Source organism: Pleuronectes platessa, chromosome 16 (assembly GCF_947347685.1).
Source record: "Pleuronectes platessa chromosome 16, fPlePla1.1, whole genome shotgun sequence".
Taxonomy (NCBI): Eukaryota; Metazoa; Chordata; class Actinopteri; order Pleuronectiformes; family Pleuronectidae; genus Pleuronectes; species Pleuronectes platessa.
In genome coordinates this window covers 20,762,876-20,823,823 of record NC_070641.1, presented here as the reverse complement: position 1 = coordinate 20,823,823, position 60,948 = coordinate 20,762,876, and the positions used below count along the sequence as shown (strand labels likewise).

The 60,948-nt window shown below is 43.1% G+C and overlaps 7 protein-coding genes across 9 annotated transcripts; 2 read left to right on the top strand and 5 right to left on the bottom strand.

Moving 5' to 3' along the window:
- Window positions 1-1,090: 1,090 nt before the first annotated feature.
- drg2 (developmentally regulated GTP binding protein 2) lies at window positions 1,091-4,929 on the bottom strand. Its single transcript, XM_053443494.1, has 14 exons — window positions 4,796-4,929; window positions 4,476-4,569; window positions 4,017-4,174; window positions 3,778-3,867; window positions 3,614-3,674; window positions 3,311-3,401; window positions 3,128-3,200; window positions 2,752-2,842; window positions 2,446-2,543; window positions 2,215-2,291; window positions 2,035-2,123; window positions 1,891-1,949; window positions 1,717-1,770; window positions 1,091-1,439 (listed from the first exon to the last, which is right to left on the bottom strand). The coding sequence occupies exons 2-14, from the start codon at window positions 4,537-4,539 to the stop codon at window positions 1,353-1,355; spliced, it is 1,092 nt and encodes a 363-aa protein (XP_053299469.1). The 5' UTR covers window positions 4,540-4,569; window positions 4,796-4,929; the 3' UTR covers window positions 1,091-1,352.
- gfer (growth factor, augmenter of liver regeneration (ERV1 homolog, S. cerevisiae)) lies at window positions 4,881-7,144 on the top strand. Its single transcript, XM_053443495.1, has 3 exons — window positions 4,881-5,291; window positions 5,829-6,043; window positions 6,329-7,144. Exons 1-3 carry the CDS (start codon window positions 5,085-5,087, stop codon window positions 6,489-6,491), a joined length of 585 nt encoding a protein of 194 aa, XP_053299470.1. The 5' UTR covers window positions 4,881-5,084; the 3' UTR covers window positions 6,492-7,144.
- Window positions 7,145-8,309: 1,165 nt separating this feature from the next.
- On the top strand, window positions 8,310-13,438 carry syngr3a (synaptogyrin 3a). The gene is made up of 4 exons (XM_053443492.1): window positions 8,310-8,433; window positions 11,098-11,332; window positions 11,731-11,876; window positions 12,831-13,438. Exons 1-4 carry the CDS (start codon window positions 8,332-8,334, stop codon window positions 13,038-13,040), a joined length of 693 nt encoding a protein of 230 aa, XP_053299467.1. The 5' UTR covers window positions 8,310-8,331; the 3' UTR covers window positions 13,041-13,438.
- A 4,188-nt stretch (window positions 13,439-17,626) lies between these two features.
- On the bottom strand, window positions 17,627-24,654 carry znf598 (zinc finger protein 598). The gene is made up of 12 exons (XM_053443214.1): window positions 24,406-24,654; window positions 23,433-23,545; window positions 22,470-22,599; window positions 22,108-22,319; window positions 21,800-22,023; window positions 21,560-21,659; window positions 20,922-21,244; window positions 20,750-20,825; window positions 19,763-20,658; window positions 19,273-19,438; window positions 19,037-19,184; window positions 17,627-18,870 (listed from the first exon to the last, which is right to left on the bottom strand). Exons 1-12 carry the CDS (start codon window positions 24,577-24,579, stop codon window positions 18,496-18,498), a joined length of 2,937 nt encoding a protein of 978 aa, XP_053299189.1. The 5' UTR covers window positions 24,580-24,654; the 3' UTR covers window positions 17,627-18,495.
- Window positions 24,655-28,997: 4,343 nt separating this feature from the next.
- slc25a17 (solute carrier family 25 member 17) lies at window positions 28,998-32,907 on the bottom strand. The gene is made up of 9 exons (XM_053443213.1): window positions 32,728-32,907; window positions 32,262-32,322; window positions 32,023-32,089; window positions 31,662-31,813; window positions 31,320-31,436; window positions 31,069-31,217; window positions 30,369-30,464; window positions 29,803-29,888; window positions 28,998-29,348 (listed from the first exon to the last, which is right to left on the bottom strand). Exons 1-9 carry the CDS (start codon window positions 32,782-32,784, stop codon window positions 29,195-29,197), a joined length of 939 nt encoding a protein of 312 aa, XP_053299188.1. The 5' UTR covers window positions 32,785-32,907; the 3' UTR covers window positions 28,998-29,194.
- A 513-nt stretch (window positions 32,908-33,420) lies between these two features.
- Window positions 33,421-36,614, bottom strand: rpusd1 (RNA pseudouridine synthase domain containing 1). Of its 3 annotated transcripts, none has more exons than XM_053443295.1 (6): window positions 36,182-36,614; window positions 35,440-35,717; window positions 35,227-35,350; window positions 34,985-35,087; window positions 34,630-34,731; window positions 33,421-34,400 (listed from the first exon to the last, which is right to left on the bottom strand). In XM_053443295.1, the coding sequence occupies exons 2-6, from the start codon at window positions 35,682-35,684 to the stop codon at window positions 33,985-33,987; spliced, it is 990 nt and encodes a 329-aa protein (XP_053299270.1). In that variant the 5' UTR covers window positions 35,685-35,717; window positions 36,182-36,614; the 3' UTR covers window positions 33,421-33,984. The 3 variants fall into 3 exon arrangements, with proteins under 3 accessions (XP_053299270.1, XP_053299273.1, XP_053299271.1); XM_053443298.1 differs by having other exon boundaries at window positions 36,519-36,609; XM_053443296.1 differs by having other exon boundaries at window positions 36,494-36,608.
- A 5,895-nt stretch (window positions 36,615-42,509) lies between these two features.
- Window positions 42,510-56,918, bottom strand: LOC128458859 (rho GDP-dissociation inhibitor 2). The gene is made up of 6 exons (XM_053443884.1): window positions 56,692-56,918; window positions 49,035-49,208; window positions 48,870-48,953; window positions 43,971-44,047; window positions 43,109-43,172; window positions 42,510-42,838 (listed from the first exon to the last, which is right to left on the bottom strand). The coding sequence occupies exons 1-6, from the start codon at window positions 56,762-56,764 to the stop codon at window positions 42,639-42,641; spliced, it is 672 nt and encodes a 223-aa protein (XP_053299859.1). The 5' UTR covers window positions 56,765-56,918; the 3' UTR covers window positions 42,510-42,638.
- Between the last annotated feature and the right edge of the window lie 4,030 nt (window positions 56,919-60,948).

The following is a 60,948-nucleotide window of genomic DNA, read 5'->3' as shown; positions in this document are numbered from 1 at the left end:
TGGGGAGCATTGGCTGGGAGTCGGCACCGTCTGAAAGAAAAGGCCCAGTCTGCCTCTGAGCACCGGGGGACAGCGACGGCCGACAGCAGGGCCGCAGGGGGAGGAGGCACCAGGGAGGGGTCGTAGGTAACTGCACCCCCCTCACCACCGGCTGTACTGCTGAGGAGGCGTCAAGGTGTGCAGGATGCTGTTAAAGACAATAACAGTGCACATTTAATGAGCACTTTATTTTAAGGCCTGTTAGTTTTATCCCTACTTATTATTAAAATTACTTATTTTTAATTCATTGCATTTTAAATAGTTCTGGAAATAGATGCAGTGCATTTACTCAAGTACTCTTGTCTTCAGCAGACTTCTGAGGTATGAGTACTGGTACTTTAGTACTTCGGTTTTCTAATACACTTCATACTTTTACCTCTTTACATTTCACAGAAATATTAATTAATTTACATTTATTTGTCAATTCAAGTTACTATTTTAGTTTGCACTCTCATCAATGAAACAAAAGATAAATACATTATGATGTTTTATTATAGGCTGTGATAACACCAATTTCATACAGGGGGAAATAACCCAAGCTTAACCCAGCAGAATATAAAGAATTTAAACTAGAATGGCACACACTGTCCCTCCAGCCAGGCCCTGACAGTTAAATTCAATCAAGCTGCACCAAATTAAATGTCAACAAATGTCAACAAATTTCTTATCTCACAATGTTTAACTAAAAGACATAATAAATTCCCAGATCCAGCCTGTTCTCATCATTTCATCGTTACCTGGAATCCATTTAGTAGTTTTTGTAGTTCTGACTTCCAGGTGAAGTAGCAGATTTGTTGAGTCCGTCACCTAAATGTGTTACTCCCCTCATCTCTGTGGGTTTTCAGCTATTAGCTCAACATCTCCATTATAAAAAAATATATTTTGTAATTTACCCTATTTATGTAAAATGATTGAATTTGAAGATTTTTGTAAATACAGGCAAAGACAAAAAGGTGGTTAAGCTTTATTTAAATAAAAACATAACCCAGGTGAGCTGCAGTAGACAAACAGATGTTATAAAAAGATGATAATAAAAAGCCAACTCAAACAATTATTTAATGTTTTAGGGACTTTATTGTTTTTCCCGTTTTCTCTCAGAATCATTGACACATCTTCCTTTTATCTTAAAAGGTAAAATAAACTTGTTTCTGTCCACAACTCAAATCTTGTCTGTCTCTCCCGGTTTTGTTGGTTATCATATACAAAATATGAACGGTGGGTGTTTTCCATTGCGGTGTATCTACTGTACAGTACTTTGTTTTTATTTTAACTCCTGCTGCTCCGTCTCTCCTCGCTCCAGTCAGGGGCTTGTTTTACTTCTTCACGATCTGGATGACGTCCTCATGCTCCATGATGTGCGTCAGGCCGACTCTCTGCGGGCTGTACTTGGTGCTGGTTCCCTGGAGGCCCAGAACACACAAGGGTTCACATCCAGATACAGAAGCAGTGTTTTCTTTAATTTAGTTTGGTGCATGATTTCTTTTTTGGGTGTGTTGTGCACCAGGGCAGCTCTACTGCCACCATCAGATCTCCAGCTGTCACTGTACGATGTAACACCTTTCATTTGTAACATCCCAGCTCTTTCTTTGTTTATTTTAATGTACAGTTTTGTTTGAGTAGTGAGAGGAGGTAACTGATTAAGGTTTCAGGTCAATAACTATAAAAAACTGAACTTACCCAGACAAGTGCATATTTGAACTGGCCAACTAAGGTTCTGTGGATTCGATGGCACTGCAGGGAGAAAGTAGAAGAGACATATTCCTCATTAGTTATATAAACTCTTCACATGTAAACTTAAGGCAGAGTTATGATGAATATACACGTGTGTGAACAGTTTGCATTTTTACGTACCACATGTTCTACACTGGCGGCTCTTCTCATGATGATGGCATCGCCAAAGTCCGGGCGCTCTAATGGAAAAATTAGGAATTTAATTTATAAGTTATGTATCATTTAAATGTGATAAAGGGTAAAGGAGGACAGATATAAGTTTACCTCCTCTTTTCTTAGTATAAATGCAAATCAGAGCCAAATATTCCCACAGCGTCTCCAACAGGTAATCCAGGTTCAACTTCATCCCACAGCTGAAGAGAGGGGGAGAGCCGTTAAAGTCATATACATACAAACAGATAGTAAGATGACAGGTTTCCAAAGAAGACGCTGGTATCCACACACCTGATGACAACACTGTTAGGTCTGCGAGCCAGGCGGTCCACCTCCTCGATGGAGATCTGATCCACCTTATTGTACACCTAAAATCACACAAACTATATGAGGGAGGGAAAAACTCTAAACAAACACCGGCAGAGAGACGTTTTTTTACTTTGTGAACAATACGAGCTGCTGAAGTTATAAAATCATCTTTGAACTAATCAAATCCATTTTAAATGATATAAATTGACGTACATATAGACAAGGCATGTAAACTCTGTTCCCAACGATGACGTCGATGAACTCGTCTGGCGTGCTGTCCTCCCTGAAGAGGACCTCGGCGTTAAAGATTTCTGAGGGGAGCGGTTAAGGAAATCAGCCGGATGCTAATGTGAGTTGTTTACGAGTTAAATCCAAAACGTGAGGATTTTATCCCCTGAACTTCCCTGTGTGAATATACAAAGTCAATTACTGGTGGGAAACCCAGAGACAGGATGACAGAAGGCGAGTAAGACGGACAAGAGGGACGGGGAAATGTTTGTCGATGTCCTTGAAGGATACTGTATTCATGAAGGATGAGCTGGACGAGCTTCTCGGAGCAGTGGGTGAGAGGAACTGTGGAGTTGTAGGAGAGGCCACCACCTTTCTTAGGCTGCAGGGAAAGGCAACAAAACACAAATTATTATGAAATTTCGAATTATGAAAAAATTATTATACCAAGCTTCTTGGTTTTCAACTTCTGAAACACTTCAGTCCAGGTTTTTAATGTTCTTCCTTTATATAAATTTAAAACTTCACCAGCACTTTACACGGCATCATTTCTCTAAAACTAATAAGAAAGATCTCGGTAAAACTAACTGTTGATGATCAAAACCTGATTCTGAATGTGTGTGATGAAACCTAGAGAGGGAAAAAAAGATGAGAGGAGAAACTGTACCTTGAAATAAATATTTGGCTTTGCCATGTTGAGTCTGATGCCCACTGACTCCAACTCTTTTTCCAGAAGGGATCTAGAAACAAAAAGGAAATGTGAAGGTGAGAATTTGTAGATGAAAACACAGTAAACTCCCACATGTCCCAACAAATAACCGCTTTCTAACAAATGTGCTAACTCACACACCTCTGAACCTCTCCTTTGGTGGCATCCAGCATCATGATCACCACATCTGCTGTCCTGGCGACGGCGATGACCTGCCGACCTCGACCCTTACCTATCAAAAGGTGGAAGGTCAGTGAAACACAATGGTTGGTTGGAGGCTCGGTTTTCTCACAGAGCTATACGAACCCTTACTGCCACACGGCATGTAGGAATTGTTTTTTAATAAATCATTAACGACTATATCTGATCAAATCAATCTATGACACTTAAAACCATAATATTGAATGTTTGTGATTCCTTCAACAACATGGAAGTGACTCGTACCTTGGGCAGCCCCCTCAATGATTCCTGGCAGATCAAGCAACTGGATGTTGGCCCCTTTGTACTGAAGAGGAACAAATAACAGTGTTAATGTTAGATTAAGTTGTTTTTAGTCACAGTTTTTACATAATGTACACTGATATGAATGTGTGTGTGTGTGTGTTTACCTCGATGACACCAGGTATGCAGGTGAGGGTAGTGAACTCGTAGGAAGCAGCTTCACTGGCTGTTGATGTCATTAAACTGAGGAAGGTAGACTGGAGGACAGAGGGATTTTCATGAGATCATCACAATCTTTAGAGCGTCACAGACTTAGTTAAGCATCGTATTGTGAATCAGTTTCTCTTTGAGCCTGTACGAGGACCAGGGAGCCTCATCCCCCTCGTCCGCCCTTTTCTCGACATACCTTACCCACAGAGGGGAAACCGATGAGAGCAACACGAGCGTCTCCTGATTTCATGACATCGAAGCCCTCTCCTTTGCCCCCCGCCTTCGAGGGCTCCAGAAGCTGAGCTCTGTATTTGGCTAACTTGGCCTTGAGCAAACCCAGATGGTACTCGGTAGCTAAAAGGAGAGAGAGATGAGGGACCAGGGTTACAAGGTTTGATGACTTGAGTTCAATTTAACGAGTCAAGTTCGAGCTCGAGATAAAAACAATGATGGAAGTGAGCTCTGTTAATCATGGTGGTCACTGTCAGGTGGCCATATTATAAGTTATATATAAGCATAATAGAGTATAAAAACAAACACACATTTACAAACACATAAACAAACACACACAGCAGCTAAATGACAGTTCATCCACAATGCAGCTAACACTTAGCCACCGCTCTCTCTCTCTCCTCTACCTCTCTCTCTCTCTCACCTTTGTTTTTCTGTGTCCGGGAGATTTCTCTCTCAATTTCGGAGATTTTATCCGTAATCCCCATGATGACGGTCCAGGTGATGCCTCAGCTACACTGTCCGGGGGAGAGGATACACAAAAAACACACACACACACAAACGTGTCACTCCACAGTTGTTAGCTTTGTTAGCATCCTGGCTAGCAGGCTAACATGGCTACCAAACAGCTTTAAAGCCGCGATAACCGTAGCGAGTCAGCGCGTGGAAGGTTTAAATTAATATCGGTGTAGAATTAATGTAATGTCAAGAATTTAAAGATGTGTTAAGATGGTTTAATCTTACACTTTGACAGAGGCGACACTCGGCGGCATGCACAGGGGACGGATGTTAGACACCGGAACAGGTTCCTTGCCGGTAAATGGTCCGGGTGAAACAAGGAAGTCCGAGGAGACGTTGACCCATCACCGGCTTCGCTCGTCGGGACCGGACGTGTAACAGCGTCGGTGCTGCAGCTCACAGACTCGTGTGTTAAACAAGAGGTAACACGTCCGTAGAGTCTGGTTCTCCGTGTGTGTGTCGGTGCCGCAGCTCAGTCGGTTAGTAGCGAATGCACTGACACCGGGGAGCGAGCATGGCTGCGCCCTCGGGGCCGAGAGGACCCGCAGCCTCTGGCCCGTTCCAAGCCTTCCCGTTCCCGGTGGGCGGCCCGGCTCCGGAGGACGGTCCCGGGAAGGAGCCGCAGCAGAGCGGTGAGCCGAAGAAGAAGCCGTGTCGGGCCTGCACGGACTTCAAATCGTGGATGAAGACCCAGAAGAACCAGAGGCCAGCAGCTGCTCAGGTGACATGAGGTCAAGGTGGTGGTAGAGCTTTTAAATTGAAGGATTGTTTGATAGTTTGTGATATGAAGTTGTTTATTCTGTAATCACCGTATCAGAGATTTGCTGCTTTATAACAGAGTTAGTCTGGGAAGACACCTGAAGACCTGGTTCTCAGATCATCCAACAATTACCTTCACTATTGATTCATCCGCACATTATTCTCTCAGTTATTTGTCTATAAAACTTTGTGACAGTTCAAGCGACGCCTTCATTCTGTCCAAAACACAGACATATTTATTTTGCCATCATCTGTGTCAGCTAATCAATACGTTAACTAGTTTTTTGCAGTTTGTCTCCATCTTTTGTCCAAACTTTTTAATGTCCTCACTTTACTGGTCCACAGTTTTATGTATTTATCATATTTGACTCTGATCTCCAACAGCCTGCCTGTAGCCTCGATACAAGGATCTGACTTCTACATCTAACTGCACCATAAGTCATCCACCACCGTCCTGCGTGTGTGACTGTGTCTCTGAACATCTGTTGTCGTCCTCCAGGGGGTCGGAGCCACATCGGTCGAGCCACCAGAGGACCCACAGTGTCCACTGGACAGGGAGGAGCTGGGACGTAGCTCCTGGTCCTTCCTGCACACCATGGCGGCGTATTACCCCGAGCGGCCGTCCTCCTCGCAGCAGCAGGAGATGGGACAGTTCATCCACCTCTTCTCCAAGTTCTTCCCCTGTGATGAATGTGCAGAAGACCTCAGAGGAAGGTCAGTTCTTTTCTGTAATATCTTTTAGTGTCATTATGAAACTCTGGAGGGAGAATGGTATATTATTGTTATGATATAATCTGATGCTTGTCATTCTTTAGTTGTGTTAAGTTTCATCTAAAATGTCACTTTTTCATTAATTTCTCTATCCTGTCAAATCTTGTGCTACACGGATAAAGACTTATTTCTCCCACCTGTAGGGGGAGCCCAAGTGGATTTCTAACATTGTTTTTTCTATTACATATCTTTAATCAATTCTCAATGGACCTGATTTCCTCTCCACAGATTAAAAACCAACCACCCGGACACCACCAGCCGCCACGCCCTCTCTCAGTGGTTCTGTCGTCTCCACAATGGCGTCAACGTCCGGCTGGGGAAGCCCGAGTTCGACTGCTCCCGTGTGGACGAGCGCTGGAAAGACGGCTGGAAAGATGGTTCCTGTGATTGAAGGATTGTGTCGGGAGCGACTGAGGGATGTGAGGCGGAGACAATAACTTCCTCCTGTCAGTGTGGGAACAAGCTCAGGTCTCATGTGGGAACACTTTATGTGAAGAGTGAGGTCAAAAGGCTTGTCATGCTTTGTGGTTAGTTATTATAACTGTGATTATAACTTAAACTTTGGACCTGCTGTTAATTCAGGTTATTGAGGAGAGTTACAAATAAATTCAACATGTGAAACTGAAAAAACATGGAGGGACACGCGTTCTCAACATTTTATCTGTCTAATGTTGTTCTTCTGACTCATGTTTGTGTTTTTGACCAATTTAGCTTCTGGATGTTGTTTTTTCAGATCCCAAATTGAATTCATCAATTACAGATGTTGGTTTCTAGGCTGTTAGCTGTGTTTTGCGATCCTGTTTGATAATCTATGTATTTGATTGATAAGAAATATCTCCTATAAAATTAAAATACCAAATATGTCACAGAAATATATAGATTTATATTTTACATTGTGATGATTACAGAGTGTATATTCTTGAACCATATTGTGTGTGTGTGTTTTAATTATGATTTGGTGCTGAAATAATTTAATTTTCAAATTAAATGTTATGTTGCGTCATTTATAAATACAGATATGTTGTTGGTCGCATCTTCACAAAAGTGATTGTTCATTTCATGTCAGTGTAAATTGTCTTTTGGCCGAAGCTCAGACAGAATGAGCCTTTTTTTACGACACCACATTGGTCACATGTCACGATTATTGCAAATATCCCATGATAAGAAACTTCTGACTATACTTCTTGTAGTGTTTGGCACAGCTACATCGTCACATGACTGCTCTTCATGCCATGGCTCATGAATTAGGAATGTTTGAGAATAAGGAGTCAGGCAGGAATTCTTCCCTCCGTATATAGCTTGTCCTCGATAGTCTTCAGGGCCTTTGAGGACAACATTTGCTTTACCTTCATAAAAGCTGCAGGGAAGTGTCTGCCTGTGACAAATATGAAGTCATGCTCGCTCTGTGCTTTTCTTGTGGGGAATCTTGAAAAATGCAGAGGAGTTAACATTCTATAACACAAATAAACTATTTTATAGGCAGATTTCCGTATAATTCGGATAGACATGGTGTAACCTAAACCTTTAGTCTTTTTTTCTTGCCAGGTCTGGGCCACAAGTAAATCATCCCAATCCCACATGTCAACCAAAGGTGGCCCCAACTTGTTTTGTGGTCTTTGTGCCAAATCCACCATTTACCACATGGGCCAGATTCCCAGGTTCATCTCCAGATTATACTTTGCCACTAGAGCACCGTGTGTTTGCTTTTTATCAAGGGACAACTGGGCCAATTGAGGTCCACATCCATTTTGCCTGGGCCACATAAAGGCCAGAAGTGGTCCATCATTGCCGGAAGTGGCTCACATCCGTATGACGTGGAAACAGAGGAAGAAGAGGGTCAGCAGTAATTTAAAGTAAAAGACGCAGTTAACTGATGAAGAAACAATGAACATTTGTCATATTATAATTATTATTTCATCACTGTTTTGTTGTATATTTTGTAATCTATTGCTCAAGTTCCATGCAGTTGCTCTTTGTGACTGTTATTGCTTAAAACAAAAAACAAATAAAGAGTTAATCATAAAAATAAACATACAGTCAGCCTGTAGTGCGCGGGCACGACCCCCCCCCCCCCCCCCCCCGCACTCTACTCACCGTGACCGCCGCCGTGCCCGCGCGCCTCCTCTGGGTGCGCGCATGCAGGACCCGTCCCTACAGCAGCAGCCTGCCGCGGAGCCGTGGAGCCGGGAGCGTGGAGCCGCCAGGAGCGCACCGAGAGAGAGCCTCAGAAGATGGACGGAGTGGGATCGTTCGGAGCGGGCCGGACCGGGTCCAGCATCGACCCGATCACCTTCGCCAAGCAGCCGCAGACCATCCTCAGAGTGCTGTCATGGGTAGGAGCGCGTTTTTATTTTATTAATTATTATGTATTGTTGTGCTGCTGTTTGTGTGTTTGTGCGCGCCTCAGTGCGTGTGGAGAGAGAGATAGAGGAAAGGGGGGGGGGGGGGGCTCTGTGTTGTCGTTGCGGTGCCAGACTCGTGACGTGTTCTCACCGCAAACACAAGACCCCGCAAAACCCTGGCGCGGTTAATAAGCACCGTGCGTAAAATGGAATAAAACCCAGGAAATTGATGCTGGGTGTTTATGGATCGGTGCAGGGTGTAACCCAGCAGGCCTGGTGGGCATCTGACACCATGACACTGGTTTCACTACAGATGTTTATTTCACACATCTCCATCCTCACGCGCGTTCATCTCAACACATTTATCCCGAACACGCGCAGATGTGCAGTAGAGCGAACCCTGGGATGGATAGAAAAAGAGAAATTCATAATTCAGCAGCATGCTCGTCCCCGCTGCTGATCATAATCATGAGTGTATGTCTGCATGTAACAAACAATTGCGTTAGGCACCACACACACAAACACACACACTCACACACGTTTTTTTATCTCAATCACATTATCAGCTCATATGATTTTTTTTGCCGATTTACCCCTGAAACGGTCGTCGTCCGTCACCTCACCTGTGATTGGTCCGCGGACTCCATTACGCACGCATGCAGGGGCCGCGCGGAGACGCGTCGGGCCCTGACGTTTGATGTAGCGCGTCACCTTTGGATGACACGGAGAAGAATCTTCCTCAGCAGCACAGAGGACTGACATGAAACACACACAGAGAGCAAGTCATCCTCGAATTCATCCTCATCCTCATCCTCATCCTTATCCTCATCACGAGCTCTGTGCTGGTTGTGTTTCATTTGTTCTCCTGATGCTTTAAAGCGAAGGTGAGGAAGATTTATCACCGAGGTCCCATCACATCGTCAACACTGCTGCATCCGAGCATATGAACCATGTTGTATCTGAACAATGGGGCTTCTTATAAATACTCTGGTGGTTATAGTGGTCAGAAGTAAAGGCATTAAAGGTTCAGCGTGTAGAATGTAGTGACATCTAGTGGTGACGTTGCATGTTGCAGCTGAAGACCCCTCAACTCACCCCCCCAAAATGCTAGTGAACCTTTGGTAACCTTCAGTTGTCGTAAAAACTCAAAAGGTGCTAGTTTGTCCAGTCTGGGCTACGGTAAAAAAACAACATGGCGGCCTCCGTAGAGAGGACCCGCTCCTGGTGTAATAATAAAGTATTTAAATATAAAGGCTCATTATAGTGTAAGGAAAAGAACAATTTGTACAATTTAGATGAAACACACTCGTTAAAACATTGCTATTCAATAGAGAATAGAGATATTCTCACTTCAACCTCTTTTCATGTTGCCAATTCTGCTCTTCTTTTCATTTTCACTTCATCCTACACACAGAGAGAGTCTATTTTTATAAAGTGAATAAAGAAGAGGGAGGTAATGCAAATAAAATAAAATAAAAGGAACTGGGACAAAATGTACAAATCACAACCAAGAAGCACGAGTGAATGAGCACATGGGTTCCGGAAGCCTCCTTACTGTCAATCTAACAACACCAGATTCCACAGAGTTATAGATCGAGGTTTCTTTAATGTGTCTGATTTCTTTCTCATCAAGATCCATAATTTATTCTTTGAGAAATCGATGTCTGGTAATGACGAAGGAAGCAGAAACAAATTCCTAGATTCTCTCCCTGATCTGGATCATTATTGCGTAATCTTGTTTACAAACATACCAACCAACAAACAGACAGACGGGTGTGAAAACAGAGTCAAAGAGTAAACTACAGAGAAAACAGTCAGTAGTTGACTTTCCCTCGAAAGTAAATCCTCCATGTTCTCCTCCTTCATCCACTCTCTACACGCTCTCGTGATTTAAAATCCTGCCATGTGAAAGTTTCTCCTTCCATTTTGGAGATGCAGCTCTTTGACACATCAGACTGATTCATTAAAAGCACCAGTTTGCGTCTGCGCCGATTATATCCACACATGTGATCAGTTTAAAATGTGGACCTGACATTATCCCATACTCCACCATCATATGACCCAAACCCCCCAGTGTGAGCACATCTTGTGTGTGTGTGTGTGTGTGTGTGTGTGTGTGTGTGTGTGTGTGTGTCACATGGCCCTATTCTGCCATGGAGCGTTTGTCAGCTGATCAGTGTCAGTGTGTGAGTCCAGAGCAAAGGGAGAGAGAGAGGGAACGACAGAGGACAAACCAGAGAGATCACACACAGCTATAGTAGTGTTATTGATAAGAATGGAATTTACTAATGTAAGGGCGAGTGAGAAGTGGCAGAACACGAGCTCATAGCAACTTATATCGCGTCTCCTCACTCGGCACACAAGCCGCCTCGGGAAGATGTGATTCTTAAGGGGAAGTGAAGCATCCACCTCTTCAGTCAGTCAGAGAGAGAGAGAGAGAGAGAGAGAGAGAGAGAGAGAGAGAGAGAGAGAGAGAGAGAGAGAGAGAGAGAGAGAGAGGAAATTAGGTTAATGCTTCTGGTCTAAGCCATTCTCTCTCTCTCTCTCTCTCTCTCTCTCTCTCTCTCTCTCTCTCTGCTTGTAAAAGAGACACAAATAAAAGGAGAGAGATAATCATTCGTTCGTTAACATCCCTCTCTTCTTTCCCGTCTTCAGATATTTTCCCTGGTGGTCTTCGCCTCCATCGTGAACGAGGGCTACGTCAACATGGGCAGCGAGCGTCTCCACTGCGTCTTCAACAAGAACGCCGACGCCTGTAACTACGGCGTGTTCGTGGGCCTCGTGGGCCTGCTGGCCTGCTCCTTCTTCTTCCTCCTCGACTACAAGTTCTCCTCCATCAGCTCTGTCAAAGACAGGAAGAAGGCCATCATGCTGGAGGTTGGCTTCTCAGGTGAGGAGGTGAAACCGGGTTGACAGCCAGAAGCACTGTGTTCAGTCCCGTGGACATGTTTCACAGTGGGAGTGTCTCGTTATACTCAGTGGGCCAACCTTAGAGACACATAGGATATAAATAGTCTCCTTTCAAACACTTGATCAGTTTCAAAGGCAGGATTGAAAGGGATTCCCCCCAAACAGCCAGCACACTTACTGCTTTGTTTCAGATGAATGCTTTCATGCACGAGAACAGGAGATATGAAACCTGTAAACTCACTTCAAAGGGTCACGGAGATGAGAAAGTATTTTTGATTTAGAAAAAGGGAACAACAAGCAGCTTCAGGTACCTAGGAGGTGAACAACTGTTTGTTATCATCTTCACTTGTGTTGTGACACGATGTCGTGTTCCCACAGGTTTCTGGACCTTCCTGTACTTTGTAAGTTTCTGCTTCCTGGCCAATCAGTGGTCTCAGACCACGCCTGATGAGCTGCCACTCAACGCGGGGGCAGACGCAGCTCGGGCAGCCATCGCCTTCTCTTTCTTCTCCATCATCACCTGGGTGAGGACGTGCAACCACACAAACACACACTCACACATATGCAACAATACAAACACACCCTTTGTGGATATAAGAATAAAAGTTATAGGAGGTGCAGATTCTAAGCTTTAATCGGAAGTAAAGCAAATCCCAGTCCTGCAGGTTCTCTAGAATCAGTTATGAGTCAGAAACAAATGAGTTACTACCAAATAATCTTAAAGTTAAACTACTCAATCTACATTCAAGGAAATCACTAAGAAACTAAACTGAACTCTGGGATCAGGAGTTGGACATTCCTTCTTTCACTGAGCTGTTTGACTTTGAAGAGAAAAATTAGCATGACTTCGAACAAAGCCTCAGGATTAAGGCCTCCTCCTCCTCCTCCTCCTCCTCCTCCTCCTCCTCCTCCTCCTCCTCCTCCTGATCAGTCAGGCCCCTGTTTGATTCATCCATGACCCGAACTGTGACCAGTCATCCACGTATGAATCAGTTTAAGGTGAAACTGGTTATGCATTATGCTGAACCATAGTTAATCTTCTGCACTGAACCTTTACTTTAAGTTTGGAGGGACATCAACATCTTTGTGTTAAAGGGATTTATTTGGATACACGCAAATTCCAAAATACATATGAATAATATGAAGCCAGCAGCCACTTAGCTTAGCTTAGCACAAAGACTGTAAACAGGGGGAAACAATTAGCCTAAGTAAGTCACCCTCTGCTTGTCATTTGACAGAATAAAGGTTCAGGGTACTTCCACATTGGCTTCACTTACCTGAACCACAGTTTGTTAGTTAATAACTACAATATAACTACTATAATTAGAATAAAAACTTACATTTTGTCTTTATAGATGTTTTTTCCAGTCTAATATCCAGCTTTAATAATTTCTGTGTCTTACTTTGATTGGTGCAGCAACGACACTTTTCTTAACGCTGCCCCTCCCTCTCTCTCTCCACCCTGCTGCCCCCTGTAGGCGGGTCTGACGGTGCGTGCGGTCCAGAAGTACCTGCTGGGCACGGACATGACCCTGTTCACCACGGAGCACATGGACGGCGGCGCACCCACCCAGCCGTACCCCTCCAACTCACCAGTAGGCGTAACCACTGAGACCACAGAGACCTACCAGAGCCCCCCGTTCACTGAGAACAACGCAGCCCCCACATACCAGGTTCCCATTTACTAGAGCTGACCGGCCCGATGGTGGAAGAGGAAGCTCGGGGGGGTGGAAAGGGATGAAAAGTTAAAAGAAAAATCGCTTTCTGTGATGTCACACGTGCAGTTGTTTATATGTTGATCTGATTTTTTCTGTCACTGTTAAAAAAAATGGCCTCCGCTTCTCCGTCTCCTCGTCTCGTTCCCGGTTCCTTCCTCAACATTCCAGCTCCGTCGGCACTTTTCCAGAACCTGTAGTCGTGTTGAACGCAGCGTCCTCGGATCAGAGCAGATGAAAAAAGAAAGAAAGAAAAACCAGGAAGAGGGAGATAAAGAAGAGGAGGCCGCTTTGCAGTATTCAAACACTATTTAGTAAAAAGAAAAAACAGAAACAGAATTAACAATTGACCGACTCCATTTGGTTTCTGAACAAAGGCACTCACATCTGGCACCTTCACTCATCTTCCTCCTGTCATCCATCCAAGCCGTCACGGGGAATGTTTCTTTAGCTTCACACTCTCTGGCCGTTCCTCCCTCGTTCCCCGCTGCAGTGAAACGTGACCACGTGTGTTGAATTCTGCATGTTTCCAAAACTTAGACATCAACTAAGTGCCATACTGTGCTGTGCGTCTCAGACAGTGACTTCATTTAGTAGATATTCACATGCTGTAAAAGCAAAAAAAAACAACGATGACAACTTTTTGTGACCAAGTGCAATATCTCACATTCTTATGTAGGTAGGTATGTACCGTAGCGTAGGTAGGCTAGTCACCGCCCGATTGAGTTCAGGCACTGTCTCAAATTACTGACACGTCTTTGGATTGTACTCGCAAATCTCAGGCAAGTGGGACACAGAGAAATTGTCGATCTGAATTGTTGCGCTTCCCCCGGTGAAGTTTGTCGGACGTTGTATCGCACAGATTCACCCGCAGAGCTCTTCGCTGATTTATATATATATATCGTTACGCCATCTTTTTGTCTTCCTTGGTATTTTAAAGTCCATTATTCTACAGGAAAACAACATCACAATGCAAACTACTCCTCGAGGACGTTGTCACGATTCAGTTAAATATCGGTCTCAGGCCCGGATGAAGGAGTCAAATGGGTTTAAAACGCACACATCAAGTGCCACAACCTAGAAAAATGCTTAAAATGACCAAAAGAGGCAAAAACATTACGATAGAGAGAAACAAGACGACCCCGACTTTCCATGTGGGGTCTAGCTCCATGTGCAGGAGGGGGGGGGGGGAGGCCTTTTGCTGTGTTATCTCTGAATCCATCCACGGTGCCAATGCCTGTGTGTTACAGTTTTTTTGAGACAGTGCCCCGTGTTGAGTGTCGTACGTGTTAAATTGGGGCAAGTGGGGAGATTCAAGTCAGGTGTGTTTATGTTTACGTTTTAGAAGCTGCCAAACTGCCCTGTGTTCTTATTGCTGTCCGTTGATTACCACGTTACTACTTTGTCGTTAATGTCCGTGGGATTTTACGTAATCACAGTGCAAAGGGGCCGGTGGTGGTGGTGGTGGTGTGGGGGGGGGGGGGGACAGATGAGCTTTGATCCTGGGAAGGGAGGGGGGGGGGTCAGGTCGTTGGATCAGTACAGTCTCAGGCAAAAGCAAAAAAAAGAAAATGCCATCTACCAGGAGATGGGGAGAGTAATATGTTTCCACAGTGACAGGGGGCGGAGGTGGGTGGATGTGGGTCACTAATGATGTAGATAGTCATCATGCCAACGATGTGGGTGTGTAGCAGTGTCTCTTGTGTCGTGGTTCACATACACTCGCCATCAGTGAATATGTATTCTCCGTGTGTGTGTCTGTGTGTGAGTGTGAGTGATGCGTGTTTGAGAGAGACACGTGGGTCTGCGTGTTCGTGTGAACTTCGTGACGCTTCAAAGTTATTTTCTCGAGTGTGCGTTTGTCAGAGTTTTAGTGCAGAGGAGGAAAATCATAAATCTGTTGGGAGCATTCGATAATTTCCACTGAATAACAATCGTCTCTCTGCAGAATATATTATATCAGTGTCACAGTCAAAATATCTCGAGTTATGAAATGAAAAGAAATGACTTGCTCTGTGTTTCCATGAAGATGAAAAAAAGCCAAATATGAAAAAACTTCCTGTTTAAGTGAATCGACCTGTAGAATATCTCGCCTGTTCTTCTATCTGATCCCATGTAGGCGGCGCCCCCTGCTGACCCGAGTAGGCTCTGCAGCAGAGGCATCGCTGAGGCTCTCCTGAGTTTTCAAAGTTATCATGATTATAATGCATGGAATTGTTGTATAGGACTCATTATATATTGAATACTGTGTCATTCTTAAGTTGACTCCACAGTGTTTTTGCAAAGTGAGACTCGCCGGCCAATGACGCAGCTGACAGGATTCCCTCTTGTGTTTTATTAATCGCTGTTTATTGTCAGAATTCTGCCCAAACAACTTTTCTCTTTAGTGACGTTACCTCGAGCTCATGTTGTTAATCACATCAATACATGCACGAGTGTGTATATTGTTTTTTAAACGTCCAGGGGGGGAAAGATGTGTCTCCTGATGTGGACTTTAAATCTCAAAAATCTCAAATCTGAAACCAGAATCCAGAATCCAGGAGCCTGAGCTGCAGGACGCTTTATTTTCTGTTATGGAAGCTCATAGACAAAACAGTGTTTAAAGCAACTTCTTCTTATTAGAGGTTTAGAGGTAAGTCATAAAAGCATAGAGTTGTTCTGTAGGTAAATGGAGATAAAGCCCTGTCTGTACTTTTACTAGTTCAATCACTTAAAAGTACTAAAAACAAAGAGCATGGGTTTTTCCTGACTACCTGTGACTGGGTAGATCAGTGAGTGATCGACGTGAACTGAGGGATATTTCACTTTAAGACTTTAGTTTCGGGAAATAGTGCAACACTGGTTTCGGTTCTAGATTTCCAAATCCTTTCAGGTACTCGTGGGATGCTGTTGGATCTACGTGGTGCAGCAGTCAAAGGTCTACACTTGTGGCTTCTTTTCATTTGTTGGATCCTCATCTTTCAGACAGCCACTCATCACATCTGACATTATTGCTCCTTATTATTGTGCACAAATGCACTGTCATGCTGCAATAATGTTAAATGGGATGATCATCAAACCATTTAATGCACATAAACTCTTAAATCCCCCAAATGTAGTGGTTTGCCTCATTAGTGGCTGAGTCTGTCCTGATTTCCTCTTGGATTTAAAATGAATTTGAAGCTAAATAAGTGTTGCTTATACACTCTTATGTTGCATAAGAGACAGAGTTTAGTGTCCATCGTATGGAAAAGGAAATCAATGTAAACTCTTATGTTTATCAATAATTTTAATTATATACAAGCATGCTGAAATATGTGAAAAACCACAAGTGTAGTCCTTTAACTCTGGGGGTTGGGCTGCTAAATGGTTGATTGGTGTGACTGGGGTACTGATGGAGGTACTATAGGGTACTGTCGGGTTGTATTATTGTTCTCAGTGCTTCAGTCTCTTCAGTCCGTGTGGTAGATAAAAAAATAATACAAGCATATGTGTTTTGTGCTCTGGCCCATGTACACTACTGTGGTTATTGGTCGATTGTAAAATACAGTACGTTATTGAAGTAAATGGAACCTGTGTGTGATGATGTCCAAGAATTGGTTTGTCCTGTATTAATGGAAAAAAATAAACAATGATAATAGTTATTATTTATTAACTAGAATGCAGTCTTTGTTGGAAATACTTTGTTTGACCGTCAGCACCGAGATCGGAGCTTCGTGTGACGTTTTGCTCGACGGACACAAACAGGTTCTGATCTGAAGTGAAGCCATCACCTGTGGGGATTCCAGTATAATACAGTTTGTTGATGTTAAAATATCTCCCCCATATAACACTGATGATGATAAAACATTTTAACTCCATCGACCCGCGAAGTGAACACTGATTTTGTGTGCTCCCCCTTTAACATGTTCCTTCTGGGTCGTTTCTTCCTGTTCTGAAGGTGTTTGACCTCTTCAGTGTAAAAACACGCTGTGTACAGAGATGTGTGTCACTGTCTATTACCTGGATGTCTCCGGACCGCAGTCTGACGTCACTCCAAATAAAAAAGAGAACATGTTTTTTGGACGGTCTGTTTCTGTCCCTGAGTTTCATGTGTGACGTCCGGACCACTTAGGAAACCTTCTATCAACTCCACTCGGGATAATCGCTCTAAACTTGTTGAGGAAATATCAGTTGTAGATTTTCTTTTTCACTATTTTAGGAATGAAGTGAGGAGCAGAACAATCTGTTGATGAATTTTTTATTAATGTAAACAAGTGTTCCCTTTTAAAAATTGATCCGAGTATGTCTGCAGTTCTTTTCGGGCTAGTATCGCTTTCTCCATGCACAGTAAGAATGAATGATAATACACACCACTGCACTACACACAGCTGATTAGGAAGGACAGGATGGTACATAGATTATTAAGCATACAACTAGTGAAATTGTTAATTTAATTGTAATTTTTCCCATAAAACAGTGTCCACCAGACTCATTATTATAACCTGGGGACTTAAATAGAAACTGAGCTTCACGTCATCATTTCATCCTTGAAAAGAAAAGACTATTTAAAGTCGGTGAAAAACAGGCAAGGACACATGTTCATTGTTTAGGATTCTTTAGTTTCCATTTGAAAATTTGTGCAACACCACTTCTTCCGATTGATCAGTCCGTAAGTCAACTAAGAAACCAGATCCACTGGTGAGTGACGTGAACAGAATAAATGAAAATTGTACACAAAAATCATACAAAATTTAAACCGTGAACCATCATTTGTTCTAATTAATCTTTCTTCCTCCCTCCCTCCCTCCCTCCCTCGCCTCTGACAGGGAACCACCTAGTCACTCAAACACTTTCCTCTCTTTGAACCAGCCGACATTAAAAAGCGATTAAACAGCTAAAGTTAAATAAGTTTGTAGCTAAAAATGTTGAACTGAAGACGTTTGTTTATTTTGCTTTTTAAACAAACAGCCCCTCTGGGGAATTATACAGAAATATTACCTGATTTTGACATAACATCAGATTCTTTTGTTATCTGTGTGAAAGCACAACGAATGAAGGTACAAAATGTAACTCAATACAAGTTTGTCTTGGGAAGCAGAACATTCTTCAAGTAAAGCCTTAGCTCGTCTCTCATTAAATAAAACGATGGTTGTGGTTATACAAAGCCGGTGGCAGCCAGAGACGTCCTCAACGGATGCGAGCTGAAGGAGAAGCTGAGCCGGAGCAACCCAGTGACACTGTGAAACCATTCACGCAAACCGATCAATATAACCCTCATCAGAAAGTAAAAACACCATCAACCTTCTTTAATTCAGCTTCACTATGAGATATAGACCCCGAGCTCCTCTGAGACGTCCTCACGCAGGAAACAGGCGCCTGTTTTACATACTGGCTTCTGCAGGGCTTTGACAGGGCGACGGGGGCCACTGAAAACACACCCGTGATGGCAACCGGAGCAGAGGAGGGGCTAGCTAATGATGCGGCTGATGGACTGCAAGGAAGGAAACTCCTCAGTGTCCCGGATGTGCAGGGTCTTGTGGGAGTTGAAGTCTTTGCGGGCCAGCACCTGTCTGCAAGTGGGGCACACCTGACAATCCATCTCAGCTGCTATGTTGGCCCCACTGGTTGGCATCTGCCAGGCGTTCTTCTTGTTCTTGTTCTTCTTTCCTCCCCCACTCCCCGGCTGCTTCTCCAGGGCCTTGCAGTCTGCGTGGGCACTCAGCAGCTCCTGCTGCTTGCCGGTGTCCGGAAGGAGCACCAGCAGCTCGTTGAAGATGCGGTTGAAGTCTTCTCCGAGCAGGTCCTTACAGCTGCAGTGATACTGAGCTCCTGATACCACACCCTAAGAATAAAGATTCAAGTTATAAAAATCAATCTTTCACTTGGAAAGTTTCTGTTCTAAACCCCGATTCTCTGTTGTAATAATTATTGAGGTACAATTAAAAAAATACACAGATCCAGGAGAAGTTCTTGATTAATAGATGAGTTCAACATCTTCAACGACTTACTTGTCTGAACTGTGCAGAGTGGGTTTTAAACTGGTTGAACTTTGTCTCATCGTCATGGAGGTACATCCTAATGGACTGGATCAGCTCCAGATTTCTCTGGTGGAAGTCTTCTGGCACTAGGTAACCACTGCTTGACACCTTGGGCGGCCTGGAGGTGAAAAATACATGAATAAAGCACTGGGTCAACGGATTTCATCACCAAAATCTAGACATGTTAAACACAAACAGCCGCTTACAGGTTGACTGCAGAAGGAGCCGGCTCTACCACGTTGCTGTTGAGGGGGATCCCAGTGAAGCCTGGTGGAGGCTTCGGGCTGGAGAGTCCCAGACCAGGTGGAGGCGGGGGCATTGTGGAGGAGGAGGCCGGCGCTGAGGCCTTCATCGGGAAGGAGGACTTGAAGCCTGACAGGAAAAACACTGAGTGAGCTCCGAGGGTTAAAGTCAATGGGTGTGCTCCGTACTCAGACCTGATTGGACAGCTCCGGGAGGAGCAGCAGAATACCAGTGCAAACAGCATTGTAATTGTAAATGATTTAACATAAAGAAAAAACTATTCACACTTTTCCCCAAAAATTAAACTGGAATTCAACAGTTTTTCATGACATTTTTAGAAGTTGCTGATGTTTAATCATCCGTGAATAGAGATTGGATGTAAAACAAAAGATATTAACAGAATATTGAAGATAATAGCATGATGTACTGTACCAATAAAGTTCTTATTATTACCTGGTGGAGGTTTCTTTGTCATGAGAGCAGGAAAATCCTCCTCTTGATTTAAAGGAGGGTCTGTGTGGAGAGGAGGGGTCACTGCTAGTGGCTCCTTACTAATGGGTGGTGATTTCTCAATGTGGCCATTTGTCAGGCCGCTCATCATTGCCGCTGTCACAGAGCTGGAAGGCTGTTTGTTGCGGTTTTTCTCAGGGACGTTCTCCTTCTGTGCAGCCGTTTCCACAGAGATTGTATTTACAGGTGTTGTCACAGTCGAAGACACAGACGAGGAGGGAGCAGCCGGGTTCTTCTGCTGCTTTTTCTTCTTGCTGGCTTTGGAGGTAAAGACATCAGGGTTGGGGGTTGGGTTTGCAGGGCTGGGGGTCACGGTGGGGGGTTTGCTGTTGCTGCTGCTGCTGTTGTTGTTGCTGCTGCTGCCTCCCTTAACGGTGAGCAGAGAGGAGATATCCAACATGGTTGGCACTGAGCGGTACACCTGCTGCTTCAATCCTGCGCTCTCATCATCTGACAGAGGAGGTGCTGCCTTCCCGTTCTCCCCTACTTTCTTTTTCCTCCGTGAAGCCATCGAAGCTGAGGAGGAGAGGAGCTGAGGGCCAGAGGGAGCAGATGAGAGGGGAGGCGGTTGTCTGGAGGAAGGTGGAGGCTGGGCGACGGGTTTGGCTACGGCCGCGTTGCTGGACCAAGCAGACTTGGTGCCTGCTGTGGGTCTGAGGGGACGCACTTTGGACACAAGAGCAGGAAAATCCTCCTCTTGGAAATTGGACGTCCTCCTTGGTGGTGCAGAGTAAGCCGGGGTCATGAGGGATGTAACAGCAACAGATGACAGGCTCGGGAAATCGTCTTCCTTCAAAACTGGAGGGGCGACTGGAACGACTACAGGAGCAGGCTTTACACTGGAGGGACACACACAACAAGAGAGATTCAACATTTCAGCTCACTTAAGTAATGCAAGACTTTTGGTCTGTAATGCGTGTGAAATATTACATGGGTATTGCAGCTGTGGCTCCCAAAACTGGGAAGTCATCCTCTTCTCCTGGATTACCGCTCTTCATTGTTCTGACTGTCAAAGAGGTGACAGGAGACGTGTCACAATCACTAACTTTCACAACTTAAACACATAAAAGCACTTGGAAAAAGATCTTTAAACTTTTGTCACCTGGAGGTTTATTTGCTGGTTTGACGGGTCCGTTCCTGTTTCTGGGCTCTTCCTGTTCTATTCTCTCCATTCTCACCATCCTCTCCGTCCTCTCCGTCCTCTCCATCCTATCCGTCCTCTCCGTCCTCTCCATCCTATCCGTCCTCTCCATCCTATCCGTCCTCTCCATCCTATCCGTCCTCTCCATCCTCTCCGTCCTCTCCATCCTCTCCTCTCTGCAGTGTTTGGGAGTGCTCCTCTCCTGCACTGGTCCTCTCTCCTCCTGTCGACTCATCGCCATGGAGGCCCTCATGGCAGCTTCCATCTGCCTGTCCTCGTCCTCTCTGCAAGGACAAACCCACATTTACAGTCAAATGCAACAACAAGCGGGACAAATACACACAAGGACTGAAAATGGACTAGAAGTCACTTCCAACAGCAACTAAAGATAAGATAGAACAGTAATACAAAATAAACAGTGAAGCCTTCAGTGCTACATTTAAATATGGCACAGAGGTGAATACAAAAGACACACAGATAGATAGAATGTGTGCGTGTTTATGAAAGAGACAACGTCATGTGAACATTAAATATCTTCCATGCTTCTTCTGGCACCAGATTCTCATGTATTAGACACAGAACTGATGATTTAGACTCACCGGGAATATCTCCAGCTCTTCTGTGCCCCTCCCCCATGAGGCCTTCCTCTTCCTCCTCGATTGTGACGCATCTCCTCATAGTCCTCTCCTGTCATCACACCTGAGGATATACGCACCCTCCTTTTATTTCACATTCGTTGTCTCCATAACACAGTTATATTAACAATAATCCTATTCAAATGTCCGGTACTGTGAAGATTGGAAAGTCTCCAAACACAAAACAACGCTCTCCTCACCAACCTTCATTTCTCCTCTGTTGCTGTTGTCTCGGGGCGTAGTTGAACTGCAGGTCGATCTGGCGGTTCTGTCGAGCCTCTGCCCGGTTCTTGCTGTGGGCTGAAGCCTTGTGGGCCTTGTAGTCGATCTCAGAGCGGAATGCATGGGTGAACTGTTCTGAGGCACAGCGACCTTCCTCACACAGGTAGTGACTATCTCTGAAGTGCTCGCTCAAGTACGGGTAATCACTGTCGGCCACAGGGTGAAAGGTAAATTATAAATGAAACACTGGATTCCTGACCAAACAGGTTTGTGAAAAATGTTATACACACCTGTAGTATTCCTGAGAACCGTCTGCATCGCAGAAGTGGCAGAAGTAGTGGTCCCTGCGCAAGTGTTTCAGCAGCTCGTCATTATCAAGGTATCGGTCATCGCAGAACTTGCAGAGCGGGTGTCCTCGGTGACTGGTGTCGTCTGGGTCTCCATGTGCTCTATGACGTGCCAGCTCCTTACGGTTGTACCACTTCCGTTCATGGGAGAATATCTGGAGGAGAGTTTAAAGAATAAGGGTCTGACAGCGCTACAATGTTGATGTTGTGCCAAAAAAAAGTCCTCAATAGTTTTATATAAGAAAACAAACTTATTTGTTCCTATTTTATGTATTTATACATATGTTGGACCTGGAAAGACTAACCCTGAGATGCTTTGAGCAGAGCTTACAGCAGAAGAGCTCGTGCTGCTTCCTCATGTGCTGCTCCAGCTCCTCAAACCTGGCGAAATTCTTTGGCTCTGGACAGCGGACACACTCTGACAACATCAGATGCCTGAGAAAACACACAACATTTGATAAGAAGCTAATCAAACCTTATCCAAATGTCCTGGTAGGGGGGAGACATCAGGGCAAAAAAGCCAGTTATATACAAGAACAAGACAAGTCAAACAATCAGAGTCAATTATAATTTCAGAGAAAGTTTAGCTAAAGGCTCTCTTGACAATTACTGCATCCTTTCCTGCTTGCAAGACAGTATATTCCACCACATTCACAAACATCTAAAATAATTGCTGAATGCAAAATTGGTATTTGCAATGCAATGCAGAGTAGTAGTTGTTGTAATTTGGATACAGGAGGAGAGGTAGTTAAAAACAATAACATCTTATGGAAGAGTATCATGAGGAGACAATGCTGGAGCTATTGCTTAATTCACACTCCTACTTTTAGTCACCCTGTCTCTGTGCGTCATGTCAATCAATCTCCTGCAAGGCTAAGAGGACAAAGTTGATTTTCAGAATATAGGTGTGTGGCATTAGTCACTTTAAATACAGTTGTCTATATGTGTTGCCATTTTAAAGTTTACACGTCATGGTCAAAGAGATGTGGTTTTAGTAAGGCATCCGGTAGAAAACCATAATCTTATTACTGTGCGAATAAGTGTATATTTATTTAACTATCAATGTAATAACATTGGGTAATTGTTTTCAATTTTGCATTCATCACGTGTACCATCAACACACCCACTCGCTCGCAGTGAACCTTCCAAAAATATCAATGGGAGGGTTGATTTCTGGAAAAAGTCCAGGGCAATGGAATCTGACATTTGCCTTCTCGCATACATCCCCTCTGAAGAATTAGTCTGAACACAGTGGGATAGAGCAGCACCTGTACTGAGCGTAGATCTTCTCGTCTCCAAAGTAGATGTCGTGCTTCTTCTCACACTGGAACTGCTGGAAGGGCAGAGAGGAGAAGGCCGCCAGCTTCTTCACAAACACCACCTGAGAGCAACGTGACAGTCAGGAAGAGCATGAGAGAGGCTGCAATGCACGGTGTAAACAATCTCTTATATCCCAAGGCAGGTTTTTTTAATGGGAAATTAAAGACTCTGCTCATGCACCACTGCTGCTTCATGTGTAGGGTACCCCGTGGAATTCTGGGAATGCACTAACTTTGCAAAGCCCAGAAGGGAAAGACAGTCACAGACAGGATCCAAATAAACCACAACAAGCAATACGCAGCTCTCAGTTTCGTTTTTAGTTTGGATGATCACAGATGGGAGTGGCACGGTTCGGCCCGTGTGACACAACACTGTCCAGCTGGACTGGACATGAGGTAAAGTCCACTTATTTGACGCTGAAGGACACATGTCCGAGTCCCCGGAAGTAAAGGCCAGCTGACACACACACAGGTATCTTATGTACAGAGGCCGAGGAGGCACAGTTGAACCATGGGGCGTGCACGCGCTGGCTAACGTGAGAGTTTGACAGCTGACATCGACACAGCAGTTCATTCATAAACACGTTAAATAACTGCGATCACAGAAACACGCTGTGGTCACGTGGTTACAACAGTGACTGGGGACTTTAAAAAGGGAGCTTGCTAGCTAGCCCCACATTAATGGGAACTACCAGTGCTAGCTAAGCTAAGCTAACGACAGCGAGGAAAAATCAGTGAGCACACGCCGCTGTTTGTGAAAACATGTTTTAACCAGCAGTGGTTTCCATTCATAATAAAACCAGTTGAGACTGTGCCCTTCAAACTCTCATATAATCCCCACCAGCACCGGGAAGGGAGGATGCGGCCTAACTGGCACGAACCGGGCTCCATCCCCGGGCCACAGTGGCGGAGCGGTGCCCACCTTGTCGAGCTCCTCGCGGCACACGGCGCAGTACTTCTGCTCGCACAGCGCCCTCATCTTGGTGGAGCAGCGGTAGCAGACCGGGTGGTCGCATTTCCCCAGGGCGAAGATGTCGACCTCCTGGCAGCACAGGACGCAGTGCCTCTCCGTCTCCTTGGCGGGTGTGGGAGCCATGTTGGTTGGAACGGGGAACGAAGTCGACCTCGAAGTGTTTGTTATTGCGGAGAGAGACGCGGCGGCCGCTGGGATTCTTACGTAATGCTGAAAGGCTGCTACCGCCGCCGCGTCACGAACGTTACGTATTTGTCCGACGTGTAAATCATGTGGATAGACGCGGCACCGCGATTTGGACCCGTCCGGATGCTTGTGAGTCTGTGAATCCGTGGTCCACGTGTGTAGCACAGTGGGAACCGGGGCTACACTGGACTGACACGTTAACTACTAGCACGCGACTTTAAGTAAAGAGAAGATATATATATATATAAATGTTAATTATCTACGTGTTTACATCGATAGAGATCACGAGTAATTAACGTTTAATCCAGGATTCTGCTTTAATTCAACTCAGCCAATTACAATTAAATGAGGCTTTAATGACCTTAAAGCCTTCGAAGGATGGTTCACCCCAAAAATGAAAATTCATTGATTATCTACTCAACCACTAGGCAGATGGGGGCTGGGTGAAGAAGTGTTTGAGTCCACAAAACACTTCTGGAGTTTCAGTGGTAAATAGCGTTGCAGTGGAAATCCAATAAATTGAAGTACATGGTGTCCACTTCTTCAAACTTACAAAAAAGGAAAATATAATAAAGTGCCTCCATATTGCTCGACAAAGCAAATCGACAATTTACACCATGTGTTTTTGCTCCTCAAATTTTCTCGCTAGAACTGCAGCAGTAACTATAAGAAGAAGATGTTAGACATTTATGCTAAAAACATTGTAGCTCCCAAGTAGTTCACACGAGGCCAGAGGTCTTTGTTAGAAAACGGGGTTTTATTTCCAGGTCGAAGCAACCTGTGAGAACTGGGTTTAGAGAGAAAAATAAATGAAAATAAATACAAATTCACAATATGCAAATGTCCGTTTTTACAGCAGCACAACAGGTGTTACATTACACCAAAAAACACTTCACACACACCTCACATACAGCCCGCAGCTCAATATTAACTTGCACATTTACAAACTTAACTTACATAAACATATTCACAACTTTACATAGTATGCAAATCACTATCACGCACAACCATGCAATTGAAAGCAACACAATAAATCGTTCACATTCTTCTTAGATATAAATAAATGATAAACATACCTCGTCCACTGCTTACTACTTGAGGGAATCTTATCTTATTGCTTGTCCTTTATAGTTTTTTCTTCTTCTTCTTATGTGCTTTTACTTTTAACTTTAATTTATAGCTTATTGATTGTGCTGCTTCTTTCGCGCTGTTTGGCTAGGTACGTCGCTTAAAGGTGTGGTGTAGGAAACATATGACGGCGGCAATTAGTTCCGCCCCAGTGCCATTATAACCAGTAGGAACCAAAAACGGGAGGTTAACCAACTAAACAAACTGCCAATGTGCGGCAGTTACAAACATGGTGTAAATGATTTACATTTGAAGAAGTGGTCGCCACTATTTATGCATTCTATAAAAACACACACACAATAAACACGAGGGAGGAGACTGATGCTGTATTTTGATACAAGTGCTACAAGAATAACATATTTGATGTAATGTTTAAACTGTAGCTCTTCTAACAATCATCAACACTCTTGACATAGGTTCAAAACAAGCAGGCGCGGCGCGTCCCATTGGGCAAGTCGGGCAGTTGCCCAGGGCCTCGGCCACCAGGGGGCCTCGTCGTATTTATGATTTTTTTCTTTATTTTTCAAATAAATCACTCCTCATGTCCTCCTTCATTCAATATGAACCCAATAGCAAGACAGGCTTCATCGTACTTTCTTTTCAACTTGGTTTTTGAACACTGTGTCTTGTTTGTCACTGACCGGCTGCTTAACAGGAACGAGCTCTGATCTCACTCTGTGTCTCTGAGCGAATGTGAGAGGGCGGAGCCCCGGGGCCTGTGTGTGTGTGTGTGATGTCTGGGGACACACACGCACACACTCGCCCGCACAACACTGTACAGCAGACCTGGGCATTGTACGGCCCCCGGGCCGCATCCGGCCCTTTGGCTGTCTGTGACCGGCCCGCGTGAGGTCAACGGAATATTAGGAATCACATGTAAATAAGTGAAATTCATGCAGAGAATACAACAACATTTCTTTTATTTTGAAGGTGCCTTTTTTTAACATTTACCTGACGTACATCCTGAATGCCGCCAGCGGATGATGTGTTGGCGAACGGAGTGGAAGAGATGTGAGTTAACTGTTAAAGTCCGCAAAAGTGTCAGCCCACGTTAAGAGAAGAAAGATAGAGTTTTTAACGAGACGTGGAGTGCTAAGTATTTATTTACTGAAGTCAAAGGGAAAGCCGTGTTCTTAGTTTGTGGAGAAAAGATCGCTGTTTTTAAGGATTGCAATTTGAACCGCCACTACGAGACAAAGCACGGAGAGACTAACGTAAGGAGAAGGATCGAGGACATCGGTCATGAAAAACCTGGAACAGTCATGGAATTGTTAAATGTTTATTTTCCAGTCCTGGAAAAGTGCTTGAAAAAAATCCCAAAAGTTTTGGAGAAGTCATGGAGATTTGTTATATTCATATTTTCATGTCGTTCATTTACGCTGAGTTTTAATTAATTCAAATGCTTTTAAAAGAAATACGCTCAAAATATAAGTAGGCATACTATCTCATACTAATGGAAATGTTCGGTGGGGAAGCAGGTGAGATAATGCACTACGCCAGGGAAGTGTAGATTTAACCATGCTTGGCTACAAATGGAAAAGTACATGCCATGTGTTACAATAGACGTCAATCAAACTATTGTCTCACTCATTTGTGTAATTCAAGGTTTACTTATATGCTTTGAAATTCTCATTGTTATCTTAAATACTAAATTTAGTCTCTTTTGCATGTATACAGTGAGATCTCACAAAATGTTTGGTCATGGAAAGTTGGTTTAAAGATATTGAAAGTCATGGAAAAGTCATGGAAATCCATGGGTTAAAAATGTGTATGAACCCTGTGTATTATACATCAGGAGGTGTTGTGTAAGTCAGTGCTAAAAATGAATCATTACTGATGTTGTAACTAAATTAGTTAACTTTATCAGGGCAGGAGCTGAATCACAGACAGTTTGTTGCACTTTTGGAGGAGCATGAGACTGAACATGGGGACATAGGCTACCACACAGCTGTCAGATGGCTCAGTCTGGACAAAGTGCTTAAAACAGTATGGGACCTGAGAGCAGAGATTCAAGAGTTTTGTGAAAAGAAAGGCAAGGACAGCCCAGAGCTCTCAGATGCAGACTGGATGGAAGATGAGGTAAATAGAGAGTTTAATTCTGCGTGGACAGATTAATTTGCTTTCACTGCCAACGATGCAACGATGCAGGTGTATGACAATTCACCATACATTGTCATACACCTGTATGCTTGATATGTGGCGAGGAATTAGCAAACAATAAGAAATGTCATGTTGAAAGACATTTCCAGAGCGAGCACACAGCATCTGCTGAAAAGTACCAAGCTGGAGATGAGCAAAAAAAGCAGAGTTCTGTGTTTCATTTAATTCAAAGTAGGCCTACACATGTATTATGTTCTCCTCTTCATAAGAGTTTGGTGTTTTCCTTTTTTATAACAGGTTAAAATACCAGTTAAACAGTTTTTTTATTGTCGTTCTATAATTCAATAAATGCAACAAACTATAGTTTTTATATATATTGTATAATTATATATATAACTTTATAACCTGTGTTATCAAATATTTGTTTGGCTCCAGGCAGATTTAATTTGGGGGAAGAGGGGGCAAAATGGCTCTTTCGATAGTAAAGGTTGACTACCCCTGGGTTAGTATGACACAAACACTAACTCACTCACTCACATGTCTCCCTTTCTCACACACACTCACACACACAAGTCTCCATTTCACACACACTTATTTAATCACTTTCTCTCTCTTTCTCTTTCTCTCTCTCTCTCACACACATACACACGCACATAGTCAAAATAGATTTTTTTTTTTTGGGGGGGGGGGGGCCTCAAAATTGTTCTTTGCCCAGGGCCTCCAATTAGCCAGAACCGCCCCTGAAAACAAGTGACACGATTGTGTCTGTGTTCACACACTCACTCACAATCTGAACTGACAGGAATAAAAACAACTCAAAATTAAAAACTTGTGGTGGTAAAACCTCTGACTGCACCACATGCACACAGACAACTAAAGAATGAAGAATACTGTAAAATGTCGAGTGATACAAAGCTGTAGGTTCTCATGTTACATTCAGTGACAGTGGAAATGAATTGATCCATAAATGACCACAGGCCAGTTCAGCAGGATCCAAACTCCAACTGAAAATTTGACAGATTTAATAAAACTTGAGCAGATATATTTGAGAAAAGATCCAGGTCCCAGGGAAATACATTAAAATACTGGCGCATTGAAGAAGCCCTTCACCTTCCTGTACACACATCTAAACTGTGTGTGAAGCCCCATCTACACGATGGACAGCACTTCTTATCTGATCATGACTCTGATAATAATCAGTAGTTTTTCCAGCGTCATGTGACCGATTTCCTCGACCTCACCATCACGGGGTCCATAAGTAGTGATTCATACATTTATACAACGCTCGAACGCAGTCGAGTGTCAGCGTCTGGGAAGCGTCGTGCTAGCGTTTCTTGTAGTTGTTGTGGCTCAGTCCCATGGCGCTGAAGGTGCAGCTGGTGATCTTCTCATACAGAAGGAACATGAGGGCAGCGGTCAGCACCGTCTGCAGCAGCTTGGCCTCCAGGCCTTTAAACAGACCCAACATGCCGTACTTCCTGCAGCAGAGAATCAGTGTCACTGTCACAGGACGTTGTCAGAAGGTCGTGAGGGCAAGTTGTACGTTGTATGTTCGGAGATGTGTTCTCTAACAGTGCTTCTCTCATTTAAGGTTGACAAAAATAGGTTAGTTGGTTCAATGTTTAACCTAATGTAACTGAAAATTAATGTTTCAACTTGTTTGTTATCAGCCTGATTATCTGAAACCAAACAGTCTTAGTCTGAATATGTGGACAAACAGGTTTGACCTGATTGTCTGAAGACATTTAAACAAGTGCGTTTCTACATTTGATGTTAAATTTCTTGCTTTTGAACAGCTAGAGGTTTTATAAGTCAAGTTTATGCTTCAACATTGCATTGTGAACTTGATAAAGGTCATATAGAGTAATAAATAAAAGCAATAATTTTGAAATCTGCATGTGTATGTGTTTGCTTGTGTGTTTTTGTACCCACCTGATTCTATTGACCAGTAGAAGCTTGATAGACCGTAAACTGGACAGGATTTTGGACTCGTCTGTTGACCTGCTGTATTGTCCAAACTGTGGTAAAAGAAAAAAGTATGAAAAACTGTAAAAGCTAAATAACTGTATTTTAAAAAATGGACAACGCATCCCCACATTTCCTGCTATCCAAAAATGAAGCCAAAATATCCCAGACACGAACGCTGCCATCTTGTGCATTTGGAGCCAGGAACATTTGTATGGAGTCAATCATGACGTTTCAGCCCATTTTCATATAATCAGATAAGTAAAGCCAAACTTACGTGAAAAATAAGCACTAGAACAAACATCAGCGTGATTAGAAAACCAACTAAAATAACAAAGACCTTTGAGAAAATGTATTTGATGACATTTTAGTTTGGTCCATGTCCCATCAACTAACATGGAGGAGCTACACTTCAGACAGTCACCAGATGACGATCGAGACCCTTTGGCTTCCCTGTTGGGGATCTGTCATGTCAACCAAGCTATAAACAGTCCATAACATGTACCCAGACATATATCACAAAGAGCACCTACCCTGAGGATGGACTGTATAGTCTGCAGTGGGTATGTAGCAGTGGTGGCCACAGCTTTGGCCACGGCGCCGATGAGGAAGACTTCAATGGACGACAGCTTGGGAAGGAAAAAGAAAACTCATTACATTTCTTGTTACAATTCTACGTAACATCGTCAGACGAACAGAGCTCAGACCAGCTGGTGCTCATCAGATTCTCCTCAGCTGATGTATTTATTCACAAATGCGGCTGTAGACAGTGAAAATGTAAAAATGTTATTGTCTCGTTATAATTGCTCCAACATTCCCTCTCACCTCTGTTTTTAATCCAAAGAGAAGGTCATGTGAGAATCACCATGTCGACGCATACCGAGCGTCTACTCATCCAGATAATGGGATGACCTGCAGTAACCTCTCTCTGCTTTTCCACAGGTGTATATGTGCAGTTTTACAGACATCTCTTTAATATGAACTGTATTATTATTATTCATTATTATAGGTTTACTTGTTTTCAGTGGATCATTTCCAGTATTTGTGCACTTAAATATATATGATAAGTTTTAAAAGCATTAAACTGTAAATATTTCCTCCTCCTTCCTGCATCTAGACTTTCTTGGCCACCATTCTTTCTTCTAGCCTGCTTCTCTAATTTAAATGCATTTCCTTCAGAGGTCTCTGTCCTCCTTCCCCTCTTTTGTCCCTTTCTGTCCGTGTCTCTCTCACCTCCCTGGGAACTCCTTTCTTCAGATGCCTCTTCAGCCCCTCATAAATCATGAACTGGATGGCAGGGTTCAGCACCAGCAGCAGGGATGGGAAGGTCCCGTTCCACAAAGCTCCAACACCCTCCTGGCGGACAATCTGCACAAACGCATCTGCAAAGAGCAAAACAAACGTATAATTAGATCATAATCATCATTTATTTGGTGAATAAATGTGAACACATTCTAAAGAACATATAGATGATGTCCATTTACCTAGAATGCCGGAGTAGTTGGTTGTCCGGATGTCTTCATTACGAAACTTGGAACCCTGAAGCTTCAGTCTGGTGTTGACCACCCACAGGGGTGTGGTGACGAGAACGTTTACAATACCTGAAACACCAGAAACACCAGAAACAGCTGTGGTTAATTTATTAATTTGTAAATCTTGTAAAATTGAGTAAACTCAGAATTAAATTCAGCATGACACAATTAGGACGGCTCACACTTATCTCTTGACACGATCACATTTGCAAGATGGATAATGGTCAAATAACCTCTGCGGAGGGTTGCTGTTTCTGAATGGTTTTCTGCTCGTACCTGCGAGGACCATCTCACCTGCAGTGATGCCCACGATTAAGTCGGTACTGGGTGCTGACGGTTTTCCCTTCAGTAATCTGGCCTTCAGGCTGTGGAAGCAGTAGAAGTAGACAAAGTTGGAGCAGCACAGGCTGCAGATGACGGGGAACCAGCCTCTGTAAGGAGCCAGACTGGAAAACCCAGGAACACATCTCAGACACCTTCTTAAACTCCACATAGGACATGTGTTCTTGTGTTGTGTGTCAGTTGAGTTGTGGGAAAACGATTTCAAAACAAGATGTTATTTGTTGGACATTAAAATATTCAAAATTTGTGTTGGCATTTGTAGTATTGAGTAGTATATAGAGTGTAAACAAAGACTGTGATTATTTCCACTCACAGTCCTTCTTCTTTGACAATTTCTGCCAGAATGGCTGGAGTTGATCTGGCCTTTCTGTTTTCATCCACTGAACACAAACAAACAAGTGGTTTTTGAGAAAATACAAAACAACAACAAAAGACTACATTTAAGATACAATGCAATAATCCTTTAATTGTCCCACTATGGGGAAATTTGCCATAATAACAGGATTGCACAGATAGAAAATGGGTCTTGCAGAGTTCTGATATCCTGCTCACCTTGCAGCCGCAGTCTGGCCGTGTCAAGTGGGAAGAATACTGTCATTGCAGTCACGCTTCCCTGGAACAGGAGACAGTCAATTGTGCAACACTCATATTTGTACATGTCATTTAGTTGCATATGAAATAAACACCAAATGTCATAGAAAAATCTCATAATTTAAAATAGATTCAAGTCTCTATAGCAGGAATCATGGACTAGAGCAGAAGATAGCGGGTCTTCTCTTGTCAGCATATGTCCCTCTTCAGTTCGGCATTGGTAGATTATACATAACAGCTGCTGATAACGAGTCAAAGGCTGATCTGTACGTTAGTATTTCAACACAGCATCTCACGCATCGTTTTCTAAATCATCAGAATTCGCAGTATTTTGAATGGAGTTTGGTTTTGCAGATTTAAAATAAAGCGTGTGCGCACTGACAGCTGCTGTTTGCACCGAACATGGGGAAAGTTGATGTAAACTCACCACAGCTCCAGACACAGCGTGAACCAGACTCTCGTAGGAGAAGACCTCAGCAGCCATGTTCACCTGGGTTAGTTAGATTTTAGTCTTTAAACTGTTTCCCTGACTCTTGACTCTGTCTCACTGCTGCTCTCCTCACTTCCTGGTGTCTGACTGAAGAGACGCGTGAGCCTGTAGCCACTGCTCCTGTTGGATTGTGGGTAATGTAGTTATCTTAACACCACGCTCTGTAAACACAGTCTAGTGTCCTCATACAAAATGAATGAAAACCATGTGGTGATCACACATTTTTGGTAAAAAAGGGAATCTTTTTTTTTTTTTTGATTTTTAGAATAAATAAATTGTAATTACAATGGAGCAGTAATTACTGAAAGAGAAAAGAAAGGTAGCTAGATGACAGACAACTGAAATATTCCTGAAAGCTTTAAGGTTGTAAGAAAACCACCCTGATGACAACATAACACAAAAGGTAACCTTCATACAGGACTAACACTACAAAGGGACAGTTGGGATCTGCAAGGTGTTGCCACTTTATGCTGTGTTGAGCAATAAAGTGGGTAGAAGTGTACATGTCGCCTCTTGTTCAATCTGTCACCATCTGGCAGTTAAACAAACCCTCGATGTTCCTTGGAAAATTCAGATATGACACTGAAACACCAGAGGTCCTGTTATTAAATGATGGAAAAGATACATGTATTTCTGGTCAGACATAGTTTATTAAAATGTTGAAGACAAAAAACTTATCACCGATTTTGGTTTAGTACATTTTTATTAACGCTTAGTTTGGAGAGATCAGTTTTTTTAACATTAACACAAAATGCTTTTTATTTTTAATAGTGTACTCGAAAGCTGTAACACAATAAAACATGACAAAGACAGAGAAAGGGGGTTGGAAACTAACATTTTGATTTTCACATGAATTTCTGTGAATCAGGGGCTCAGAACTTTGGTACATTGAGATGATCTGCTCAGCTTAATAAATCGACAGGAATAGGTTAATTGAAAACTATACATGTAAACTTGAGCAAGGCACTTATTTGTAAGGAGCTGGTCCATTCGTGGGCATATGTCAGTGGTTTGAATTGTTAAAAGAAGTTTACAGGTTCACACAAGTAATATTTCTAACCTAATGTTTACAGCTGGTTTGAGAGGGAATTAAGGTTAAAAAACAACACTGGTGTAGCTTCTACGTTCAACGTGGCCTTCATAAGTAAAAAGCTAAAATAAATTAAAATAAATAGCAACAAAAAAGACTTGTTATCAGTCTCCAGCCCATTCGCTCAACCACTCCTGACACTGCCTCCTCTGCTCCTCGCTCTCCTTCTCAGTCCTCTGTTCCTTACGACGTTTCCTTCTCCTCTCCTCCTCTTTTCTCGCGCTCTCCTTCTCCTCCTCTTTGGTCTTCCTGTCCTCCTCCAGCTTGCGCTCCAGCAGGGCCTCTACAGTGGCCTCCACTGTACGTAACGTGCGCTCCGGGAGCCACTTGGGATCCACCGCGGGGAGAAAGGGATCTCCGGCAGAGACCAGCAGGGGCTGAGGCTCCAGGGGAATGTGGAGGAGGTGGGCGTGCAGCATCATGCGGTACGGGGAGTCGTCTGCTCCTGAGCTGTAGGTGAAGTCACCAACGATGGGGTGGCCAATCGCGCTGCAGTGGACCCTTAACTGGTGGGTCCGGCCTGAGGGGGGGGGAAGTAGTGGTGCAGTGCCAAACAGGGAAGAAGAGCGTTGTCATGAAATACACATATCTCAAGATGAAATAATATAAATCACAATCAGTCACAGATGATAGACAACACAATACTGCTTCTTGTGTAAACTTGCTTTTGTGTCATTTGTTTCAGAATGAACATTGAGATGAATTGATATGTACAGTATATATGAAAGGAAACAAACGAGTGCTGTTACCAGTGAGCGGCTGCAGGAGCACCTTGGTCACAGGATCTCCATCATACAGCCCGTACTCCAGCACTGTCAGCCCGGTTTGGCATGGCTTTGGGTTTTCACAGCCTGACAAGAGAAGGAAAGACTGAGCATGAGCAGGAAAAATAAAGAAACACATATATGCAGTTATATTTACATTTGACAAGAGAGAAATATGAACGTATAAGTCAAGTTTGTGTCAGCCTGGTGTAGTTTAATAAATAGGGAATTAATCCGGTTCTATGAATCATTTCCAAATTTGCTACTGAGGAAAACCTCACACACACACACACACACACACACAGACACACACAGTGCTAACCAGGCCCAATGTATTTACCTTCTGTTCCCTCAATACACATCATGTGTGTTTTTCCCTCTGAGGAGTTTTTGCCGATGGAGAAGTCCAGAGTTTGAGTCTGTTCCTCCACGTAGCCCCGAACCTAAGAAGCAAAAATGTGTCAGTAATTTAAACTTTACTGAAACTTTATATCAAACATAAGAGAGTTTTATATGCATTTTGCTGCTTTGCAGACAATCAGGTGCATGTGTGTTTGAATTCTTATGGTTTGTAGTTCATACCAGGGCGAGGTAGGCTTTAGTGACAGTGCGGTCCTTGAAGCAGCGGTAGGCGCGGCCGGCTGCAGCTTTATTGAGGGCAACACAAAGAGCCCCACTGGTGGAGAAATCCAACTGATGACAGAACCTGGAGGGGAAAGAAGAAAGATGATGAGACTCTAATGCTCTATCAGCACATTGTCCACGAGCTGAGTGAGGTGGCAGTGTGATTCTGACCTGAATCCGTAGTAGGTGCTCGGGTCTGCCAGCTGAGGGAAGCGGTGCCGGAGTTGAGTCTGCACGGTGTGTTTCTCGTACCACATCTTGCTGTCGATGCGGATGTCCCAGTGCTTGTCCACCACAATGAAGTCATCGCTCTGGTAGAGCACACTCAGGCTCTCCTGGCTCTCCAGGCCCTCCTGGAGAGCCAGGCTCTCCTGGCTCTCCTGGCTCTCCAGGCTTGTTGGCTCTGTGGTCATCATGTGCAGCGATGGACTGACACAACACCTGTAGCCCTGTGGAGAGAATATGGATGACCATGTTATTCCTCTATGCATTTATTTAACTATTCACCTTCTCTGGTTAAAACACAGGCCCTGACTGAATCAGGCACAACATCTGGATCCGGCAATTACATTTGAGCTTACATGGGAAGTATGAGCGATACGTATTTAAACAAATTTTACTTGAAGTTTTAGAAGTATTTATCATTGTGAATAACCCATTACACAATGGCACATCATTTTGTGCAGTGTTTTATTCTATTACCATTTTATTACTATTATTATTATTATCAGCGTTTCTGCAGGTTTCAAGAAGTTACATTTAAGACCAATGTCAAGTACACCAGATGTAAAAGAAGAACAGAGTCCTAGAATATAATGTCAAGCTTCATGCAGATTAAAGTAAAATACTCCTATTTAACATGTAGTAGAATAGAAGCACAAATTAGAAATACTGCAATAAACAGAGAAAGCACCTCAAGTTAGTATTTCATAGTAACTATGAATGAAGAGAACATTGGAAAACTGTCCATGACGAACATAAACCAGCCCACACGCACATCAGTGTTTAAACTGGTTTTAAACTGATTGAATGTGTGGAACAGATTATTTTTTATCTTAACACTAATAAAGAGGTGATGTCTGCTCATCAGGGAGAAGCACAGACCCAACAACCTGCTGCTAGCTGCCTGTTAGCATGTTAGCTCCGCTGGCTTGCTAGCTGCTTCAAGCTAACAACGTCAGAAAACTAGATATTCCGCTGGTTATCAAAAAATCTGGATAATCACCACGGATTTAACAAACCGCAAATACCACGTGGGATGTTTCTGACGTAGCGAAAGTTTGCGGGAGTTTACGTGAAAACACAGATGTAAACAAACCCAGCAGTAGGCTTGCGCCTTCTTCTTCTTCTTTGCTTTTAATGGCGGAGGACAAACCAACGTGGAAGACGAACAGCGACATCTATCGTCTGTGTAACATCATTAAATACATGTGTAAATAGTTTACACTGTTTATAAGTCTTATTATTGCACTATCAAGGATGAATGTGCAGTATATACAGTCTATGAGTATAACACATATGATGAATGATGTAATAAATACAAATTCAGGTGATTATTATGAACCGTTTACTATGTAAATTTCAGTTATATTCATGTTTTTTGTCACAGTCAAATTTTGATGGACAGTGATACTTCAAGTACCAGTCAGTGTTTTTAGACAATCTAATTTTTATAATTAATTATTAATATGATTAGAAAAAATCAGCAAAATGTGTATTTTGACAGTAACATCATTAATCATTTGAACATTCCAGCATACACGGGGCTCTAAAGGTAGTTTACCCTCTGTGTTGTATCACCTTCCAGACTGGTTAGGTCTGGAGTGCAGGAACATGCAGACTCAGCTGCTCTGATCTGTCTGTGGTGCCACCGTGTGAAAACTGAACCACTGTGTCGCCTCTGAAGGCCTCTGAGATGTTGGTGTCTCATTAGTGCTCATGTTTTTCTATTTCTACAGCTGTCAGCAAAAGTCTGTCTACATAATGACAAACGGGAAATACTGTACATACTGTACTTGCTGACTAATTATGGCTATTTGGACTTTCACATAGATGCCCCTTATCACTATTAAAGTCTAATGTCTAATGTAAGTCTAATTAAAAAATACAAATCCTTTTCCTAATATAGTCACTGGGATTTTAGAAGCAGGGTCTTTTCTTTATAATCTTGTGATTTGTCAGCATCCGCATGTTCAGAGGGATCCTCTCTAACTACTACCTCAGACATTTTAATCATCTTCTGTGCTGTGGATCTAAATTTCCTCATTTCTCCAGGTCACACTGGATTATTATCAAAGTGCTGATTGTGTGGAACATACTGTGCTGAAACACACAGGTTGAATAAAGAGCAGGATCCTCCAGTGATCCCTGAACGCAGCCAGGTATCAATGTGTTCTCAGCTAAGAAGATTAAGAATTATTATATAATTGACTTTTCATAACCCAATCTGCCTCTCCTTGAGTGTGTGTGTGTGTGTGTGTGTGTGTGTGTGTGTGTGTGTGTGTGTGTGTGTGTCAGATGAATCACTGTGTCTCTATAGTTGTGTCTGAGGTTATTGTTGCGTAATATTTGAGAGAAAATAATCTCAAAGAGCTGAATGGCAGATTGGCATGTTTACCGCATGAACCATAACACACATCGCACACACACACACACACACACACACACACAAAGGCATTTGGCACTAAGCAGTTTTTCATCACAAACATTTCCGTCAGATGACAGAGGATCAAGAGGAAAGAGCCTCAAGCTCTCAGATATTAGAAACAGTTATGATGATCACTTTCAATAACAAGCGTTTATTGTTGCTTATGATACAAAACTTGCTTTTCTTTGAACTGTAAATATCATCACATCAGATTATGCATACGAGGGAAGCAGAGGAATAGTTTTCCGTTTTTCTTGAATGAAGACTTACCTGGATGTTGCATTACCGTGGAATTAACCGACTCCAGGCTAACTCCCTGCTTTTTGCTCTCTGGATCTTTCCCGGAACTGTAACTCTTGGATTGAGTCTGGAACGAGACGACCAGAACACCAGACTGCTTTGTTGTGTTCCCTTCATCTGGATCCAGTACAGCAGAGTGAAATATGCCTTATTTAAGGAATGATAACACCTTAATTGATTTAAAATTGATAATCCTGATTATCTAAGCCTCGGTCCTTGGATTCATTTGTGTATTTTGTCAATCACTTAGACTTAGAGTTCTCTAGCCCCTCACACCTGCATCAGTCTTGTGACTTTCAGTGCATCATGCAGAACACGTCGTTTCTGCAGGCTCGCTGTGAGGAGCCCATCATGACAACAGACTGGGGCCTGCCTCTGCTGCTGGCTCTGCTGCTGCTGGCTCTGCTCTACGCCTTCCTCTATCTGCCGGCCACAGCCCAGCAAGCCCTGCTGGAGCAGGCGCTCCGCAGCAACAACACCACCGCCGCAGTACCCACGGCCTCAGAGGACGACTGACCCACACGTGAGGACAGATGAAGGATGGAGAAGAGCTGTCGGTTGATGGACAAGCAGACATGTGACTGTGAACCAGTCCCTGAGCAGGTGATGTGGATAAACCTGCTCTCAAGTGTGAGTTTTTTCACCAGTGGGAGAAAAGGATCATGAAACAGATTGTTTTTGGTCAAAAATATTCTGATATTAACCTGATTAATAGTCTTAATAAGACGCTGCCCGACCTTAGTGGCATAATGTAGACATGGTTATGTCTTAATCACATAATAACATCCTAATGAAGTTTTCACAGCATTTTGTGACATTGCCATGTACGGCAGGTATTTCTTACAGTAGTTATAAACAGACTATGATCTGTAACATGTTGACATGAATATGATTAGAATATTCAACTAACGTAAACATCATAATACAAATAATGTCAGAATAAGGTCAATATCTTTGGTGTCAATAATAACTCTGGCAGAGGAGATGTTAAGCATTAGTATTTCTATGTTTCCTGTATATGTCTTGGAAAAGGATTTAGAACTTAACCTACATGTACATTTCTTTATTGTAACCTTTGATTTAATCCACATGTAGAATGGATTTTAACATGTTGCCATGTTCACATTTTAACACCATATCAATAATGTGAGAAAACAGACAATAAAATGACAGATTTCTTTTCTGTCCTGTGAGTTTCTTCTTATCTTAATCCTCCTCGTCCTTTGAGAAGCATGAGGCATCGACGATCTGCCTCCACCTACAGGCCTGTCCTGGGCTACGTGTTGGGCCTCTCATGTCAGACCCGTCTCTTTGAGCTCGGCCATCATTGTTTACCACCATATTGTTTTGGACCGACCTTTTTTGCGGGTTTGGGTGTCCATCTTGGAGCGATGTCTGGTTCTATGTCTGATCTCTAGCACCACACTCTGGCTCTTAGTCGTCATGCAAAGTTCCTCATTTGAGAGGAGATGTGGCATGTGAGGCAGAAGCAGGATCTTCTTCATGTCACTTTTCACTACGTGTTCTGTGTGAGTTACACGCTGGACATTCACAGGTTTAATTTAAGTTGCTATGTTGATTATTGGAACAAAGACATCAACAAATACTCCAAAGGAGACACGTCACTGGTTGTTTGAATTGCCTTTATTAAAAGATACAGGATGCTCGATTTGACACCAATATTTGACTATGCAGCACTTGACTGTTGCAGCCTGGGTCGGGGGTGAGGGGGGATAACACACAGACTGGTGCTGCTATCTGTACCTTTAAAATGTCCCATGTAAATACTGAATCTGCAGTATCTGGCAACAAGTGAGCTCTGGATACTGCATCAGCATCTTTTTTTTCTTTCTTTTTAAACCACATTAAAGTTTTTACAGTTAAGTTGTTAAAAAAAAGGAAGAGAGAGAGAATCCGGTTACACCATGCAACACCCAACAAGCCAACATCTACAGTTAGTTTTAGATCACAACAGTTTCAAATGGTAGTTCAATGATCAATATGTTCAGCAACAATGATAATATCATATCCAAAGACTTGACACATTAATGATATTTTTATTTTATATTTTAAGGGGGGATTCCGTTTGTCTCTTCTCTGACAGTACGTCACTGTTCTCCAGCCACCATCTTAGAGTGTTTCCTTGAAATGTATATTTTTATTCACATCTTGAGTCCTCGGAACAGGAAAGGGGCGAAGTTTGTTTATTTTCACTGTGTGAATAGTATCAAATACTAAAGGACATACATGCATCTCTTTCTACAATATACACAGTTTAGATTCCGTCTTTCATTGGTCTGCTCTTTCGAAAAGCTCCACAAAGAAAACTGCTGCTTTACAAGCAAACAAAGCTCCTAAAAAGGTTTGGTAAAATAATCGAAGTGAGGTGAGTTAATTTTTCTTTTCATCCCAGTGTATTAATTGTTTGTAAAGACATGTTCTGATCGTTTAATGGGTCATTTTAGCGAAGGACTCTAAAATATTCCTTTATATGTTGTATCAAACCTGAAATTGAGGATTTATAATGATGTAAAATATATGACTGCAATAAAAAGAGAGACTCAGGAGGGAGGACCAAATATTAAAATAAGATAGAAGATGGTTGAACCTCGTCCATTAATCGATCAACAGACCAATCAATAAAAACCCTATGGCATGTAATTAAACACATATAGAAACTTAATAAATACATAAGAAAAACACATAAAGTAACATTTCTGACGTCATTTTGATTCCTTATATTCTAAACCATGAGCTTTAAAACTCATATGACAAAACTGAGACAACTGTATTGACCTTCCTATGTGGGAGATTATCATTCTTACGTTTAGGAACAAAAACTACTTATTTCCAACATATTTTAAGTGGACTTATTGAAATGTATTTGTAGTGGATAATTGAGGTTTTGATATCCTGGATCTAGAAATTTGTGTATCACGTAATGCTACCTTAAAGTAACCGTGAAATACTGTGTCTCTGACTTAGATCAGGTTTTCCCACAGCCTCAAGACAACAACAGTCCTGACCTCACCTCATACATTTGCAATAGAAACATCGTGGGCGCTGATCAAGAAAACAACAACTGCATCGGTTTGAAACTTTAGCGACACTTGCATCACGCCTGGGTGCAGGATATGGGGCCCTTCACCTGAAGCAAGTCTTTTCAGGACTTATTGGGATAGTTCACTGAACGATACAAATTCACTCATCATCTGCTCACCACTACTCCGATAGAGGGAGTGTGTGACGTGTTTGAGTCCACAAACACTTTAGAAGTCTTAGGATTAGCCCAGGTGACCTCATCTTCAGACGTAATAAAACAACAGAAAAAACACAACATGTCTCCATACTGCTCATGTGGTGTCATCCAAGTGTCCACAAGACCTGACATTCATATGCGACTTAAAACGAGGTAATTTACAACAAGATTTTAGTCTAAATGTCCACTGATATCTTCCTTAGAGGTGCCTTCACGGACACCATCGTGTGGATATGTCTGCTAGCTTAGCCATATCCGGTAGTGGACTTTTAGGCTTAAAACATGTTGGAAATGACCTTGTTTCGAATCCAATATGAATGCCGGGGCTTGCGGACACTTTGATGACACCACACAAGCAGTATGGAGACATGTTATGTATTTCCTGTTGTTTTAGTACGTCTGAAGACAAGGTCGCCTGGGATAAAGTGTTTTGTGGACTTAAACACTTCATCCAATCCTCCATTGGCAGAGTGATGCAAAGATAATGAGTGAATTTAAATGTTTTGGTGAGCTATCCCTTAAATCATGTGTATATTGTTCTTCCTTTTGTGCCTTAACTGATTTCCTTTAATAACCTGCTGCTGTATGAACATATGGAAACATGCAGGGGCGTTTTAAGGGACCTGAGGGGACCCTACATAAAACCAAAATGGACCCTCTCGCTAAGAAACACATGACACATGATACAGTTTTCGTCTCCATCCGAACCTCTAAAATTACAAAGCTTTTGGCAGAAAGATAGAGGCAAGGGGCCTCGTGGGGGCCCTTGTTATGTACATACCCATTATAGTATTTAAGGGGGTTCTTGGGGTCCCCCTCTTATCTCGGGCCCCTGGATATATAACAGGAAGAGGAGGAAGGAGACTGAAAGTTAAACTGAAGGAAGACTCCTTCATGTGGTTAACTTTAAAATGCAGTTACAACCCCGGAGCTAATGGGAAGAGAAAGGGAGGACTCTCTCCTCTAAACGTCCCAGTTGCTCACAGATTTCATGAGACCTGCATCAAACAGACAGGGGAGAAAAAGTAGAAGAGGAGAACAGGGAGGAAGAGGCAGAGGTAGAGCCTCCAGTTTTGGGCGGTGTAATGAAAAGAGGGAGGTGAAGAGTAGGAGTTAGAGGAGGGAGGAGAGCAGTATCATCCTCCTCTCTCTCTCTCTCCCCATCTATTCGTTCCAGTCCTTTAGGATGTCCAGGTTCCACTCCCAGGACAAGAAGACGTTCTTGTCGTCGTCGATGAAGTGGGACTTGATCTGATAGTGGCCACGTGACATCAGGCCTTTGGGTGCTTCCTCAGCCGGGGTGAGATACTCGTACTCCCCTGTCTTCGGGCCGTAACTTCCCACCATGTACGTCACCTTGTCCACTGCAGGAAGATACAAAAGTGTCATTCTTAGAGGTCTGTTGACTATAGGTCCACATTTAATAAAACTGCTTCAGCTTCACTCACACTTTCTTGTTAAAGTCATATTCTTACTTGAAAAATAGGACTCAGACTCATGAGCAGGACATATTTGTAGGTATAAATGGGGACATTTAAGCATGTTAAACAGACAATATGATTAATGTTCTTATGTCTCCTTCTCAGTGTTGGGGTCATTTTCTATTTGGTCTTTTTTCATCTTTATGAATTTACCTTTTACTCCTTTTCTTGAGGTCACATGATGGTACCTCAAGCCAGCAACAATTTCTTGGTTCACCTGTAGACAGACAGACAGCTTCATTAAATATTTGCTAAGATCTCACGCAGTACAGGCAATTTAAAGTCCATTAGACGTTCAATAACCGCAGGTAGTAATGTATCTATCAACTGTTTTTAAATTACTTTTTAATTATAAATACCACAATTGTCTGCAAAACACAATGGTTATACAGTGAAGGCGTTTGTCCAGCAGGAGTCCTCAGAGCACAGCAGAGTAAGTCACCCTCTAAGCTGTTTGTTTATTCTCAGCACATCTAACATCAACCATCGGAACCAGGACAAGTGACAATGACCGGCTGGTGGGGCTACAAGAAAAGTCAGGGGATAACCAGAGTTCCTCCTCTGGGCACAATACAAAATTCAAATGGAAATCCAGATGATAGTTGTTGAGCCTGTTGATGGTGCTACACTGAGTCGGCTTCATCCTCTGGAAACAGTCTTTTTTTCAGTTCATGTCATACACTGTCGTCACCAGAGCCAAATCTTTGCTGTTCATAAAATGAAAAGTAACGAATTTATAACTTTAGAGATGATAATCCATCGTCAAACATGAGAAACTAACTCACTGACATCAAGTGACTTATTGCTTGTCGAGCTTTAACCTTTACTGGCACTCTACAATGGAACAGCGCTGAAAAGGCTCATTAAATATGATAATGGTCCAGTTTGATATCGTGGTTTGATTGAACAGGACACAGAGGCTTTCTCAGCATGGTCTCTCTTTGTTTATACACATCCTTCAATGTTTTAATGCATATGCTTTATTTAGCTCTGTGACCTCATCCATCCATCATACCTTAAAGTGAATCTTTAGTCTGTATCTCGCTCCTTCCTGCACAGAGAAGTTCTTCTCCTTCAGAGAGTTCAGGTCTCCTGCGAATACACAACAACAAAACAACAGTGAACACGTGGATAAAATGGCCCTAATGACATCATCTTTTACATTACCACTGCAGACACTTGCTTGAAAATGATTAATTATATGAAAAAATATATTGTAATAAGGTAAGAGCACCAATAAAACCAGAGATTGATTCTGGAGGTAAGGAATGAATATTCATCTTCAAATATTGGAAAGATTAGTTTCTATTTTTATTTGACATTTTCAGAAGCTTGTTGTTTGTTTCATTACATCTGAAACTCCCCAGGTGTCTCTGACATGTTGCATTCACACCAACATGAGATCATAGTGACCTTTGACAGCTGAAATCGATTAAGTTCATCTCTGAGAACAAATGACAACTTGTCAAAATTTTACAATATTATGTATAAGAGGCCAAACAAATCTTTTGTGAGGCCACCGTGACTTTGACCTTTGACCACCCGAATGTAATTAGTAACAGCGCGAGTCCAAGTGAATGTTCTCACCAAATTTGAAAGGATTTCCTGTGGGTAGTCCTAAGATATCATGTTCACAAGGTAGGAAAATATAGTTTGTGAGGTCACAGTGACAAGGATCTGTGACCTTTGACCCCTAAATTCCAAACAAATTCCCTGTAAGCATTCTTGAGACAAATACAGAACATGGCACGAAAGTCAGCTCAGTTAAATTGAATGCAGTAGCAAAAGTACTGCAAAACAAGAAATATCCTTCAACCTGGGGATTTTAATAATTTTCCTCTCGGCTCTATAAGATGAACAGTCACTTGAAGGTCTGATGTTTTCTGTGCAGCTCCGTCATAATACTGATGATTTAGTGTTACTGCTGAAACCCAAACACCGTCTCTGCACAACAACACTGCTGCTGCCGCGCTGAGGGGTTGAATGGGTTCATACTGAGGGGAAGAAGCATACCGAGCCATTGTTAAAAAAAATAAAAAATAAAAAACCCACACACAGCAATCGGAAAAGCATCCAGCACCTAATTACTTTATATCTCAATTTAAACTCGACCATCCGTCCTGAGTGCTTCCTAATGGACATGGAGAAAGAGGACGGACGAGATGAGGGCGAGATACGAGGGGTGAATACGCACAGGCAGCAGTGGAGGGAGCGAGGAAGGAGACAGGAAGAGAAAGGAAGTGACCTACAGATAATATCCACACACACACACTGAGTGCAGACAGCGCAGAACTCAGTTTGGTGTCACAGGTTTGATTCCCAATGGTGTAACCAATATTAAAAAGAGGAAGACAAGTCCCCATTATGTGACTGTGTAAACTGGTTTTAGGTCCCCTTAAACCAACATCCCGTTCTTCAGAATGATCGTCTTTCCATTCCTCCTTTTATGATACAAATTACACGAAACACGCTTACGGAGGCTGTGTTACAGAAATGATCCTCGACACGACACAGGTTTGATTCCCACTGGTGTAACCAATATTAAAAAGAAACATATATATACCAAATATGCATTTTTTGTGGCACATTTAGACATTTTAAAGCCTCCAACAAAGTGTATAGGCTCCATCACTTCTACTGTATACAACTCTCTTAACGTTTCACCCTTACTGAAAATAAAATATATTTCCCTCGTGATTTGACGTATATGTCACAGACTTAATAAAGCTGCTCCTCAACAGTTGACTTTTGGAGATTTATTTTTACTGCTCTGTATCTCTGTCGTATTTCTGTCAATCCGCCTCCTCACCTCTCCCCCCTCTGATTCCCCTCTGAGAGAGAGAGAGAAAGAGATGCCGACCTCCTCCTGGGAGCGTCGGACTGAGAAAAATAGGTCAGTGTGGAGAGCTGTCTACCTGTTCTCTTCTTCCACACACACACACACACACACACACACACACACACAGTCGTGTCTCCTTTTACTTATATTGATTTCCTAACTTACTCCATCCTTAACCGTAGTTACTACACTAACTAACCATAACCTACAATAAAGGTAAAACTCAACTTAAAAACATGTCTACACCTGAAAATGTATAATTTACATTACGGGGACTTGGTTTTTGTCACCACAAGGAAGACAAGTCCCCATTATGTGACTGTTTAAACAGGTTTCAGGTCCCCTTAAACCCACATCCCGTTCTGTGAGTGAGTAACTGTGCAGCACTACATGTAGCATGCTCAGCAAAACAACCGAGGCTGCATGAAAGTTTAACAAAGCCGGCATGGTTGCATTTAGGGCAGCGGAGCACTGAGAAGTCACAGACAAGGATATTGCTTTGTGTAGATTGGTCAGGCAGCAGGCCACAAAATACACAATACAGTTTATAATGCATCGTATATCATCGTGCAGGTCGGGTTGTGCTTAACGTTATAGTGTAGACATATTGTTGTATAGTGCGTCATTAACTGAGGCATATATGAGTTTGGATATTAGGGTCATTTCAGAGGTAAAACAGGACGGAGGTGGTAGTGGACACCTCCGTCATAATAAAAGTTTGATTTCCCCGCATAGAAATCACAGTTTACAGCACATTGTTGTGTAGTAAAATGTTACAATCCTCCTGAAACTTGATGTGAAACGTGTCCTTTAACCCAAACTAGGTCACAGCTCTTGCACGGCTGACCGACCACATTGGATTTCTATCTCTGGTCCGTCTTATTGCTGTATCCACTGAGACACTGAAATATATCACAACCTGTTTTTCTGCTGCCAGCTCAGTCTGATGAAAATCGTTTTTCATATTTCAGTGCATAAACATTCGGGCCATTGATCTAAACACAAGCCGCGGCGAGAGCTGGAATGACTGTCGGCTCTTCTGGAAGATTAATCTGAAAGCAAGGCAGCGGGCCTGCATTCACATGGAGATAAAGAAGGTAGGGATGTAGTGAATGATATCTAAGGCAGAAAGTAAGTGATGGATTAAGACGAGGAAAGCGAGGATCCTGTAAACAGACTGACTGAATCCTATTAATTCTCAGATATTTGGGTTTAGTCTCTTTCTTTATAAGTCAGGGGACCATTTGTATTGAATCTACCACCCTGAAGGATCATTATCCTATTCGGGTATAAGTTTCACTGTCTGAGCCCCGAACATTCTCCTGCTGCCTTCTTCAAATGTGACAGTCGAGAAAATGTTCCAGACCCAATTTTTCCAGACATTTCCCAGAGTTCATGTCCAGCTGTCCTGAGAGCCCGAGGTCTGACGTGCTGCAGACAGATCACATCAGATTCAGGACTGAGGAAGTTAAGGTCCAGACTCTGACCCAAATAACAACTCAGAGTTGAAAGCTGATAGGACAACGAGCATCTCCCTTCTCTTCTTCACTTAAACTCAAAGAGTGTAGAGCAGCGATAGTGCTGCTTCTCTCTGTCCACACACACACACACACACACACACACATGCACAGCAGCGAATGCCTGTCATCAATTTGGGCACCGTGCTGCACTGGTAACAGCCTATAGTGTATAATGAGATCGCTAATGCATTCAGCCACGGACAGAAAGTCCATTTCACATGGAGCCTGGTGCCGGCTTGGCTATCTGTGTGTAACGTGATACACCAGCAGAAAAGATTATTACACCGCTGCTTACGTTGTAGATTTATGATGGGAGACGCTTTTTCTCTTGCAGCACGAGCCTATTTCTCATTTTCTCTCTAATTCCACAGCGTGAACGGCATAATTCAAGTCAATTATTATTCGACCTGCGTGTTCCCCCTTGTGTCTGCGTGGGTTTTTTCTGCAGGTACCTCCAGCTTCCTCCCACAGTCCACAGACACGCAGACTAGATTAATTGGAGACTCTAAATTGACCATAAGTGTGAACATGAGCCTGAAAGGTCTTTATGTCCCATTCCCCGTGAACGCCATATCTCGAGACTTCCACAGAGGAATTTACTCAAATTTGGTACAAATATTAACTTGGAGTCGATGATCAACTGATTAGATTGGAGGTCAAAGGTCAGAGGTTTTCAAGGAGATTTTCCATTTGCCTCTCATTTCCTCTATAGCAGATAGCATCAAACCTGCGAAGGTACTTCTCAAATCTCTCTGTGCTTGAGATGGAGAAAAAGGTAAAGTACAAAGTCAGCATTGCCTGGTGGCCTTTCTTTATAGTCTTTGGAGTCTGTGATTGGTGGCTGATATATTTTGTGTGTGATAGGCAGGGAAATTAAAAGCAACTTCTGAATGCAGTGTAGTCAGGAACACACACACAGACACACACAGATGGATCTTTTCCTCAACTTTGTCCTCTGTGACATAATTTCTTGCAGCCCCGTGATTACAATGCACTGCGGATTCACACACGCACACAGACACACACACACAAACACACACACACACGCACACACACACACACACACACAACCCCACAGACACCTCACTCTCCTTCCCTGCCTGTCGCCTTCGCCTGCACCCGGGGGGAAAATGTCAATACTGCCCACTAAGCAAACATTTAGCTGTGTCTCCTCTCTCTAGCATGGACACACCCACTGCAGTCTTTCTGTACGCCAGCTGCAGCACAGTGGGGTGGGATGCCTTGCTCCAGAGCATATCAGTTACATGAGAGGACCAGAGCAGCATCGCACCACATCTGCAAGTGCCCAGGGTTTGGGTGGAGAGGTGAAGCAAGACAGAGAAGCAACAGAATAAACAAGAGACCAACAATCAATGAGTACCCAGGGGTTTAACTACTTAAATACATTAATAATACTAGCTATATCATCACATGAATATTGGGTATTCATGATTTGGACCATAACCATCATCGTTCATTGAGATCTCTCTTTTTATCCTGTGAGGTTTTATGATTCCTGTCTGCGACAGTGGCTGTGGGTGAATGTGCTGTGTACCTGTCAGGTCCATGGTGATGGGTCCAGGAGCCTGGTCACATAACAGGGTCATCCTGGTCACACAGACATTCGGCCCAGAGACGTCTGGAGAGAGAGAAAAACAAATATGGTTATTACAGATTTCAGATTCACGTGTTTCTTACTGTGTTGCTCACACACACAAACCTCCAGCAAGTGGTCCCTTCCCCAGCAGGGTCTGCTTGTACTTGACCAGACTCTCATCGTCCTTGTCCAGGTCCTGGATCTCCTGCAGGGTCTTCTGAGCCGGAGGATTATAGTTGAGGTTTCTCTCGTCCACTTCCTCCTCGATGGCTAAATCCTTCTTGTCCGCGACCAGACCTTCCAGAGAGGAAGAGAAGGAGGACGAGGAAAAGAGTGTCAACATGTCCCTGTTTTTACTATCTATTATAGGTGATCTCAATTCCCATTCACTAACATGGAGGAGACAGGGTTTATGACCTATACTGGATCCAGACAACAGGTGGCGATTGAGACTCTAGGGCTGTGTTTTTGGGGGAACAGTCATTTCGTCCATCTTTATATAAAGTCTATGAGAAGTTCTCTCTGTTGGGAACCAGTGACCATTAACCGTCAGCCACAGTGAGAGGAAAGTCATCCCACTGCATGTAAAGTGAAGAAAGCTGACCTCTGTCTCCCAGTAAGATGTGACATGTTCAGCAAAGCACATCAGAAGTAAATATTTAGCTCCAGTCATCCAGGGTTCTGATTTCATTATGGTCTTTGATTCAATATAGAGATTTGCAGACATCCCATCCTGTCTTCTGCAAGTTGAACAAAATTGCATCATAGAATCGAACCTCATCCGTAGGGAGTGAAAACACGCCGACTGTGAATCGTTAGGAAATAATAAAATCACTCTTTTCTAGGAATCGTTTTCCAGGACGTTTTCAGTGCTGATATACCTGAAGGGGCTTGTAACATATAAACTAAAGTGTCTGATTTAAAAGACTATGGTTATGACTTAATTATAACGACCTCTCTTACATGCACACAAACACACACACACACCTGCAGATGCACAGATGTTCTATTGTCGCTACTTTTACTTCTGTCTCCTGTAACTCTTGTATTTTACCTACCACCCATACAATTTATGATATTTCCTTTTATTTCATTGCATTTTATTTAGTGTTTTTGGCAAAAGCCTTTGTGAAAATGATTATTTATATTTATTATTCATTTAAACCTGAATCCCTTTTTTCTTGTGAATCATACGAACAAATGCTGTCTGAACACCAATAACACATAAACAAATACAAAACTTTATATCCTAAATATATAATAAAGCTGCAGTTATGTGTGATGTGCTCACTGATCAACTGACAAATCCTCAATGCATACCGCAAGACAACAGGAGACACACACACACACACACACACACACACACACACACTTTGTTGCAGACGTCTATTTACCGAGCAGTAACAGCCTCATGTAATAGCCTCGGCTTCTGTTTTTATTCTTCGTAATGAGACAGCTCGGTGCCCATCAGCGAAGATGTGTGTGTGTGTGTGTGTGTGGAGGTAATTGGATGACACAGAGAGTACACAAACACACATACACGCTCAAATGTATACACACAAACATGCCCACCGAAAGCATAAAGGCGTGTTTGATCCTGCAAACATCAAATATGTTAATGTGCCCCAATGCATGTCTCCACACAGACACACACAGACCCAAACACACAAGTACCCATGCACTCTTGTGTGTGTGTGCGTGTGTGTGTTTGTCACGGCACCCCACCCAGACTGCCTTCGCCTGTCACCATGGCAACCCTTTCAACTCCCCTCGCAGTGACATCACCTTCGATGTGAATCTGTTTTATACGACTGGAAATACACGGCGGAGCATTTACCTTCACTCGCAGCAAGAGAGAGCGATGGTACACCAGTTTTAATACATTCACACACGCACACAGACACACACACACACACACACACACACACACACACACGAACAAATCTGTATTCAACAGGAAGTTTCCCTTCTTACTGGTTATAATCCCTTAGTTCTAGTTTTATAATATGCAGTATCTTTTTACTGCAGGAACATTTTCTCATTTTCTAGATAAGGCCCTAACTCAACATAGTGTAATAAAGTTGGATTATCCCCGAGTGTGTGTTCCCTTCCCTTCAATATACCTCTGATTGGACAAAAAAATAGTCAAGACTTCTTCAATGTAATTGGATCTAGTTCCACTTTCAGTCTTTCCCTTCGACCCGATCACAACACTGAGACCATAATACTGCAGTAATGATTTTTTTAAATGCAAGTCATCAATGCAGACACTTGATATGGAGGAGTCCCACAAGGTTTGATTGTTGGGTCTCTGGTATTCAACATGTAGGCTCCAGATCTATAAGATACAGTCTTTGTGTTTCAATCAGCATTTTACCATCTTCAACAAAGTCTCATGTCCATGTGAGTTTTAAACTGACTCCCTCGTGCATTTCTTCATCTCAATAAGCAATGGTTTATCTCTTTCCTTCCTACACACACACACAAACATTAAACACTACAGTATGTAAAGAATGTATAGTATGTGACGTCATAAATGATTCAACCTTTTGCATTTACATATATCAAACTCTGTAGTACACCCCCACAGCAGTGTGCACGTGCCCACACACACAAACACACACACACACACACACACACACACACACACTCACACAATGTAAACGTGTTCCTGAGCTGCTATTAAAACCGGATTCCTCTCTCCCATGTGAGAGCGGCTCTCTGATCTCCAGTCTGCTGACCTGTCATGCAAATGCATCAATTAACATTTATTTGATAAGGCCGGGTTCGTTCCACAGAGAGACGCTATCTGGTACAACAGTAGTATTGGAATGTGGATTTTTCTGTTAAAGTTGTAGTGGCAAGCGCAGCAGAAATTTCTCCTTTGTTTTCACTGAGCTTAATTAGTGTGAACACGAGTTACAGTGACCCACTAACAATGAATCTGCTCTGAAGATCGATTCTTTTTCTGTGATTCGAAAAAGAAGGTAAATAAAAATCAAAGTTGCCATTTATGTCGGATTTTTATTATCGTGGAAGATTATCAGCTTTTTTTCACTGCTGGCTGAAACATGAAAAGTCGCTAAATCAAGTCTGAACATGCCGGGATGAAACGTCCATATTTTCTACAACTAAAAACAAGCTAACAGTGGCCGAGAGCCAGTAGCTGAAGTCCATGTATCTACATGTGTGTGTCTGATCTTGTGCGTGAACATAAGTGTGTGTGGCCCCCCCATCTGCGATGTGTATTAACTGGTGGATTTTTCTTTGACGCCCATAAACCGCTTCATTACCCCGGTAGATTCTCCAGCCATCTTCTGCACCATTACACTCGGGCCTGCGGTAAAATAAATCAGCGCGTTGAAAACATTTATTTACCTTTTAAAGGTTTTACTACAAGGAAGAGTGAGAAGGAGCGTGTGTGCAACTGGGAGAGACACTTGTCACCACCAAAAGAAACTTGCTCTATTACTGGGTTAATATTTATTATTGATGTGGATTCGGAGGCGTCTCAAGTACGAAAACCTGATAATCACATAATTATGGATTCATTTATCTTCATGTTGCTTTTGCTCCATTAAATACAAAGTGATTTATCTTCTTTGTCTGTATACAAAAACCCGCTTCACATTTCTGCATCAGACTTGAATCTATCATCTGCTACGTTTTAAAGCTGTTGCCAGATCAAACTGCTTGGAGGATCAGCAGCGTGCGGAGATGCATGTTCCACGAGAATCAGACTCAGCGCTCATCTGCTCACATTTACAGCTAAACCCACACGTTAAGTGAAAATCAACAAGGCCGTCTGTTTGGCAGGGGAGCTGTGGCTTCAGGGGAGGAAGGAGAACACACACACACACACACACACACACACACGCACACACAACGAACAGTTTCTTCTCTTGGTTTTTTCTTGACACACATCTTTCACTAATGCCATTTAATCAATTGTTGCCGAATCAGTTGAGAAAATCGAAAACCACATCTTGGGAAAAATATGAAGAACAAATGTATACAAACGTCAATTTGCTTTTTAAATATTTAGAGTTATGCATCACAGGTGACTTCCTGCCGTCTCTGCTGGTTACCTGGCAACTGCAAATGGTCCCAGGAATTGAGGTTTTCACACAAACACATTTGAACTTGTTGCTTCTTGGTTGATATCGTCTGACGGCGCCGAGTCAGCGGTTTCCACCAGTTTCCCTTTATACTGTGACGAGCAGTGAAGCTTTATATTTAACTGACAAATGAAAGAGGGGTTTAGATGTTCTCATCATGTCCTCCCACGTCGGTGATTTTGGTTATTTAAACAATAAATGCTGCTTGAGATGATGCATTGTAATCTTACTCAGTTTCATTGGGACTTGACTTAACTGCTCAAAGTGAAGCTGCTCTGCTTCTGTCTCAGCGATCTTCCTCCTAATCACTTCCTGTCTCTGCCTCCTCGTTCCTTAACCCACATACTGTTCACTCTGTCAGGATATCACTCTGTCACTGTGTGTGTGTTTGTGTGTGGGTGTGTGTGTGTGTGTGTGTGTGTGTGTGTGTGTGTGTGATCCAAGCCATGATTTGCTGTACTTTTGTATAGTCCTCTGAGGCCTGCTGTCACTGCTGTGTTCTTTAATCCTATAACAAGACCTCTGGGATACTGAAACACACACACACACACACACACATACACACACACACACACACACACACAAACACACATATGCACACACACACACACATATGCACACACACACACACACAGGGCTACACAGCTATCCTTATAAGGACTTTGCATTAATTGTCTACAACCTAACAACTTACTTTTACCCTCTAACCTTAACCAGGACCTCGGAAATTATGTTCTGCCTCATTAGGACTGGGATTTGGTCCCATGAGGTCTACTGGTCCAAGGTCAGTTTGAATGCTTTAAAGCGTAGTAGAAAGCATTTGTATAATAAAGGGAAGCAGGAAAGGAGGAATGGTCAAAGTCGCCATTTGTGCCACAACACGACAAGAATCGATCTGAGACTCACAACAACAACAAGAACAGACAAGTCGTCTAAATCTAAATGTCCATGTTGTCCTGTTTGATGAAAGGTCTCGATGACGAAGCAGTGATGAGTCCGGTGATGTCACCTCGTGCTCATCACCGACACTGCAGCTTCTGTTTATATTTAGCGGATTGGTCTTCTGCAGACATGACACCACGTAACATCCGATAAGCTTTGACCGGTAGTCGTCAATACTATTTGACGATGGCTGATAAACTCTGAGGTTGAACTCTCCTGTCTGATCTGGCTTTTCTCTGATTTGTACTTGTATTTCATTTTGTCAAGCACCTTGTAAAAGAGGCGCTATACAAATAAAGTGTATTATTATTACCTTTGAAACCTTTTCAATGGTTTACCACAAAGTAGAACAACACGTTAACGGGAAAAATATGGAAATTCAATGTGTCAGAGGTGGAATTACAACTTGTAGCTGCTGATATATTGTTCTACCTTTGCAGAGCCTTGGTTTCAGACTGTTTACCATATCCATTTTTAACTCTGTACTTCTATAGAGCAACTTAACATCTCCATAGACGTACATACAAATGAATTCAGAATCCTCACATCACCAAGCTGCTGCATCGAAGGTGACTTTGACCTAAAGCTCAGGGCCAAAGTGTCCCGGGTACAAACATTATGGATTTTCTCACAGATTTTGGGGAACTAATAGCATTAATGCTAACTAATGAGAGTCAATCAGCCTCAATAACAAAAGGTTATTGTGCATGTAAATGAGTGTTTCAGTGTGTGGGGGTTAGTGGTAAGTCTGCACACACACACACACACACAAACACACAAACACACACCCACACGCACACACACACACACACACACACACACACACGGACACACACACACAGCCTGGATGAGACAGCAGATTGTCTAATTGACTGACTTGATTGGTCTCGTATTTGTCAGCTCAACCTCACTTGTCGTCACTCGGGACAGAAAGAGAGGAAATGGGGGGGGGGGGGGGGGGGGACTGACATATCGAGGGTCACGTTATTTAATCCGACAGTGGGAGCAGGGACAGAGGGAGGTTTAAGATAAAAGTGAGGAGAAGAGGAAGAGGAGGATGAGGAGACTGAGGGGCCGTCCACTGGAAACGGAAGAACGGGGGAGAAGGTAGAAGGGAGGGATGGATGAGGACAAAAAGAAGTGAAATGAGGATAGAGAGAGAGAAAGGAGGAGGAAGGAAAAAGAGCAAGATTTCAATTAGCCTATTTCAACGCTGGCTGCTCGCCGCCTGCACTGGTGTTTTCTGATTGACGGCTCATGAGGAGTGTTCTGCCACATGGGCCTCACCCTCCGAGCTTAACACACACACACACACACACGCACACACACACACAGACACACATTCAAACACACACAGACACACATGCACGGCGCTCTCTTTGTTGTCGATCACAACATTTCCCTTTGTTTCCTTTTATTTAACCCCTCTATCGTCCTCTGCTCCTCTTCCTCATCTTCCACCTCCCTTCTTCTTCTTCTCCTCCTCCTCAGCCTCCCACTTCCTCAGAACCTCTTAAGCTCCGTGGCCCTTCCCTCGCTTTATCATTTCGCTCGCTACTCTTGCCACTTATCCTCCACTCAGTCACCTCCCACGTTCCTATATCAAAAATCTCCTCCTCCTCGTTTTTCAAAATTAAATCCAAGTCGAGAGTTTTTCACAAGATTTGATGAGTCACATCCACAAAACAACTGCCCAGGAAGTTCCATTCAATATCTCAAATCCAGTTTTTACATTTATCCAGCACTATCTCAAATGATAACATGTTGGTGTGATTTTAGAGATGATTCCATCAGGGTGGCATCAAGGCTGCAGGTCAGAAATATTTCCCCAAACAATTGAATCTGGTTTTGTGTAAATCAAAGCAGCAGCACAAGGATCAGTGTTTCATGATTCAAGTAAAAACTGCAGGTTGAAATTCATTGAGGAGATGGAATAGATCACTCATGGATATTCTTAGATCTCACATATTACACTTTACACTTCTCCATCTCTCTGTGTTTCCATCTTTTTCTTTTGTCAAATAACACTTCACTCATTTTCTCTTTTTTGCATCCATCTCCCTCCGTCTTTTTTTATCTCACAAAACACAGACTTGTGAGGGGAAACCCCACCATCTGTAACTATTCCGAAATACTGCAGTGTAGTGATCACGCACAGATACACACACACAGACACACACAGACACACACACAGAGAGAGAGAAGCTGACTGACACTGCAAATTTATTACTGTTGTAAATACAAAAGCAATAAAATACGGTTAAAAGTAGCAGCAGGCGTTGGTGACACCCTCTGACTCCTGCATAAGCTGTGTCATCACACTAACACACACACTTTTGTGTGTATTTATGAATCTATATGTTGGCAGAAACATAATTATGAAAGCAACACACAAGCTCACGCACACACTCACATAAACACACACACACACACACACACACACACACACACACACACACACACACACACACAAGATAGTTTAGCATGTGATCAATAGCTATTGATCAGAAACCTTTGGTGTGTCTTGCCAGCGCCTCATGTTAGACATAAAAATGTCCACACCCACCAGGATAAAGACATATGACACAGAAACAGACACACACACACACACACACACACACACACACACACACACACACACACACACACACACACAAACACACACAGATGAACACCCTTTGACTAAACACACACATGATTTACATTTCACATCACCTCACCTCTGTAGCACATAGTCAGCCACAGCAGCTCCAGCATCTGACCCCCAAACTCACACACATCCACTCCCAGCATGGTGCCTCTCAGTGGGGCTGCGGATGAACCAGAAGGGACCAGGGAACCTCCACAGGTAGCAAGCAACAAAGTACCAGAGCCGTGAGGAATCAGATATTAGAGCATCCACAAAAAAAAAAGTCTCAGAGCTGGACAGAACCGGGGTCAGACGAGCATCCCCACCCCAGAGGAAAGGAAAAACTGTGGTTGTAGGGGTTGAGGGGGTTTGAGGAGAAGGAGTGGTGTGAGAGAGAGAGAGAGAGAGAGAGAGAGAGAGAGAGAGAGAGAGAGAGAGAGGCAGAGGTGGAGAGGCAGGGAGGGGATCCTTGGGTGTGGATGAGATGAGGATTTGTGTGAGGCAGAGAGAGAGAGAGAGAGAGAGAGGAGGGAGGGCGAGGAGAAAGGAGCAGACAGGAGAGGCAGCCGGCTTCCTGCACTTCCTCCTCCTCGTCTTCTTCTTCTTCTCTTTCTGTTGAGTGCAGCTCAGTGATAAGGGAAATAAAAATGCAAAGGCTTTAAAAAGGCTTTTTTCTGAATGCAGGAGGGGATTCTGGGAGCTGACGGTGGTAGGCAGACGCTGGCATGGCTGCAGCAGCGTGTCTGTATGTGTGTGTCTGTATGTGTGTGTGTGTGTGTGTGTGTGTATGTGTATTAGTGTGTTGTACTCAGATGCTGGCTATCGATTCGCAGACGAGCAGTGAACCCCCCCCACCCACCACCACCACCCTGCATCCCTCCCTCCCCCCTCCGCCTCATGTCATCAGCCCAGAGACTGCAATGAGCTCATCCTTTACCGCCCCCCCCTCTCTCCCCTCCTCTCTCTCTCTCTACTCCCCTCCCTCATTCACTCTTCCCTGCCTCCCCCCCCTCTCTGTCTCTCTCTCTCTCTCCACACCTCATTTCATCTCACGCATCCGCCTCCCAACTCTTTCATGCTTTTATTTCATTTTTCATCACTTCAGCACAAATCCTCACATGGTGTCCACTCTCTCCCTCCAGCCATTCATCACCGTGTCACGCCATCCCTCTCTCCGTGCCCCTGTTTATCTTATTTCCAGCCCTCCCCACCTCTTCTTCTTCCTCCTCTTCTTCTTCTTTATTTCCCTCTGTCTTGTAGTGACCACACCCTGTCAGCAGCATGGTTCCATCGTGACTCTCACTCTCGTCCTTCTTCCCTTCTTTCCATCACCATTTGCTCTTTTTCTTTCACACTGTTCTCCTTTTCAAGTTTGATTTGGCTTCGGTTTTGTCGTACTGTAGAATACAAAAGGGGCTGCATCTCTCACTTGACAAGCAGACACACACACACACACACACCTCGTTAAACTGTCATTCAGAGGTTGTTCAGCTGTCATGTCGAATGCTGTGGGAGACAACTTCTTTCCGTCTCTGTCTCTCACTCTCTCAAGACTCCGGCCAACCATTGTATGATAATATTCTACAGAAGAAGAAGAAATATCCTACACCATAAATATACTCTAATAGCATTTACAAATCTAAAATAGGTGAGTGGACAATCTTCCGCAAAATTACCCATATGTGTTTACATTACTGCTCTGTCCATGAGAATGAAGATATTTAGCTAAACTAACTTTTCCCCTCAAGTTTGTGGCTCTAGTCCACACACCAAAAAGTATTGTGTCTGTATCCATGTGTAGATGTTTCGGGAAACGATGACACGTTGTTGTTGTTTGTGTATATCATGGCACTTTGGGCCCCCAGGGGTTTTGCATAAGGCGACAAAACAGATGTAAAATGAGCACAAGCCAAGATATATGTTAAAATGATGAGCTACTCTTGTTTTGGCTGGAAAGTAATTATACCCTCAAGACTCGCTCACACTGATCTTCTCCTGTGTTTTACGAATCGTTGATTCCATCGTTCCGGTTAATGAGGGTCGTTTTTTCTCTGCACAGTCGCCAAAGTGCTGCTCATTGTGGGAACTGTTGGGTTTCTCTATAAATACTAAGGTCTGGAACTTCTATGTAAAGTGCCTTGAAATAATGTATAATATGATTTGTTGCCATACAAATAAACCACAGTAAGACAAGACCCACAATTCATCCTTCACCTCAAGACACACGCACCTGAAATGCAGGTTTCATAAGAACGTTATGGTTCAAATCCACATTTTGAACCAGTAAATCATCAACATCATTGCCTTTAACCACCAATCAGCCCTGTCAGTGTCGGCAGTGGGTCTCTCTCATGTCTGTCCCGAAGCAAGCGGCGCTATAAACCCATTATATTCATATTGCCTTCATGGAAATATAAATCAGCAGCAGCAGTGGTCCCCAGTGGGGCGAGTGGCATCTATAAAATGTGTGCTTGAACAAGGCAGCCATGAATGGTGTCATAAAGAGTGTCTCAGTATAAGGAGTCCCCAGGGTTCAGCCATGCATTTCCACTTTTTTTTTTTCATTTCTGATAAAATGCTCGGCAGCTCCTGGCACCGACTGTACTGAGGTGGTATCTCCATGACAACATGTTTTAAAGATATAGCCTATATATTAAAAGGGGAAAAATTATGAATAATCTCGACTACAACCTCAATGTTTCCTTTGGAATTTACAGAGCTCGCACAATCGTTTCAAAATGCTGATACTTTAGATAATGTGGTGCTATTATTTGTGATTTGTGTATTTGATCGAGGGGAGATCTGGAGACAGTAACACAACAATCAAGAATAGGAGCAAATCAGAGTTTACTTTTTAATTATATGTTTTTAAGTTCCGGATATTTGTGACGACAATCAATTATCAAACAATAACACAACTCAAATTAAATTCATGCACTGATATCACACGGATTTGCAAATATAATCTGCATTGACATGGGAAGTAATTCTATTAAACTGTGGAGACATGAGCCCCGGTAATTGCCTTCTCTCTCTGTAAAACTCACACACACACACACACACACACACAGACACACAAAGATACAGGATGTAAACTATACACGTGTGTGTGTGTATAAGCACAGTGTCTAAATGTTTTTTTCGACAGCTTACAGGGTGGGAGTCCTTTATGGCTGCTTAGCGGAGACAGAATTACCCGAGTCGTGCAGAGGCCATTCATCCATAACCGCCTGAAAACCACCATGCTAATTCTCAGAGGGAAACGTAATAATTCAATGAGGAATAAATACAACGGTGTCTTCTAATAAAACCAGGGATGGTACTAGAGGGATTGAGGAATGAGATGATTGTGTTTTACCAAAAATATATAGTAATACACAGTCAAGTCTTTAACAAAACTCTCAAAAGACAAACTTGCTCTCATGATCTTTATTTTTCAGGGTTTCCACCACAGGTCACTACGTAAACATGCAAATGCAAATATGAAAAATGTTTTCAAGTGTAATTTGAGTTTTTAGTTTGGTCCATATTCCATCTGCTAACATGGAGGAGGCATCGTCACACAGTCACACATTGGTTTCTACACATGTCCAATGTATTTTGATTCATCATTTGCATCACTTACTATCCCAGGTTTGATTGTGTCAGCAATTTGTTACAGTTCCCATCAACGTTTATGAGCATATGCTTATTATTATAATACATTTTTTAGGGCAAATTGCAACACCCGGCGAAAACCTTAACGAACACACACAAGAAATATACTCAATATAGTAAATATTACGGATTAATATAGTCTCCTCATTCTGAGCAGTGTGGAGAGATCAAGTCTGGGTTTTTCAGCCTGAGCCGACTTATCCGCCGCACACGGACAACACACAGGGCAGGTCTGTGGAGGTTGTGTGATTCTCGTTCCCTCGTTGTTTGAGCTGTTGGTCAAGTTAGTTGTGGGAAGTGTGGGACTGGAAACTCTGGGCGGTGGGTGCTTGGTATTGGCAGAGGGAGTCCTGAAGGCCACTGGACCAGATTTGGGACCAGACCCTACCCTGTTCGAACGCCTTGTCGGGATGAGGGACATTGCAGCGATCTCCTCCTCCTTCTTCTTCTTGTGCTGCTCTTCCAGTTTCGCCTCCTTCGCAGCCTTCGCCAACCTCCAGTCCTCCCACAGGGCTGCCACAGCAGACCTCTCCTCCTTCTCCCCCGTCTCTTTGTCCCAAACGATCTCCTCGGGCGTCTGCGGCCTCTCCTCCACGTCTTTGGTTTTGCCGTCGTCTGGGATCATGGATCTTAACATCAACTTCCTTCCAGTCCTCTTCTTGATGTCGCTCATCAACCTCTTCAGACACTT

What these genes read in the sequence shown, in the direction of transcription:
- drg2 (XM_053443494.1), bottom strand. Translation starts at nt 4,539, where the DNA reads ATGGGGATTACGGATAAAATCTCCGAAATTGAGAGAGAAATCTCCCGG. An exon ending in AGCCAAATATTTATTTCAAG is followed by an intron (nt 2,843 to 3,127) that starts GTACAGTTTCTC and finishes CTTTCCCTGCAG; the next exon opens with CCTAAGAAAGGTGGTGGCCT. An exon ending in TTATACTAAGAAAAGAGGAG is followed by an intron (nt 1,950 to 2,034) that starts GTAAACTTATAT and finishes TTTTTCCATTAG; the next exon opens with AGCGCCCGGACTTTGGCGAT.
- gfer (XM_053443495.1), top strand. Translation starts at nt 5,085, where the DNA reads ATGGCTGCGCCCTCGGGGCCGAGAGGACCCGCAGCCTCTGGCCCGTTC. An exon ending in AGAGGCCAGCAGCTGCTCAG is followed by an intron (nt 5,292 to 5,828) that starts GTGACATGAGGT and finishes GTCGTCCTCCAG; the next exon opens with GGGGTCGGAGCCACATCGGT. An exon ending in GCAGAAGACCTCAGAGGAAG is followed by an intron (nt 6,044 to 6,328) that starts GTCAGTTCTTTT and finishes TCCTCTCCACAG; the next exon opens with ATTAAAAACCAACCACCCGG.
- syngr3a (XM_053443492.1), top strand. Translation starts at nt 8,332, where the DNA reads ATGGACGGAGTGGGATCGTTCGGAGCGGGCCGGACCGGGTCCAGCATC. An exon ending in GCTGGAGGTTGGCTTCTCAG is followed by an intron (nt 11,333 to 11,730) that starts GTGAGGAGGTGA and finishes GTGTTCCCACAG; the next exon opens with GTTTCTGGACCTTCCTGTAC. An exon ending in TCTTCTCCATCATCACCTGG is followed by an intron (nt 11,877 to 12,830) that starts GTGAGGACGTGC and finishes TGCCCCCTGTAG; the next exon opens with GCGGGTCTGACGGTGCGTGC.
- znf598 (XM_053443214.1), bottom strand. Translation starts at nt 24,579, where the DNA reads ATGGCTCCCACACCCGCCAAGGAGACGGAGAGGCACTGCGTCCTGTGC. An exon ending in GCCACAGCTGCAATACCCAT is followed by an intron (nt 20,659 to 20,749) that starts GTAATATTTCAC and finishes GTGTCCCTCCAG; the next exon opens with TGTAAAGCCTGCTCCTGTAG. An exon ending in ACTCTGCACAGTTCAGACAA is followed by an intron (nt 18,871 to 19,036) that starts GTAAGTCGTTGA and finishes CTTTATTCTTAG; the next exon opens with GGTGTGGTATCAGGAGCTCA.
- slc25a17 (XM_053443213.1), bottom strand. Translation starts at nt 32,784, where the DNA reads ATGGCTGCTGAGGTCTTCTCCTACGAGAGTCTGGTTCACGCTGTGTCT. An exon ending in ACGCTGTGTCTGGAGCTGTG is followed by an intron (nt 32,323 to 32,727) that starts GTGAGTTTACAT and finishes CTCCTGTTCCAG; the next exon opens with GGAAGCGTGACTGCAATGAC. An exon ending in AATCGTGGGCATCACTGCAG is followed by an intron (nt 31,437 to 31,661) that starts GTGAGATGGTCC and finishes CTGGTGTTTCAG; the next exon opens with GTATTGTAAACGTTCTCGTC.
- rpusd1 (XM_053443295.1), bottom strand. Translation starts at nt 35,684, where the DNA reads ATGATGACCACAGAGCCAACAAGCCTGGAGAGCCAGGAGAGCCAGGAG. An exon ending in CTAAAGCCTACCTCGCCCTG is followed by an intron (nt 35,088 to 35,226) that starts GTATGAACTACA and finishes TTTGCTTCTTAG; the next exon opens with GTTCGGGGCTACGTGGAGGA. An exon ending in GCTCCTGCAGCCGCTCACTG is followed by an intron (nt 34,401 to 34,629) that starts GTAACAGCACTC and finishes CCCCCCCCTCAG; the next exon opens with GCCGGACCCACCAGTTAAGG.
- LOC128458859 (XM_053443884.1), bottom strand. Translation starts at nt 56,764, where the DNA reads ATGCTGGGAGTGGATGTGTGTGAGTTTGGGGGTCAGATGCTGGAGCTG. An exon ending in GACTAAAGATTCACTTTAAG is followed by an intron (nt 43,173 to 43,970) that starts GTATGATGGATG and finishes GTCTGTCTACAG; the next exon opens with GTGAACCAAGAAATTGTTGC. An exon ending in CTCAAGAAAAGGAGTAAAAG is followed by an intron (nt 42,839 to 43,108) that starts GTAAATTCATAA and finishes ATCTTCCTGCAG; the next exon opens with TGGACAAGGTGACGTACATG.